The 72,089-nt window shown below is 44.8% G+C and overlaps 1 protein-coding gene across 1 annotated transcript; it reads left to right on the top strand.

The window, feature by feature from the left end:
* The first annotated feature begins 44,285 nt into the window (after positions 1-44,285).
* LOC145356193 (uncharacterized) lies at positions 44,286-63,169 on the top strand. Its single transcript, XM_080208804.1, has 10 exons — positions 44,286-44,375; positions 44,892-45,062; positions 46,472-46,591; positions 48,666-48,914; positions 50,466-50,561; positions 54,687-54,869; positions 56,274-56,405; positions 56,763-57,010; positions 61,043-61,246; positions 63,142-63,169. Exons 1-10 carry the CDS (start codon positions 44,286-44,288, stop codon positions 63,167-63,169), a joined length of 1,521 nt encoding a protein of 506 aa, XP_080064930.1.
* Positions 63,170-72,089: the final 8,920 nt, after the last annotated feature.

Genomic DNA, 72,089 nt, shown 5'->3' with positions numbered 1-72,089 from the left:
TTCTGACCTTGTCCTTCCAGGTGGTAGCGGTTAGGGGTTTGGAAGCTATTGTCTAAGGAGTTTTGGTGAGTTGCCGCAGTGCATCTTGTAGATAGTACATGCGGCTGACATTGTGCGTTGATGGTGGAGAAAGTGAATGTTTATTCTGGTGGATGGGGTACCACTCAAGCGAGGCTGCTTTGTCCTGGATAATGTTGAGCTTCTTGAGGGTTATTGGAGCTGCACTCATCCAGACAAATGGAGATTATTCCATCATGCTCCTGATTTGTGTCTTGTGGATAGTTAGTTAAATCAGAATTCCCAGTCTCTAACCTGCCCTGGTAGCCACAGTATATGTATGGCTGGTACAGTTCAGTTTCTGGTCAATGGTAACCCCCAGAATGTTGATAGTTGTGGATTCAGCAATTGTAATGCCATTAAATATCAAGGGGAAATGTTTAGATTTTCTCCTTTAGACGATTGTCATTGCTGGCAATGGTGTGGCACAAATGTTGTCAACCCAAGTCTCAATCTGGTCCAGGTTATGCTGCATGTTTAGCCTCTCCACTGGGACACTGGTTATATTCCATTTAAAGTGAGGGGGGTTCCATTGGTGCACCTCGTTCCTGTCCCAGTATCCTTGAAAAACAACCACCCTTTCCAAACCAGTCCTTTAGCTGTGTGTTAATTTTTCTTGTCTATCTTTCTCTATGCCAGTTTGCACAAGTAATAGACAGAAATCTAGACATTATTAGCCTCAAGGTCCTGCTTTTTAATTTCCCTCCTAATTCCTGATAATCCCTCAGCAGGGAGCACCTTCTTATTCTTACCTTTCTTCAACATGGGCCACAACAGTTGGATTTTCCCAAACTCTTTCCAAATTCTTTTACAACCACCTCAAACTGCCCCTTATCCTGTCACTGGGTAGGCAATGCACCCTTTAGTACTTCCAGTTGTGGCTATTAAAGACGCTATCTATCCCCCTAATTCTAGCATCCCCTATCACAACTACTCTTCTGTTCTCTTCTTCATAATCTGAGGCAGCCCTTTGGACCTTACCCTTGCCCTCTTCAGGACTTACTTGCTGGCCATCAGCAATTCAAATTGATTGTGTTTTACTGATGCACCATCTTGTTTGGATGACAAGGCAAAAGAGCAATACAATCTGGTGACAACTTGGCAAAGTAGCAGGCAAAGCCATTCACACGTTCTCTGACGTTCCTCTCTCTGGTTGAAAAGAGGCATTAGCTAGGCATCATTTTGATTCAATGATTTAATCTGATTTATTATTGTCACATGTATTAGTATGCAGTGAAAAGTATCGTTTTTTGTGCACTTTACAAGACAAAGCATACCATACATCCAGAAGGAAAGGAGAGAGTGTAGGATGTAATATTACAGTCATAGCTGGAGTGTAGAGAAAGATCAACTTAATACAAGGTAGGTCCATTCAAAACTCTGATGGCAGCAGGGGAGAAGCTGTTCTTGAGTCAATTGGTACGTGTCCTCAGACATTTGTATCTTTTTCCTGACGGAAGAAGGTGGAAGAGAGTATGTCTGGGGTGTGTGGAGTCCTTGATTATGCTGGCTGCTTTTCCGAGGCAGTGAGAAGTATAGACAAAGTCAGTGGGTGGGAGGCTGGTTTGCGTAATGGACTGGGCTTCGTTCATGGCCCTGTGTATTTTGCAGTCTTGGACAGAGCAGGAGCTGTACAACCAAAAAGAATGCTTTCTATGGTGCATTGATGAAAGTCGCCTGTGATGTGTGGTGACAATGTGTTAAGTTAAATTCTTGACTTGGGTGTTAAAGTTTTGTAAACAAGAAACAGCAGATAGACAGTATCAACCAGAGGAAAAGACAATTTAATATTTGGCAAATCAATGGCATTTACATAGCTTTACTGTGATAATTGACAATGATTTTATGTAACTTCTTTAACATAGTAAAACATCCAAGGTTTTATAACAGAATAATTAGACAAAAAATGACACTGAGCCCAACAGTGGTCATGGAGGTAGATGTTGGGTAAAGAATTGTAGAATCCCCACAGTACAAAAGACACCATTCAGCCCATCGAATCTGCATCAACTCTCTGACAGAGTATCTTACCAGGTTCTGTCCCCCTTCCCTATCACTGTAACCCTATGCATTTCCCATGGCTAATCCATCTGACCTGCACATCTTTGGACTTTGGGAGGAAATTGGAGCACCAGGAGGAAACCGAAATGGGGTGAATATGTAAACTCCACAGGGAAAGAATTTCCAAGGATTAAGGACTAGACAGCTGAACACTCATCAATGGTCAGAAGACAAGAAATAAGTGTTCTTGGATCAGAGTAGGTTAGGGAAAGGTGAAACATGAGAATGAGAATTTGAATAGGATCCTGTGGATCAGTTATCTATCTGGGCTAGACTGTTGGTGGAGGAAGGGGTCCCTGTAAATCTGCATCACTACACATTCTCTTGCTTTTACACTTAAAATATCTCTGAAGGGAATTTTTGCATACCGGCACTTTCAGTCGGATGGAGTGTGTTGTGTGCCAGAAGCCTAATGTTTGAGGCTGTTTTGACATTGTTAGCTTTTTGGCACATTGGGTCAACCATGCAGCTGGTATTCCGCTGGTATTTGAACAGTGTGAGCCCTCTTTCACCAGAGCAACGCTGGAAACTCTGAGCTTTGTTTCAGTAATGTGTGTAAGCTCATTTGAAGTTGGCGCTTCAAAAACCCAAAAAGGGACAGCAAACAAGTTGTTTGCCATTGACCCAGAGAAAGATTGATATCGGCTTGTTGTAGGGCTTTTGTGGTGCAGGTTACCTGGGCAACGACAGTTCAAGAGACAAGCTTATCCATTTGTAACCAGGTAATTACATTCTGGGTTCCTGGAGCCTGGAACTGGGGACTGAAACATCATCATAAGTTTTAGAGCTTGGTTTCTACCACAGAACATGAATCAAAAGCTGTAGATTCAGTGATTAATCATAAAGCTGTTTGTGGGATCTTGCTGTGCAGCTGCATTTCCCCCCTAGTTTGTTTTGATCTTTTAATTTTTGCTGTGTTTTGCGTGGAAGGACAGTCTCCTGGATCTTGGCCATCACCTGCCACAATGATTCACCACAAATTCTTGACCAAGCCAATTTAAAGGGGACTATCTGATTCTCAGGCCTGGTTCTTCGGAAGGGACACTTCAAACGCAGACAACAAAAATATAACAAAACTTACTCCAACTTATAAATCAAAGAAAGGGTTTACCTCCTCTTGGGAAATAAGGAAGGGCAGGTGACAAAGTTACTAGTGAGGGATCATTTTGGGACCAGTGATCATAAGACAGCTATGGAGAATGATACGTCTGGCCCAAAAGTTAAAATTCTAAATTGGGGCAAGGCCCATTTTAATGCCATCAGGCAGGAACTTTCAAAAGTTAATTGGGGGAGTCTGTGGGAAGGCAAAGGGACATCTGGTAATGGCAGGCTTTTGGAAATATGTTAACCAGGGTTCAGGGTAAACACATTCCTCTCAGAGTGAAGGGCAAGACTGGCAGAACTGGGGACCCTGGCGTACGCAGGATATTGTGCTCCTGGTCAAGAATAAGAAAGAGGCACATGACGTGCATAGGCAGCTGGGATCAAGTGAATCCCTTGAAAAATATACAGGGTGTAGGAGTAGAGTTGAGAGAGAAATCGAAAGGGGAAATCCAAATCAAGAGGGGCGAAAAGGGGACACGAGATTGTTTTGGCAGATAAGGCAAAAGAGAATCCAAAGAGTTTCTACAAATACATAAAGGGCAAAAGAGTAACAAGGGTGAGAGTAAGGCCTCTTAAGGATCAACAAGGTCATCTATGTGCAGATCCACAAAAGATGGGTGAAATCCTAAATGAATATTTCTCATCAGTATTTACTGTTGAGAAAAGCATGGATGTAAGGGAAGTTTGGGAAATAAATAGTGATGTCTTGAGGAGGGTACATGTTACAGAGGAGGTGGTGGAAGTCTTAAAGCGATCAAGTTAGATAAATCCCTGGGACCTGATGAAATATATCCCAGGATATTGTGGGAGGTTAGGGAGGAAATTGTGGGTCTCCTGGCTGAGATATTTGAATCATCGATAGTTCCTGCCTGATAGCATTAAAATTGGCCTTACCCCAATTTCGAATTTTAACTTTTGTGTCAGACCTATCGTTCTCCATAGCTGTCTTATGGTCCCTGGTCCAAAAATGATCCCTCACTAGCACCTTTGTCACCTGCCCTTCCTTATTTCCCAAGAGGAGGTCAAGTTTTGCCCCCTCTCTAGTCAGGCCATCTACATACCGAATGAGAAGTTCCTCCTGAATACACTCAACAAATTTCTCTCCATCCAACCTTCTAATACGATGACTGTCCCATCAGTGTTGGGAAAGTTAAAATCTCCGACTATTACCACCCTATTTTTCTTGGACCTATCTGTAATCTCCTTACATGTTTGCTCCTCAATTTCCTGCCAACTATTTGAGGGGCCTATAGTAGAACCCTATCAAAGTGATTTCCCCTTTCCTATTTCTCAGTTCTACCCATACAGACTCAGTGGTCGAACCCTCGGATATATCCCTTCTCAGTATGGCCGTGAGTAAGATAGGTATAGAGGGATATGGGCCAAATGCAGGCAATTGGGACTAGCTTAGGGGTTTAAAAAAAAGAGCGGCATGGACAAGTTGGGCCAAAGGGCCTGTTTCCATGCTGTAGACCTCTATGACTCTATCTCATTTCCATAACAGAAATGTAGCTGCATGGTGACCAAGACAAAAAGTTGAATGTTCATGGATATTTTGACATTTAGGAAGGACAAGCAAAATGGAAAAGGAGGTGGTGTTGTGTTGATAGTAAAGGATGGGATCAGTGCATTCATAATGGATGTTCTCAGTTCTGTTTGGGTGGAGCTAAGAAACAGCAAAGGACAGCAAAAATCAGTCAGAATTGTTCATAGACCCTCAAACAGTAGTGGTAGTGTGGGACATGGTATTACTCAGGAGATTAGAGAAGCACATAGAATGGGGAATAAATACAGTGACCTTGGGTAACTCCAGTCTGCGTTTAGACTGGGTAAACGGAATGAACGTGAACATTGTGGAGGACGAGTTTCTGGAGTGTTTTCAGGATGGGTTTTCTGTGTTAAGGAACTAACTAGATTCCAGGATATTTTAGATCTATGTCACAGGAAAGGGCCAATTAATTGCGTTGTAGAAGAACCGTTTAGTAGTGAGTGACTAAAATATGACAGGTGTTTACATTTTGTTTGAAAGTGAGTTCAATCTGAAACCAGGGTGTAAAATTTGAAGCGAGGAAATTCTGATGTTATGAGGGACAAATTGGCTGCTGTGGATTGGGAAAATACATTAAAGGTTATGATTGTACACAGGCTTTGGATAGTCTTTAAAGAATTATTACACAGTTTACAGCAACTATACATTCCTTCAAGCACAAGATTTGAAAAAGAAAAATGTGGCTAACAAAAGATGTTAAGGATTGTGTAAGATTAAAGGAAAATGTCTATAAAGTTGCTGGCAATGGTAGTAGAGTTAAAGATTGGGAGGATTTTAGACTATAGCAAAGGAGTCTTAAAAAATCAATAAAGAACTGGAGGACAGAACATAAATGTAAACCGGTAAAAAAGCATAAAAACAGACTGTAAAAGCTTCTATCAGTATGTAAAAAGGAAACGTTAGGCTGAGAAAAATATAGGTCTATTACAGGCAGAGCCAGGAGAATTCACAAAGAGAAATAGCGAAATGGTAGAGAAACTAAACCATTATTTCTTTTTGTCTGTCTTCACTGAAGAAGATACAATAAATCTCCCAGAATTAGACATCAAAGACATTAAAGAAAATGAGAAGTTGATGGAAATTAGTATTAGTAAGAAGGTCGTATTGGAGAAATTAATGGGATGAAGGTTGACGAGTCCCTGGGACCTCATACTCTACATCCCAGAGTGTTGGAAGAGATCGCTATGGAGATATGGATGCATTAGTGATCATCTAAAATTCGATAGATCCTGGAACAGTTCCTGCAGATTTAAAGGTAACAAATGTCACCCTCTATTTAAGAGCGGGAGAAAGAAAACTGGGAGCTACAAACCTGTTAGCCTGGTAGCAGTGGTAGTAAAATCTAATTGAAAGCATATAATAAATAGACATTTAGATTATGAAGATCTGGCTGGGCATAGTCAACATGGATTCATGACAAAGTCATATTTGATAGCCCCTGGTAGAGTATTTTTGAGAATATTACTAACAGAATTAATATCGGGGACAGTAAGAAGTCTCACAACACCAGGTTAATGGGCACAGTGTGGAAGTCAAAACGTTCAGATTGAAGTTTCATAGTTGGAATGTAAATTTTGCGGAAGTTGAGGTGTTCAAATTAAAGTTTCATGCCTTCTCTGTACAGTAGTGGAAGGTGTTTATCAGCTTACTGACCTTCAAAAGGAATCAGTCTCTTCTATTTTGCTTAGACCTCATAACATTTTCCTTTTCAGCCTCACCAGAGGGTGAGCAAGGCCAGATTTTTTTTCCATAACAAATACCAAAGGCAAGATATGGGGATATGCTTTGCAAATGAAGGATTAGCAGAAGCCAATTTTTCATTGAATGAGAAAGGGCGAAAAGCCAGGATTTAATTGGCAACTACATATGTTAATGAAAGATGTGAAAAATCTCTTGTTCCTGATTTGCTGTAATTGACTATAACTGCTGAGCTGCTCTGGCCATTTTAATGGATGGAGGGATGTTCCCCTTGTGCACAAAGATCTTGCATTGGATGTATGGTGTCCAGTGCTGTTTGTGTTAAGAGTCGACTGAGTGCCTTCAGGTTGCTGTTACTGAAGAAAGTCTGACGATAGCATACTTGGATTTTCAGAAAGTTTCTCGTAAAGTCCCCCACAGGAGGTTGATCAGCAAAATAAAAGCATGTGGGATAGGAGATAATATATTATCATGGATGAAGGAATCGCTAACAGACAGAAAACAGAGTAGGAATAAATGCGTCATTCTCGTGTTGCAGGCTGTGGCTAGTGGGGTACGGCAAGGATCAATATTTGGGCCCCAGCTGTTCACAGTGTATATCAATGATTTGGATGTGGGGGCCAATGTAATCTTTCCAAGTTCGTGGATGACACAAAGCTAGGTGGGAATGTGTGTTGTGAGGAAGATGCAAAGCAGCTTCAAGAGGATTTGGACAGAGTTAGTGATTGTATTCCATCTGCCAAGCTTTTCCCCAGTGTGAAAAATGTGAGGCTATCCATTTTGGTAGGAGGAACAAATGTGTAGAGTATTTTTTAAACAGTAAGAGATTAGAAAGTGTAGATGTACAACGGGACCTTGGTATCCTCATTAGTAAGTCACTGAAAGCTAACATGTAGGTGCAGGAGGTAATTTGGAAACCTAATGCTATGTTAGCCTTTATTGCAAGAGGATTTGTATACAGGAGTAGGAAAGTCTTGCTTCAGTTGTATAGATTAAACTGCACCTGGAATATTTTGTATGCAGTTTTGGTCCCCTTACCTTAGAAAGGATAACGATAATATAGAGGGAGTGTAACAAAGGTTTACTAGACTTGTTGCTGGGATGGCTCGACTGTCTAATGAAGAGAGATTGGGGAAACTGGGATTGTATTCTCTAAAGTTTTGAAAAATGAGAGGTTTTTGTTTAATGTCCACCATGTGGAATCGAAACTCCTCCTTTACTCTGTTGTGTTGGGCTCTCAGTTTAATTTATTCTCTTGGCACGAGCATCATTCCATCAAGGAGCTTCGACTTTACATACAACATATTTGGGTCATCATACTGAGCAACTTCAGACGGGTCTGTGATGTTGGATGCAGCGCCAGTGTTTATCTGACACTTCACATTAGCTTTATGCTCTCCTTCTCCAGTGATCATTCCACCCATCACAAACCACTTCCTACCATGAGACTTGATGGTACCAACGGCATTCTAAGGTGTGATGTGATTTGTCAGAATCATCATTCACTATCTCTCCAACAACCATCTTTATAGGTTTGCTTTTCTTCTTTCCAGCAAAACACTTGCTTGTAAAGGGTTCAGTGTTTCCCTGACTTATTACCTCCTTGTGGCATCCTCCATATCTAGTACTCTGGCCATGATATTTCTGCTGGCCTTTCTGAAAGTTGTATGTACCTTTCCTCATTGACTTTTGCTTGGACTGCTTCTCAATATGTGTGCAGTCATGTCGATTCCTCCAACACTCTTCAGTTGTTGATTGGCCACCTCAGAGATTCTGCACATGTCAATAACTTTCTTGAGTGTAAGCTTCTCTTCTGTCAATAGACATTGCTCTCAGCAGTATCTAGTCTTCCTCAGAAACCCTGCAACCGTGTTGAGATTAAACTTAAGTTGCTCAAGCTCTTATGATTAAGCTGGATGTTCCAGTGCAGTCACATACTGATTGAGATTCTCCCTTTTCTTGACCCGTAGTGTTGAACACAACCTTTCTAAATGACACAAATGAATCAATGAGGCTCTTCAAGATTCCAAAATCTCTCAAATCTTGCCTTTCTTCTCCTGAGTGAGGCTCAGGCAATACAGCTTGCAACATTCTTTCCCCATCAATCTTAAGAGAGTTGTTACTCTTATCTATCTATTTGGGCAATTTTTCCATTTCTGTGATAATCTCATAATTCTGCCATTAAGACTGGAAGAATTGACTATTCTCCCTCAAATCTCCCTTCATGTTCATAGGAACAGATAGGAGAAAATTCAAAGACACTGTGGTTTACCCAGCAGTTGCCATCGTGTGCAAAGTTGCAGACAGAAGTTTTATAACCAGGGTCCAGTGTGGAATGCACACGTGGGTTTCTCAACTCATCAATCCCACTCGTCCATGGGAGTGTGGCCATGCCCCCAACTGATCAGATTTCTGCTCAAAATTGCACTTTCCCTTCTGGAACGCAGAACTCCCCTCTGCTGTTTTGTACATCCGCTGGCTGCCTTTCCACTGCCAACCCTAAATCCAAATGCTGTCAAAATTCCCTCAAATTCCAGTGGTCCACTTTGGATACCATGCTTCATGTGTTTTATAAAAATGGCTAAGGCCTTTATCTGTAGACATTGGTGATAGAAGATACATGGACAAAACTGTTGATCTAAAGACAACTTATCGCACAACTCCTGACATTTGAAAGCATGGGCTTTTGTTTGAAGGTTATTTCTTTTCAGCGTAGCCAGACTGAGGAAGCAAAGCAAAACCTATTTCCAGGTTTCTGCTAATCCTGTTTGGAGGTGTTGATGTGAGCTCCTGCTGATGGTTCTTCTCTGTTCTGAGCGATGCCTTCTCTGAGGGGAGATGATGGTATTATCGCTAGACTCAATCTTGAAACTCAGCTAATGTTCTGGGGATCCGGGTTTGAATCCTGCCCCGGCAGTTGGTGGAATTTGAATTCAATAAAAAAAAATCTGGAATTAAAAATCTAATGTTAACCATGAAACCATTGTCGATTGTCAGAAAAACCCGTCTGGTTCACTAATGTCCTATAGGGAAGGAAATCTGCTGTTCTTACCCAGACTGGCCCACATGTGACTCCAGAGCCACAGCAATGTGGTTGACTCTCAACTAACTTCTGAAATGGCCTAGCAAGCCACTCAGTTCAAGAATGATTAGAGATGGGCAATAAATGCTAGCCAGCCAGTGACACCCAAGTTCCATGAACGAATTTAAAAAAAGTATTGAATTGGGCGAAACTTTCTGTATATCGCTCTGTGGAAATTTTGTACCTAGGTTGTCCACTAGCAATCCATTAGTTTGATTTCAGACAGGAGTATACTTTGCAGTGTTTGCGATGGTCAAAGGGAAGGATCTTTCTACACAGTTTACTATACTAGTCCTGGTAATATAACTACTGTAAAAGTGGTTCCTTAGTATTTTCTTTGTTTGTAAATGGTTCATATTTTCTTTGAGCTGGAGTTGACTCGATCCACTTGAACCTGACATTCTATCAGCTCCGAGGGTGAAATTCAGTAAAAAGAGGAAGTATTCTTTCCGCAGAAACTGAGACAGGGACCTTTGCTGAAACAAATTTAAAACAGTGAGCGTGCAAATTAAATTAGATTTTATAGGTGCCAATGATGCAATGTTCTGAAAACCAAACGAGCCAGTGATCTTGTACTTCGAGTACTGACTGCTTCTTTCTCCACTGCCTGTTTGCCTTGGACGCTAAGATACCTCAAACACAGTCAGACATCTTTCCAGTTTCCCAAACTGACCAGCCTGGTCTTTACACCTCTGCACATTTCACACTGTCATCATTATCACAATTCCCCCTATCCCTATCCCTCTCCCTTTTGTTGTTACTCATTTCTCTCTTCCTCTATTGCTTTCTCTCTCCCTTCCACTCATTCTTCCTTCCTCTCCCTCTTTCTCTATTTCTGTCTCTCTCTTCCGTTCTCTCCTTTGGTCTGCAGTGACAGAAAGCAAGAGAATGGGATTAGGATGGTGAGATGGCCAACACAGATTCCATAAAATAACAAATTTTGGACACAGTGGCTCCAGTTTAACTCTGTAGCGCCTCACCCTGGTCATGCATGCACTTGCAACATTAAGCAGTGTTTCTGAGCAATTGATATTCAATGGGGCACAGTTCTTGGTCCAAGTCTCATCTGCAGTCCATCATGGGCAATGGCTGAGTCTAAGCAGTGTCCTGGTGTGACAGTGTTATGCTCCTGTAACAAACTGAAATTTGCCCCTTTATTTCATTTGATAGAGTGATTGTGGATCGAAAATGAAATGATCCAACTTGTGGGTTTTCTTTTAACTTGATGGCTAATAAATGAGGCTCTTTCACCTGTATGAACAATGGGCCTAAATTATGATTTTTTTTTTTGAAAGTTCGTTCATGGTTGTGGGCCTTTGTGATAAGTTCACGGAGGCAGAAGTCCCTTCACCAGAATCCCTTTATTTATAATTCTGACAGTAGTGTACACAGTGCTGACAATCAGTAGCCTACCTTCAGGAGTGCCAGAGGAACTGACACTCCTGCTTAAATGCAAAGTAGTCTCCTGAATTGGCAAATCAATTGGCCCTTTAATCGGGGAGTTCATATTCCAATAGGCCAACTTCAGTGACCTGATTAAAGACATTACAGCCTTGCTTGCTAGGCCAGCATTTATTGCCCATCCCTAATTGTCCTTAAAGTAAAATTAAAACAAAAAGTAAAATAAAAGTAAAGTTTATTTATCAGTCACAGGTAGGCTTACATTCATATTGTAATGAAGTTACTATGAAAATCTCCTAGTTGCTACACTCCGGTGCCCGTTCGGGTTACACTGAGGGAGAATTTAGCATGGCCCGTGCACCTAACCAGCACGTCTTTCGGACTGTGGGAGGAAACCAGAGCACCCGGAGGTAACCCATGCAGACACGGGGAGAAAGTGCAAACTCTACACAGACAGTGACCCAAGCCGGGAATCGAACTTGGGTTTCTGGCACTGGGAGGCAGCTGTGCAATTGCCCTGAGGAAGTGATATGTATTTCTCTCATAGAGCACAGGACATAGCCCAATACTTTGTGTGTCTGAAATCCTAAATCACATCATTTAATGTTCATTCCTCTTGGTGACAGCTGTCTGAAGATGTCATTTCCCTGTTACTGGTTATCGAGCAGCACTCCCATTTGGAGCTCTGGGACACCGTGAGGGAACAACCACATTTCCATCAATGCATTCCTCATCATAATGTGAGGCTAGCAAACTTTCCACTATTTTCTGTTGTGAAGAAATACTTCCTAACATCATCCTGGCAGCCTGCTCTGGTATTCCTGTTAACAACGATCCTCTACTTCAATAAATAACTCAGGGAACCACCCAAGATCATTGGGTGCTAACCCTCTCAACAGCAATGCAAGTGAGGTAATAGGGCTTCCAAAATACATCTTGCATGCAACACCATCATAGAATAGAATCTCTACAGAGCAGAAGGAGACCATTCAGCCCATCAAGTCTGTATTGACCACAATCCCACCCAGGCCCTAGTCCCGTAACCCTACACATTTAGCATCCTAACCACCCCCCGCTAATACTAGGGTCAATTTAGCATGGCCAATCAACCTAACCTGCGCATCTTTCAACTGTGGGAGGAAACCCATGCAGACACGGGGAGAATGTGCAGACTCCACACAGAGAGTGACCTGAAGTGGGAATTGAAACTTGGTCCTTGGCGCTGTGAGGTAGCAGTGCCTAGCCACTGTGCCGCCGTGCTACCCTGGCACAGACACTGTGTTGTCGAGGAAGAGCATTGTCAGAAATCAGTTTTATGTGTAACGGATGGATTGATTTTTTTTTTTACTTTTCTTACTCCATTCTTAAAGTTACAGAGTGGACAGGGCAAACCCAAATCCATCTCCATGCTTACTCCAAAAACAGAATTCAAATTCCAATTGAACACAATTCATGGACCCCATTAGAGAGGCGAGCAAGATCCAAGCTGGTAAGATGAGGCATTGCACCCTATCTTGAACTTGATCTGACACTTGATCTTAGCCAAATTGTTGCTTTAATCATGGTATTTTATAAGCTGATGGTAGTTTGGTAACTCAGTAGGAATCCAGTTGTTTTTTGTTTGAGGTTTTTGTTTGTGATTTGCAATGCTATACATGATTGATTACTGCTTTAATCCCAGTAGTGCCATTCGGAAGCACGAATCACTTATAAGGTAGCTTTAAATCCACAAGTTAACCACAAAGATTGATTTCTAGAAATATTTCTATGAATTACTATTGCAGTCAATGATTAAAACAGCAGTCTACAACATGATGAATTATTACTAAGGTTGATCTAGCAAACCACTATTGTGTGTACTAGCAAACCACTTCACGCGTACAGTTCTGGTCGCCACATTATAGGAAGGATGTGGAAGCATTGGAAAGGGCGCAGAGGAGGTTTACCAGGATGTTTCCTGGTATGGTGGGAAGGTCTTGTGAGGAAAGGCTGAGGGACTTGAGGCTGTTTTCGTTAGAGAGAAGAAGGTTAAGAGGTGACCTAATTGAGGCATATAAGATGATCAGAGGATTAGATAGGGTGGACAGTGAGAGCCTTTTTCCTCAGATGGCAATGGCTAACACGAGGGGACATAGCTTTAAATTGAAGGGTGATAATTATAGGATGGATGTCAGAGGTAGGTTCTTTACTCAAAGGGTAGTAAGGGCGTGGAATGCCCTGCCTGCAGCTGTTGTGGACTCGCCAACTTTAAGGGCGTTCAAATGGTCATTGGATAGACATATGGATAATATTGGAATAGTTTAGGTTAGAGGGTCATTAGATTGGTTCCACTGATTGGCGCAACATCGAGGGCCGAAGGGCCTGTACTGCGCTGTAATGTTCTATGCTCTATGTTCTAACCACTGTCTAAAGTACCAAGATCCAGGCAGCAAGTGATTACGTGCCCTTGGTTCCAGAGGTTTCAGCAGCAAAAAGCTTCACGCTGCAGGCAAGGTAATGTGTGCGGCAGCAAGCCCCCACTTCTAGTTTTCTCTCTCCAGCTGTGACCATGCACAATCCCAAAACTGCCTTCAGGCTCCCCAGATGGTGTTTGGTCTTCTTCATGCATCCATGTACAGATGAACCGACATACCTTGTAAGTAATCACTTTGGAGGATGAGCAATGTGTGTTGTCTGAAATTAGGAGTATGGGTGCTGTGAATGCCCCAAAACCCAAGATTATGAACACTGCCTGTCGCTGAAAGTAGAGTAGGGTTTGCATTGTGAGCGAGATGGTGGCTTAAAAGTAACATGACTAGATTAGACATAGGAGACCAAATGCTGTCATTGCAGCCAGGGGAATTTAAATTTGATTAATTAATGTATCTGGAATAAAATGTTAGTCTCATTAATAATAATAATCATGAATCTCCATATTGTCATTTAAATATGGTCCACTAGTGCATGCATGAGAAACCTGCTGTGCTTTTCTGATCTACCCACAACTCCCGAATCTGCAATATTATGGTTAACTCTTAGCTGCCTGTTGGTGGCTTACCACACCTCTCTCAAGGCCAATCTGGGATGGGCAATAAATCCTGACCTTGCCAGGGGGAGTTTACATTCTTGGGTGCAGCAAATACACGTGGCATCAGCGAACACATCGGGAGCTCACAATATCGAGGTCGGGGGCATGTAGGGCTTACACCCCTGGGCTCAGGGGGCACGTGGGGCTCACCACCCCCCCCCCTTCCCCAGGGCTCAGGGGGCGCACAGGGCTCACACCCCTCCCCGGGTTCAGGGGGGCACGCAGAGCTCACAGCCCCGTGTTCAGGGGGCACGCGGGGCTCAAACCCCCCCTCCCCCTGTTCGGGGGGGGCGCGTGAGGCTCACACCCTCTCCTGGGTTCGGGGGGGCGTGCGGGGCTCACACCCCTCCCCGTGTTCAGGGGCCACGCAGGGCTCACACCACCCCCCCTGCCGGGTTCAGGGGGCACGTGGGTCTCACACCCCCCCCCACCCCAGGGTTCAGGGGGCACGCGGGGCTCACACCCTGCTGGGTTGGGGGGCGCTCGGGGCTCACACCCCCCGGGTTCTGAGTGGGGGGGGGGGGGGCGCACGGGGCTCACACTACCCTCCCCTGGGTTCAGGGGGCATGCAGGGCTCACACCACCCCCTCTCCGCCCCCCCGCCCCCGGGTTCAGGGGGCGCGTGGGGCTCACAGCCCCGGGTTCAGGGGGCTGAGAGTGAGAGGGCTGCGAGGCAACTGGACTGGTCAGGGAAGACTGCTGACTGAGAGCAAAGGCAAGGCCAGGCCAGATAAAACCAGTCATGGCCAGACAACTAAGAGTGCACATAGTCATCGAGGTTTGGGCTCCAGCCACCCAGGCAGGCGCAGGTGAGGGTTTTCAGGCAACAGGGGCCAGGGTGGAGAGTGAGGAGAACTGAGCAACTGGACCAGTGAGGATGAGAGGAGAGGGGACCAGCAACCAGAGAGGCACCAGCACACCTGTGAGCTTTGGTTGTCGAAGGGAGCAGGGGCAACTCGAAACCCAGGCCAGAGCTGGGTAGGTGAGGCCCTCACTGGTGGATCAGCGGTCTGTCATTACGGGGTGCCTGCAATGAGTGAGAGCGCGGGGCTGTCAAAAGTGTAAATCCACCTCTGGGTCAAAGAAGTTATTAAACTGACTCCTTGAACCTGCCTCAGCCCAGCATGGCTTGGACTGGGTAGATCAGATCAGCTCCTCAAATCCAGTCTGGTATCCCAAAGATAAATTCTCCTGTCACTGGGATGATTCTTTATTTTAAACATAGGTTTAACTGTGGGGCAGCATTCCATTTTTAAGGGTGCAACATTGGCACAGTGGTTAGCACTGCTGCCTCACAGCGCCAGGGACCCGGGTTCAGTTCCCGCCTTGGGTCACTGTCTGTGCAGATGCTGCACATTCTTCCCGTGCTTGCGTGGGTTTTCTTCAGGTGCTTCAGTTTCCTCCCACAGTCCAAAGATGTGCTGGTTAGGTTGATTGGCCATGCTAATCAAAGTGTCAGGGGGGTTAGCCTGGTAAATATATGGGGTTACGGGAATACAGCCTGGGCGGGATTGTGGTCAGTCCAGACTCGATGGGCCGAATGACCTCCACTGTAGGGGTTCTATGATTCTGTGACTCCGGGAATTCTGCATGCTTTTTCCAGTAGACTGTTTTCATTGGGGAATTGATACAAGTCAGAAGGAGGCCACTCGGTCTATATCGCCTGTGCTAGCAGCTTGAAAGAACTATCCAATTCCTCCCGTGCCCCTGCTCCCCCCCTCTTGGTTCTGCAAGTCAGGTGGCATGGCAGCATTACTCAATAATGTTATTTGGGTTTACTTTGTGTATCACACAATTCCTTTGGTCTTGGACCTGAACTGTTAACCCCACTCTCCTCCTGTGGCCGATATTTATCTTTTGACGAGTATCACGAAATGTTCTGTATTCATCAGGTCATTTATATCTGAAACATTAACTCTGTTCCTGTCCACAGAGAGCTGCCCGATCTGCTGAGTTTATCCAGCATTTTCTGTTTATCATATCACTAAAGCAGATGCTGTTTGTGGCCCTTTGCGCTGTCACATTTCCCTCAGGCTTTTTATTCGCAAGCAGTGTTTCCTCAGCCTCTAATCTGCGGGATACTAACCCGGCAGTGCTCGATGCTGACATCACCATTGAAAAAGAAGAAGGGGTTTCATTCTGTCGCTGACGTTATCTTGCTTCCAGTGTGAAAATAAGGTGCCCAGTTTGCCAAGCCCCTCCAGTGGTGTTAGTTGGGCACTGCAGCATTTCAGTGTGACGTTTCTTATTTCCCGTGTGTGTAAAGGCAGGCCATTTAACAGGGTGATCCAGATTTACCTGGTTGATTAAATAAGACTATAAAAACTGTTGTGAGTGTCAGTAGGTGGAACAATCTCACAATCAAATAGACCCCTGAAATCGAAGTTGTTGGCCCCCGCCTTGCTCAGGGGCAGACTGTCTTCATCAATAGTTTCTATTGCTATTTATAAGACATTAATTCTCGTGAAGGGGAGAGCAGTGATTTGATTTGAAGTTGGAAGGATCATCCCTGTGTCACATTCCACCTCCCTTTAAACCCAGAGAGAATTCCAGCTGGAGCGTCTTCCCCCGCAGTCCCACAGGTAAGAAGACCGGTCAGCCTTGCTGAGCAGTGAGTCCCACTGACATGTAGACCTTGTGAGCCCCGTCAGACCCTGTGAGCATTCGTGGTATCGCTGTAGTAGCCACTGTTGGTCTCTCCCATTTTCCAAGTTTGACGACAGGCCTGTGATTTAATACCACGTTCGGCATAATTCAGGCCTGACCAAAGGTCACCAACTTGATCCATTAACACCTTCGTTCTCTCTCCGCAGATGCTGCCTGACCTACTGAGTATTTTAAACATTCTTTTTCCAGTCTTCGCAGTTTTTGTTTTAACTCAGCATCGCTCCAACATTATCCCTTTCTACTTGACCATGGTACCAGTTCTGCTCTGCTGCAATGTTATGAAGAATAACGGGTGGCATGGTGGTTAGTGCTGCTGCCTCTCAGCCCCAGGGTCCTGGGTTCGATTCCCTATACTCCCCATGGTTGGTGTGAGTTTCCTCCAATAGTCCGAAGATGTGTGAATTAGGTTGATTGGTCATGCTAAATTGTCCCTTAGTGTCCCAGGAAGCATAGGTTAGAGAGATTAGCAGGGTAAATATGTGGAATATGGGATCTACTAGACAAAAGAAAGACCCTAGCCCACCTAATTCCACATACTATCCTAGTAGTCCAAGGTTAATGGAGTTGTTATCTAATCATAGTAATCAACTCTTATCAATTAGTCGACCACGGACTCAGACATGATGTAAGGGTAACTCCCCAATAATGGAGCACTTGCTAGATTCCCTCCTTTTTTAATTCATTCTTGTATGAGATATAAGCGCTGCATATTAGGTGGTGGAGAAGCCCATCTATTGACCTTACCACCGAAACTTAATAGGGTGGGTGGTAAGAAGGCAGCACAGTCCTCACCTCGCACGCTCCGATCTGGTTAAACCTTGGAATAGCAGAGGCATCAAATTCCTCCCAAAAACTGCATCCCAGTTACATGCATTTAGCTGCTTGCTATTATAAAAATATTTAAATGTTGAGATCAAGGAGATACAATTGCTCATCAATGGTTAACAAAATGGCTGATACTTAATCAGGAATTCGTTTGTCACCACACGTCATCTCTCAAATTGCTCACGCATTGCATCCCAAAATGTTATTTTTGGGAAGAAGGCGATTTAAATTGCATTTGATTGAGTCAGTACTAACAGCTTTCATTGCCTTCTTTTCCTTAGATTCGCCACTCACTCACTGAGACGCTGGGGTGTATTTTTCGGTCCTTCCCACCACCAGATTTTCCAGTCCTGACAATTTCAACAGGCTTTTGAACATCTCACCATACTTTTGGCTCCCTGGCACAGTGAGGGGGCTATAAAGTTCTGCCCATCACAGGCATGTGATCGTGTTGCTGTGTACAAGGTGAGGGACAGTAGTTTGTCATAGTCCACATCATCTAATTCTAATCATATCACTTCCCAACCACCTGGTTCCCAGTGAGAACGTGCCTAATTTACAAAATTGCTCCCAAAGATCGAATCTCTTCATCCCCTCGATCAGTCTAATTGTTCCCTTCTGTATCCTTTCAACCACTGCTATTTGTATTATAACAACCAGAACTGTCCACAGCATTCAAAGTGTGGGTCGCACCACTGATTTATAAAGTGGCAGAGTTATCTCACTTATTCAGCCCTCCACACGTACCTTTCAATACCTCCCAACACCTGACTTCCAACGCTCACCGGCCTTTGAGCATGAATAAATGATTCGAGTCTCTTTGGCCTCAGTGCAGTGACTGACTCACTCTACTCTCTTTCTCACTATAATAAAGCTAGGCTCTGCTGTTTATGCAGTTCCTCCACGGATTACAGTGAGAGGTTTCCTGTTGAACTGTTCTCCAAGCCAATGAAATGTGGACTGAGGTGTCACAGAATCTCCACAGTTCAGAAGAATCTGCACCAGCAATAATCCCGCCCAGACCCTATTCCCGTAACCCCACATATTTACCCTGCTAGTACTCCTGACACTAAGGGGCAACTTAGCATTGTCAGTCAACCTAACCCGTGCATCTTTGGGAGGAAACCAGAGCACCCAGAAGAAACCCACATAGATACGGTGAGAACGTGCAGACTCCACACAGACAATGATCCGAGAATTGAACCCAGCTCCCTGGCGCTGTGAGGCAGCAAAGCTAATCACTGTGCCACCCCTTAGACTTCAGTACACAAGATCTAGATCAGGACTATTGTAAACCGTTGTTCTCCTTTCTCAAAGGGATGCGACTATATGTAATTAATTCAAAAATGCTGCTTTTTAAAACAGCCGGTGAAACAGTTAAGTACAATCACCGTGTTTGATATAATTTGTCTTTTCCTCCCCAGTGCAGGGATGGAGACAGAGAGTCAGGTCCAAAGTGAAACTGTGTCGCAGCCTATGAAAGATCACTGTGACTATCTGATGGATTCAATTGATGCCCAACTCAGCCACCTTAAGGTAAATCAGAGGCTGAATTTATCTCCATCCCAATGTCATACTTCATTTAAAACTACTCTCATGGGTAACCGGTTGACAGTTTCCCAGTTGATGTCCTCTGGTTACTTCCTGCTTCAGTTGTTAGCTTTTCATTTATTCCTCCATGGGACATGGATGTCACTGGCTGGGCCAGTATTTATTGCCCATTCCTAGTTGCCCCTTGGAGGGTAGTTGAGAGTCACCCACATTGCTGTGACTCTGGGGTCACATGCAGGCCAGACAAGGTAAGGACAGCAGATTTCTTTCCTTGAAGGACATTAGTGAACCAGATGGGTATTTTCAATAAAGGTTTCATGGTCATCAGTCAATTCTTAATTACAGATCATTTTTATTGAATTCAAATTCTGCCAGCTGACATGGTGAAATTCAAACTCAAGTTCCCAGAACATGAGCTGAGTTTCTGGATTAATAGTCTCGCGATAATACCACTCGGCCACAATGTACTTTTCTCGGTCAGGCTTTGACATCAAGATTGAATTCAAACTGGAGTGACAACAATTAGACTTTTTGACTCCATCTCAATTCAAATCTGCCCTGACTGAAGTTTTCCTTTTCCCAAACTTATTTTACCTTTTATAAATTCGGTCCTGATTTGAGCTGCCAGCAGCAAACATTCCCTGTAGACTGAAGTTGCCCTCTACTGAATACCAATAAAATATTTGGCCAGCTTGTTGGGAAAGACCCTTAGTCTGAGTCCCCTTGGTCTGTGCTCAAGTCCTGAGTGGAATTTGAGTGCAACATTCTGACGCTGAGCCTACAGTGTTGTCAACTGAGCCATTACTGATAGTTGGACACTGAGGCACGGTGCAGAGGAGATTTACAAGGATGCTGCCTGGATTGGGTGGCATGCCTTATGAGGATAGGTTGTGGGAGCTCGGTCTTTTCTCCCTGGAGAGACGAACGATGAGAGGCGACCTGATAGGGGTGTATAAGATGTTGAGAGGTATAGATAAGGTGGATTCTCGGGGGCTGTTTCCCAGGGCTGAAATGGCTGCTACAAGAGGACACAGGTTTAAGGTGCTGTGGAGTAGGTACAGAGGAGATGTCGGGTAAGTTTTTCACTCAGAGGGTGGTGAGTGAGTGGAATCGGCTGCTGTCGGTGGTGGTGGAGGTGAACTCATTGGGGTCTTTTAAGAGGCTTCTGGATGAGTACATGGGATTTTGAGGGTTATAGATAGGCCTGGTAGGTAGGGATATGATCGGCACAACTTGTGGGCCGAAGGGCCTGTTTATATTGTAGTTTTCTGTGTTCTATGTATGAGTGCCTGGGCAGTGTGACGTGTGTATGGGATAAGATACTGCAGTTTAGTCTGGGAGTAGACTGAATTTAAACGACTCCAGTGACCCAGTCATGCTAACGATGGAATGGTTGCAATGTTGCAATGGTGATAATGATTCTGATCCTCTTGTGTGATCCTTTCAAATAGGTTTCCGTACTAGCCAGTCATGGACAACCAACAGCTAACAGCTTGACGGAGAGCTCCTCCTTCAGGAACACAGCAGCTATCTCCAGGAGGACAGGTAAGGGAGGGGTAAAGGGGGTGTGTGGAGGAGATGGGTGGGGGTGGGGACAGCCCTTGTCTCTAAATATGGTCTTGGGGTGAGGCTTATGTCTTTTTGGCAGAAGGCCCAGTTTTGCTTCAATACTACAGTTCTGGCTGATGTTGGGAATGGGACACGGCAACAGACGGGCCAATAGGTCTGGGCTAACGTGTGGAGAATGTGGGTGAAAAGAAAGAGACTTGCATTTATACGGCACCTTTCATGACAGTGGGGCCATCCCAAGGTGCTTTGCATGCAGTGAAGTGTAGCCACTACTGTAATGTAGGGAACATAGGAACCAATCTATATGTCATATAGTGACAAATGTGATAAAGACCAGATATAATCTGTGACGTTGACTGAGAGATAAATATTGGCCGAGGTGTGGGGAGTGGAAGCTCCCCTTGTCTTCTGTAAAATAATGCCATCAGATGTTTTATATCCTCCAAAGGGGGCTCATTGTAAAAGCAGCACCATGGGCAGTGTGGCACACTCTCAGTATCGCGCTGGACTGCCAGCTTTCTGATTTCTGTGCTCAAGTCCTGGAGTGGGATTTGAGCGCAACGTTCTGACACTGAGTCTACAGTGTTGTCAACTGAGCCATTACTGATAGTTGGACACTGAGGCACGGTATGAGTGCCTGGGGCAATGTGATGTGTGTATAGGATAAGATACTGCAGTTTGTGGAGAAATGGCTGGTAAAATCTATAAATCCTAGAAGATTTTGGTTGACTGGAAATCACAGCTGATTGGGTAACTCTTTTAAAAAATTGTTTTGTCACCATGTGTCACACGTAGAGTGCAACGATTGTGGGTGGACTGATCCTAGATCTTTCACGCACTCATTCTAAACCCAGCTTTGAGGAACTCGCCCTAACACCAACCCCCCCCCTGTCTGTTCCCCCCTCAATGCCTCTCCCAACAACACAGTAAGGGAACTAAGGAACTCTAAGCTGCACCCTGCCAAAGCTACACATTGGACCGAGGTATTAGGCTGCTTAGTCAGTTTGCTGTTACAAAGTTGAGTTAGATGTACACTGTATTATACATCTGTTTCTTACTGCTCTCACTGTGTTTCCTGGTTTGTACACTAAAGAAACTCTGAATGCAAGCCTGTCCAGCACTGGGGATACTGGATTGGATAGTGCCAGTGGTGGCCCTGCCAAGCCCAGAACTGCAGATCCCCATGAAATAAGAGGTCAGTAGTGTTTCTGTTGGGCGTAGGGACTTGAATTGAAGAAGGGGCTGCATTATTTTGTTTGTCATTATTTAGACATGGGCAGCACTGGCAAGATCAGTATTTATTGTCCAACTTTAGTGAACCTTGACAATGTGGTGGTTGGTCTTCTCGAACTACTATTTTTGAACTAGATTATTAATAGTCTAGCGATAATACCTCTAGGCCACGATGTACTTTTCTCAGTCAGGCTCCGACATCAAGAATGAATTCAAACTGGAATGACAGCAATTAGACTTTTTGATTCCATCTCAGTTCAGATCTGCCCAGACTGAAGCTTCCCTTTCCCGCACTTAATTTATCTTTTATGAATTCGGAAATGATTTGAGCTGCCAGCAGCAAACATTCCCAGGTCAGCTGTGAGTTGAATTGCTCTCTACTGAACAAATGAAATATTTGGCCAGCTAGTTAGGAAAGACCCTTCAGTCTGTCTGGTGAAGATGCTTTCATGGTACTGTTAAGAAGGTCCAGGGAAGGAGAATGGAGATGGAGGCCACAGGATGGGGGGGGGGGGTGATGTTTAAAGCTTATCTCATGGTGTCACAAGTAGGCTTACATTAACACTGCAATGAAGTTATTGTGAAAATCCCCCCAGTCGCTACAGCCCGATACCTGATCGGGTACATTGAGGGAAAATTTAGCACGGTCAGTGCACCTAACCAGCATGTCTTTGATGGGAATGACATAGGGAAAAGGAGTGTAATGGGAGTAATTGGGGTAGGTGGGACCTGTTCGGGCGGGATGGGGTTGGTCTGAACCGTGCTGGGACCAGAGTGCTGGCGAATCGAGTAAAGAGGACTGTAGACAGGGCTTTAAACTAATTGGGGGGGGGGGGGAGGGTGCGAGGGTAGGTGACCTTACGAGGTCTAAAGTTAAAGAGAGTGTACATGTAAGGGAAGAGGCCGAGGATGTCCCAATAATAGAGGGAGTAGGGGGCGTGAGTATAGTTGGTGGCGTTGCGGCAAATAGGGTCCAGGTGAAGGCTGGGATGAAAGCACTTTATCTGAATGCACGAAGCATTCGGAATAAAGTGGATGAGCTGATGGCGCAGATCGACACAAATGGATACGATCTGGTGGCCATTACAGAGACGTGGCTGCAGGGTGACAGGGACTGGGAGCTGAATGTACAGGGCTATCAAGTGTTTAGGAAGGATAGGCAGGAGGGAAAAGGGGGGGGTGTAGCTCTGCTGATTAAGGATAGCATCACGGTGGTAGCAAGGGATGATATTGGAGCAGAGGGTGGAATCGTTGTGGGTGGAGATTAGGAACAGCAAAGGGAGGAAGACGCTGGTGGGTGTCGTCTATAGGCCCCCGAATAATGATCTAGAGATGGGGTGGGCTGTTAACGCGCAAATAAGTGCGGCGTGCAGGAATGGGAAGACCGTAGTTATGGGGGATTTCAATCTGCATATTGATTGGTCGACCCATGTTGGACGTGGGGGGCTCGAGGAAGAGTTCTTGGAATGCTGCCAGGATAGTTTCCTCGAACAGTGTCTGTTGGAGCCGACGAGGGAGCGAGCTATCTTGGATCTGGTGCTATGTAATGAAGCGGGTAGAATTAGGGACCTTGTGGTGAAGGATCCTCTTGGGGAGAGTGATCATTGTATGGTGGAGTTTCTGGTGCAGATGGAGGAGGAGAAAGTGGGTTCCCGGACACGCGTCCTTTGTTTGAATAGAGGGGAATACGGTAGGATGAGAGAAGAATTGGCGAATGTGGACTGGGAGAGCGCGTTGGAGGGAGGGTCTGTTGAGGAGCAGTGGAGGATCTTTAAGGAGATCTTTCTTGGTGCTCAACGGAAATTTATTCCGATGGTCAAAAAGGATAGTAGGAGGAGAGGTAATAAGCCGTGGATAACGAAGGAGGTGAAGGAAAGTGTTAAACTAAAAGCGGAGGAATTTAGAGTAGCTAAGAGTAGTGGGCGAGAAGAGGATTGGGAGAGGTTTAAATGTCAACAAAGATTGACAAAGAAGTTGATAAGGAAGGGTAGGAGAAACTATGAAGCTGGGCTAGCGCTTAATATAAAAAAGGATAGCAAGAGTTTTTATAAATATATAAAAAGGAAGAGGCTGGCTAGGGTGAATGTTGGTCCTTTAGAGGATGAGAAAGGGGACCTAGTGGTAGGGGATGGGGATATGGCTAAGGTATTGAATAACTTTTTTGTTTCTGTCTTCACGGAGGAGGACGTGAATAATTTGCCGGGTGTTAGCGATGGAAAGGTGGTAGGACTGGAGGGTCTTAATGACATTACTGTTACTAGAAAGGCGGTGCTCGACAGACTGGAGGGGCTGATTGTGGACAAGTCCCCAGGACCGGATGGAATGCATCCGAGGGTTCTGAAAGAAATGGCGGAGGTGATAGTGGATGCCTTGGTGGTTATTTTCCAAACGTCGCTGGATTCCGGGGAAGTGCCGGATGATTGGAAAATGGCTAATGTTACGCCGTTGTTTAAGAAGGGTGCCAGGCAAAAGGCAGGGAATTATAGGCCGGTTAGTTTAACGTCTGTGGTAGGTAAAATGTTAGAATCTGTCATTAAGGAGGAAATTGCGAGGCATCTTGAAGGGAATTGCTTGATAGAGCAGACGCAGCACGGTGTCATGAAAGGGAAGTTGTGTCTGACAAATTTACTGGAGTTCTATGAGGATGTGTCCAGGGCGGTGGATAGAGGAGAGCCGGTGGATGTGGTCTTTCTAGATTTTCAGAAGGCGTTTGACAAAGTGCCTCACAAGAGGTTATTGCAGAAGGTCGAGGGACATGGAGTTGGGGGTAGGGTGTTAGCGTGGATAGAGGATTGGTTGTCAAATAGGAGGCAGAGAGTGGGGGTCAATGGGTGCTATTCGGATTGGCGGATGGTGACTAGTGGAGTGCCCCAGGGGTCGGTGCTGGGGCCTCAGCTTTTTACCATTTATATAGATGATCTGGAGGAGGGAACCGAGTGTAGAGTGTCGAAATTTGCTGATGACACCAAGATTGGGGGAACGGCAAATTGTGCGGAGGGTGTGGAGAGTCTGCAGAAGGATCTAGATAGGCTGGGCGAATGGGCCAGGAAATGGCAAATGGAATTTAATGTTGGCAAGTGTGAGGTGGTCCACTTTGGTAGGAAGAATGGTAGGAAGGACTATTACTTACGGGGCGAAAAACTGCAGCAGGCGACGGTGCAGAGGGACCTCGGGGTCCTTGTGCATGAGTCGCAAAAACCCAGCTTGCAGGTGCAGCAGGTGGTCAGGAAGGCGAATGGGATGCTGGCCTTCATAGCGAAGGGGATTGAATATAAAAGTAGGAAGGTCTTGCTGCAGCTGTATAGGGCATTGGTGAGGCCGCAACTGGAGTACTGTGTGCATTTTTGGGCGCCGCACCTGCGCAAAGATATTTTGGCCTTAGATGGAGTGCAGAGGAGGTTTACTAGGCTGATACCGGAGTTGAGGGGGTTGAGCTATGAGGAGAGGCTGAATAAACTGGGCTTGTACTCGTTAGAGTTTAGAAGAATGAGAGGAGATCTCATTGAGACGTATAAGATGATGAATGGGATGGATAGGATAGAGGTGGAAAGACTCTTCCCGCTCAAAAAAGACAATAGGACTAGGGGGCACAGCCTCAAGATAAAAGGGGGGCAGTTTAGAACGGAGTTGAGGAGGAACTTCTTCACTCAAAGGGTGGTGAATCTCTGGAATTCTCTGCCCGTTGAAGTGGTGGAGGCTGCCTCGCTAAATATTTTTAAGACGCGGGTTGATGGGTTTTTGATAGGAGAGGGGATTAAGGGTTATGGGGAGAGGGCGGGAAAGTGGAACTGAGCAGCGACAGATCAGCCATGATCTTATTGAATGGCGGGGCAGGCTCGAAGGGCTGGATGGCCTACTCCTGCTCCTATTTCTTATGTTCTTATGGGAGATTAGATGAGGATCAAAAGGGAGGGATGAAAGTAAATGGGACGGGTATGCCATGAGGGGTATGGTGTGGGAAGAATGGAATGGCATGTGATAATGGTTTAAAGAAATGCTGTTACAATAAAGATACTAATTTCCCTGCAAGTGTGTTTCAGGTTTTTGCTAGTTGCATACTAATTGGCTGTTTAATTGTATTCTGATAGTGGGCATTAACTGGGCGTTCCAGTTCTATCCTTCACCACCTGCCTATCTCAGAGTTGCAACAAGGAGAGACGCTACCAAGGGGGATGGAGGGGGGAGAAGATGGATGAAAGAAAGGGAAGAAGACTGGAACAATTGAATAGAAATGGTGAGAGTAGAGAAACAAGGGCAGAATGAGTTGGAGAAAAGAGATATGGTTGGAGGCCCTGTGGTGCAAGGAGAGGTGGAGAGAAGCAGAGGTAGTTTCTGGAGTTTACTCCAATGCAAAACAGACTACATTGGCACCGATGCCAGGAGCGATTAAAATCAGGGGTGCTCAAGAGGCCAGAATAAGAGGAATGCACGAATGTGAGTTGTTGGGATGGAGGAGATTACAGAAATACGGATGGGGAGAGCATGGGAAGGTTTGAAAGCAAAGATGAGAGTTTTATAATGTTCATCGGCAACCACAGGAGTAGCTGGTGAATGGGATGATGCGAGTTAGGAAGAAAGAATCAGTTGTAGGGGCAAAGTGGGTGTAGGGGGGCGGGTGGGTGAAGAGAAATAGGAAATGGGAGACCAGCCAGGGATGCATCAGAATAGTTGGGTCTGAAGGTAACAAAAGTATAAATGAGGGTTTCAACAGCAGATAAGCTGAGGCAGAGTCAGGGTCAGGCAATGCAATGGAGGTGGAAATGGACATTCATCATGACTGTGTGGGTCAAATATAACTCTAAAGTGGGAACAGCTTGGTTCAACCTAAGACAATTCCCAGGAGGGGAGGCGGGAGTCAGTAATTTCCAAATGAATTCTGCGGTGGGGACCATGACATTGGATCTTGCCGATATTTGGTTGAAGAATGGCCATTTGGGGTATCAGAGTGTTTCTGGAATCTGGAAAAGTGTCCATCTGCTGGAAGGGGAATGAAAGAACTGGGGATCATTTGACTCATACTGAACTCAAATTGATAGTATGCATGTTTTCTTACACCCACAGAATGTGAAGATCAGAAAGAAGTTTTCCTGAGCCCCAGTAGAGTTCCTAAGGTTACAGCAATGTCCGATCTGAGCCCAGGTTTCAGGAAAAGCCAGCTTAGCATTCCATTGGCTGAGAATGGGAGACCAGAAGCAGAGGCAGATGGAGATGCCAGAAAGGAGCAGTATGAATGGAGAGTTCAACAGCTACTTGGGCCACAACAGATGGAGATCAAGGGATATTGGAGTGACAGCAACACAATGGACAGCATTCGTACAGAAGACTTTGCTTTGTGCTTTCATGAGGGGATGGTGGATCCTGCACTGAACTTTGACATGGATGTAGACAGTGAGGGTTCACTCATTGGCAGTATTTCCTTTGGTGAACAGTCTCAGGAATCTATTGGTCTTTACCTAGATCCTAAATCCCAACAAGGAAATCAGGGAAGTGAAGCCTCTGGCCTTCCTCAGGAATGGAATGTATTCAAAAGGAAAGACTGCAATAGAGAGTGTGCTCAACTTGACCGTAAATCCGGGCAAGATTGCTGTGGGGCTTTCCCAAAAACCCCTGAGAGAATTTACCCAACTCAGAGTGCAACCAATGCAGAGAAAGATGAGTTTTCTGGATGCACCTCTCCTCGAGATGAAGAGGATGACGCCTCAAGGAGAGGTGGGCCTGTCGATTCTGCAGCCCAGAGCCTAAATGTTGTACAGCAGTTTCGAGAGGAATTAGAACATGTCCTGCAAAGGACCAGGTCACAGGCTGGGACCATGCGGACAGAGCAGGCAGCCTCCAGGGCTTTGACCTTAAGGACTGAAAGTGTTGAGTCTTTGGGCGGTAGGATTTCAAAACTCAGCCAGGTCAACATGTCAGAGAGAAACTTTCCTTCCCAAAACAGAATTCAGGCTGCAATCCCACCCAAGGGATCATCTGCAATCCCAAATCCACTGAAGGGGAATGTATTGGTGACTAGCTATTCCACAGGTGTGATAGCCCAAGAAGATCTGAAAACTAATTTTGGGAGTATTGGAATAAAAACAAAGGGGGCACTGAACAGCCAGCCGGAGAATCCAGAGAGGCTAAGGAGAGTCTGTCACCCCAAAGCAAGAAGCCTGTCAGTAGGAAATACTGTTAACCTGATCCCAATCCAACAGGAGAGCTCAACCCCCTGTCACAAGCTTCCACTATCGAATTCGGGGGACAACCAGCAAGGTGCTGTGATGGTAAATAGGGCCACCTCACCGTGCTATGTGGCACCCACTTCGGTCCTTCACTGGGTACAGCATGTCAGTTCTTCCCCCAGCACAGGCAATGCCAACTATTCAGCTAAAACAAACCCTTCAGCCCAGTGGAATAGACCGACCAGTGCTCACATTGGCTTTCGCTCTCAATCACTCGCTGCAGAAAGTTGCAGGGACAGCCCAGTGTGTGCATCTGGATCTGCCTCACCGCCAGTCTCTTCATTCTGGAAGGGCAGCAGCAGTGAGCTGGCTCCTGATCACCGCTCAGGCTTTGCAAGCTCTGCACTCCATCCCAGGAGGAGGATGCAATCACCAGATTTACCACAGGGCAACCTGCCTGGCCTCAGCAACGTATCCACAGCAAAACGGACACATGTACGAAGCAACACAGATGGTGATTACAGAGAGAAATTGGGATGCCATGGACTGGGAAGAGCCAGAACTAAACCACATTCACATTGGGCCAGTGAGTTCCATCAACTTTTTAAAGATCTTTCCTACCTCTTGTGCAACATTCAACATAATTGTATTAAACAGTAATGAGCAGGGTGGGCAACTTGCAGCCTGGGGGTGGGAGTGGAGGGGGTGTATGAGGGGCATATGCAGCCATTTGGATTCTGAGTGCAGCCCCCCAAATGTTTTGTTTACTATTGTCTATGTGTAGGGTGGCCACGATTCGCTGATTTCCTTCCACGTAGTTTTTTTCTGGAGGTATTTTCTATAACTCATTCTGAGATGTTCAGCTCATAATACTCACAGGGTCATGGTTAATGACCAAGCCTGGTTTCAATCTTGCAGCCCACTGAGATAGAGGAAGATCACTCTTGCAGCCCCCTCACTAGTCCAGGTTACTTATCAATGATACTGAGCATTCAATCTGCCATTAATTTCTCATCCCCGTTTCAGTGCAAATCATCACTTATTATTTGCTCCTGGTCATTCATAACTTTCCAAAAGTTTCATGTTTTTCAATGATTGCAGTCTCTTGTTTCGGATGTTATGAATAAGGGGGCTAGAGACTGATTGGGAGAAAGTTTGGTCTTTCTCAAATGGGGATTGGTTGATGCACAGTTTAAGTTTATCTATTAGTGCCGCAAGTAGGCTTATATTAACACTGCAATAAAGTTACTGTGAAAATCCCCTAGCTGCCACACTCGGGCATCTGTTTGGGTACACTAGAGGGAATTTAGCATGGCCAATGCACCTAATCAGCACGCCTTTTGGACTGTGGGAGGAAACCAAAGCTCTGGACGAAACCCACGCAGACACAGGGAGTAAGTGCAGACTCCACATTGAGACTTATAAGAACATAAGAAATAGGAGCAGGAGTAGGCCATCTAGCCCCTCGAGCCTGCCCCGCCATTCAGTAAGATCATGGCTGATCTGTCGTGTCTCAGTTCCACATTCCCGCCCTCTCCCCATAACCCTTAATCCCCTTGCCTATCAAAAACCTATCAACCCGTGTCTTAAATATATTTAGCGAGGCAGCCTCCACCACTTCAACGGGCAGAGAATTCCAGAGATTCACCACCCTTTGAGTGAAGAAGTTCCTCCTCAACTCCGTTCTAAACCGCACCCCCCCCCCCCTTTATTCAAGCCCTGTGAGGAGCAGTGCTAACCACTGTATAGTAATGGAAGTGTAGATTCATCTGAATTCACTTAGAAACCCGAAGTTCATTTATTTCTACTCAAAATAATAAATAACCTGAAATCTTCGCAACTCATTAACAATGAGTCGAGACCCATTTTGAGTAAATGTTATCCACTAGCACATGTTCAGAGTACAGACTCTCGTTGAGAGACCTCTTATCTTTCCCTCCAAGATCTATGTTGCTAGTCCTCCCAGCTGTGCTAGGGGTACACTCCCATCTCCTTCAACCATCCTACCTTATCTGCACAAAAAAAGGTTGATTCTCTGAAATGTAGTAACAGGAGTAGACCATTCAACTCATTGAGCCTGATCATGGCCAATCATCTATTTCAAAACCTTATTCCCCACACTATTCCCACGTCCCTTTACGTCATTGATTATTAGAAATCTGTCAATCTTTGTTTTAGGCATACACAATGACTGAACTTCCACAGCCCTCTGGGGTAGAGAATTCCAAAGATTCAAAACCCTCAAATAAAAAGAAAAATCTTCCTTTAGAGTTTTGTAGGTTTCATTAAATTCGCCTCTCATTCTTCAAACCTCTAGAGAATATGGCCCCAGTTATCCGAATCTCTCTTCATAAGACTGTCCCACCATCCTGGGGACAAGTCTGGTGAACCTTCATTGCACTTTCTCCATGGCAATATCCTTCCTAAGGTAAAGGAACCAAGACTGCGCACAGTACTCCAGGTGAAGTCAGACCAAGGTTCCATACTACTGAAGGAAGACTTTGCTACTCCTGTACTCAAGTCCTCTTGTGATAAAGGCTAACATGCCATTAACTTCCCCCTAATTGCTTGCTGTTGGTTTTCAGTGACTTAGCAATGAGGTCACCCAGGTCTCTTTGTACATCTGCACTTCCTAATCTCTTACCATTTAAGACATACCTTGCACATCTGTTCTGCCTTTCAAAGTGGATAACCTCACATTCCTTCACATTATATTTCATCTGCCATGCATTACCTACTTTACCTTCCATAGCACCTTAAGCCACTTTACATTTTCCTTACAATGCACATTCCCACCTGTGTATGACCACAAACTTGGAAATGTTACATTTGGTACCAGATCGTTGATGTATATTGTGGACAGCTGGGGCTGAAGTACTGATCCTTGCTGTACCCCTCTACTCACAGCCTGCCAATGAGAGAATGACTCATTTATTCCAACTCTGATCTGCATGTTAGACAATTCTTAATCCATGCCAGTATATGGCCTTCTATCCCATATGTTTTAGCTTTGACGAACAAATTGTGCTGGACTTTATCAAGAACCTTCTGAAAATCCAAGTATGTTAAATCCACCAAACCACCACCCCCACTCCACCCCAACCCTTTATCAGTTCTTAGTAACATCCTCAAAAAGACTCCAATGGGTCTGTCAAACTATGAGCTCCTGTACATAAAGTTATGTTCACCATGTCCAATAAGATCATTATTGCCTAAGTGTCCATTTATGACATCCTTAGGGTACAGGTATAAGGCTAAGAGCATTGCAGTTCCCAGTTTACATTTTCCCTCCCATTTTAAATATAGTGAGATTTGTCACCTTCCAATCTTCAGGAATCATTCCAGAATCTATAGAATTTTGGAAGATGATCACCTATGCATCCACTGTCTCCATAGAAACTCTTTCAGCCCTTTGGGCTGTAGATTATCAGGTCCCGGGAGCTTAACAACCTTCAGTCCCGTTCATTTATCCCAATACAACCTTTTTACTAATACTAATGTCATTTGTTGATCCACCAAAAGGGATTCTTCAGTTGTAGGCAATAACATAAAAGGACTTACTCCAACTTATAAATCAAAGAAAAGGTTTAGTGGCTTAATGACATTTCTGTTACTAGAGAGGCGGTGCTCGACAGACTGGAGGGGCTGATTGTGGACAAGTCCCCAGGACCGGATGGAATGCATCCGAGGGTTCTGAAAGAAATGGCGGAGGTTATAGTGGATGCATTGGTGGTTATTTTCCAGACATCGCTGGATTCCGGGGAAGTGCCGGAAGATTGGAAAACGGCTAATGTTACGCCGTTGTTTAAGAAGGGTGCCAGGCAAAAGGCAGGGAATTATAGGCCGGTTAGTTTAACGTCTGTGGTAGGTAAAATGTTAGAATCCGTCATTAAGGAGGAAATTGCGAGGCATCTTGAAGGGAATTGCTTGATAGAGCAGACGCAGCACGGTGTCATGAAAGGGAAGTTGTGTCTGACAAATTTACTGGAGTTCTATGAGGATGTGTCTAGGGCGGTGGATAGAGGAGAGCCGGTGGATGTGGTCTTTCTGGATTTTCAGAAGGCGTTTGACAAAGTACCTCATAAGAGGTTATTGCAGAAGGTCAGGGGACTTGGAGTTGGGGGTAGGGTGTTAGCGTGGATAGAGGATTGGTTGTCAAATAGGAGGCAGAGAGTGGGGGTCAACAGGTGCTATTCGGATTGGCGGATGGTGACTAGTGGAGTGCCCCAGGGGTCGGTGCTGGGGCCTCAGCTTTTTACCATTTATATAGATGATCTGGAGGAGGGAACCGAGTGTAGGGTGTCGAAATTTGCGGATGACACCAAGATTGGGGGAACGGCAAATTGTGCGGAGGGTGTGGAGAGTCTGCAGAAGGATCTAGATAGGCTGGGCGAATGGGCCAGGAAATGGCAAATGGAATTTAATGTTGGCAAGTGTGAGGTGGTCCACTTTGGAAGGAAGAATGGGAGGAAGGACTATTACTTACGTGGCGAAAAACTGCAGCAGGCAACGGTGCAGAGGGACCTCGGGGTCCTTGTGCATGAGTCGCAAAAACCCAGCTTGCAGGTGCAGCAGGTGGTCAGGAAGGCAAATGGGATGCTGGCCTTCATAGCGAAGGGGATTGAATATAAAAGTAGGAAGGTCTTGCTGCAGCTGTATAGGGCATTGGTGAGGCCGCAGCTGGAGTACTGTGTGCAGTTTTGGGCGCCGCACCTGCGCAAAGATATTTTGGCCTTGGAGGGAGTGCAGAGGAGGTTTACTAGGCTGATACCGGAGTTGAGGGGGTTGAGCTATGAGGAGAGGCTGAATGAACTAGGCTTGTACTCGTTGGAGTTTAGAAGAATGAGGGGAGATCTCATTGAGACGTATAAGATGATGAATGGGATGGATAGGATAGAGGTGGAGAGACTCTTCCCGCTCAAAAAAGACAGTAGGACTAGGGGGCACAGCCTCAAGATAAAGGGGGGGCGGTTTAGAACGGAGTTGAGGAGGAACTTCTTCACTCAAAGGGTGGTGAATCTCTGGAATTCTCTACCCGTTGAAGTGGTGGAGGCTGCCTCGCTAAATATTTTCAAGAAGCGGGTTGATGGGTTTTTGATAAGAGAGGGGATTAAGGGTTATGGGGAGAGGGCGGGAAAGTGGAACTGAGCCACGACAGATCAGCCATGATCTTATTGAATGGCGGGGCAGGCTCGAAGGGCCAGATGGCCTACTCCTGCTCCTATTTCTTATGTTCTTATGTTTAGTAAAGAAACTTCATTACTCCGACACTTGAGGCCTCACCCTAGGCCATTCCAAGCTGTCACAAACCCCAGCAACTTCTTATTTATACTGAGTTAGCTGGTCACCCACCACTGCATCATTTTGACATTGTTTACTCAGTCAGTTGATTCTTACAACATGTTATCATTTATGACACTATAACAGATCCAGTGTTATCATTGGTTACATTCTATCATCCTTCAATTCCTCATTCTCCCTGGTCCCTTGTATCCCTAATTCTGGAAGATTTATTGTATCTTCCTCAGTAAAAACAAATACAAAATAATCATTTTGCTTCTCTGCCATTTCTCTATTCCCATTGTAAATTCTCCTGAATCTGCCTGTAACAGGCTCTCATTTGTTTTAGCCTAATGTTTCATTTTTACATACCTACAGAAGCTTTTACAGCCCATTTTCACAATTCTTGCTAGTTTACATTAATATTCTGTTCTCCAGTTCTTTATCAGTGTCTTAAGCTTCCTTTGCTGTATTCTAAAATACTCCCAGTCTTCAGGTTTGCACTATTGCTGGCAACTTTAAAAACACTTTCTCCTATTCTTACACAATTCTTAACTTCCTTTATTGGTCACAGCTGACTGTTCTTCCTATTTGGGATTTTGTACATGAAGGAATGTATAGTAGCTGTAAAATGTGTAATAATTTTTTAAAGACTATCCATCGCCTGTGTACAGTCAAACCTTTTAATGTATTTTCCCAATCCAAAGCAGCCAATTTGTCCTTCATTACATCAGAATTCCCTTTGTTCTAATTTAACACCCTGGTTTCAGATTGAACTGCCTCAGTTTCGAACAGAATGTAAAGATTTTTAATGTCATGGTTCTTCATTCGTAAAGGTCTTTTTACAAAAAGATTGTTAATTACCGCCTTCCTAATACTAGATCTAAAATATCCTGGAATCTAATTAATTCCTCAGCATACTGCTCTAGAAAACCATCCCTACCATACTCCAGAAATTTGACCCCCACAATGTTCATGTTCATTCGGTTTACCCAGTCTAAACGCAGATTGAAGTTACTCACAATCATTGTATTACCATTCTATGTGCTTCTCTATGTCTTGATTAATACCATGTCCCACACTACCACTGCTATTTGCTGGTCTAGAAACAATCCTACCAATATTTGCTGTTCTTAGCTTCACCCAAACAGATTCCATGTTTTGTTATTACGATCTGAGATCTTCCTTTATTAATGCACTGACCCTATCAGGTATTATCAGCCCAACAATAGGATGCTTAATATCCCGTGAACTTGTATAGAAAAAGAGCCGGGGAATTATCCAGGTGTCCTGGTCACTATTCATCATTCAACATGCACCTAAAAAAGCAGATTATCTGGCAAAATCACATTACTGTTTATGGAATTTTGCAATGCACTAGATTGGCTGTGGTGTTTATATCTTTACAACAGTAACTTCTAATTGCCAAATGCTTTGGGATGTCCTGAGATGGTGAAAGGTAATAGATAAATACAATTCTTTATTAAGTCAATGGTCAGCAAAGGAGCAGTTGCTGTTGCTGCACGGATGCACCCTCCTGACGCTGCCCCTGCTCACGTAGTCCCAATATATTGAGAGTTTGTTGTTCTGTACCTGCATGCTGGCTGTGTCCATCTCTAATCCCCTTAAAGCATGTGAGGATTTGACCAACAAAGTGCATCCAAACTGAGGTGTGTGCAAAAATGTGGAATAAAAACAAGTTGGAAATATTCAGCTGGTCTGGCAGCATCTGTGGAGAAAGAATGTAAGTTAACATTTCAGGCTGATGGCCTTTCATCAGAACTGTTCTCATTGATCTGAAACATTCACTCTGTTTCACTCATGTAGATGATGCTAAGTCATAGTCATAGAGGTGCCACCCAATTTTTACTTCTAAGCTAGTCCCAATTGCCTGCGTTTGGCCTATATCCACCATATCAATCTTATCCTTGTAACTGTCTAAATCCTTTTAAAAGACAAAATTGTACCCACCTGTACTACTGCCTCCGGCAGCTTCTTCCAGACACTCACCACCCTCTGTGTGGGGAATAAACTGCCCCTCTGGACCCTTTTATATCTCTCCCCTCTCACCTTAAACCCATGCCTTCTAGTTTAGACTCACCTACCTTTGAGAAAAGATGTTGATTATCTGCCTTATCTCTGCCCCTCATTATTTTACAGACCTCTATAAGATCACCCCTAAGTCACCTACAAACAGGGGAAAAGAAGTTCCAGTCTATCCAGCCTCCTTTTTCTGTTTGTATTACACAAGGCAGTGACTACCCTGAATTATGGTGTTTGTTGTGTATGAAGCAGTTACCACTGAGGTGGTTTTTGAGAGAGTGTCACTGTTGTCTGCTTTGCAGGAGAGCTTGATGCGGGTGTGAGTGGAAGTTTTGCGGTGAAGAAATGCTGCAGCCCCAGGATGGAACCAGGCAGGTCAGAGAAATATAGAGCACACAGAATTTCTCCAGTTCAATAAAATGTTCATTTCCGTAAGTGAGGGTATTAGTGCTTTAAGCAGAATACCCTCCCCTGAAGGCAAAATATATTTTATGATGCATTTCACCTTAAGCTATAGAGCTATCATAGACCACAATCACTGTCATTCAGAGCGCAGTCACCGTTATCGGGACCCTAGTCATTGTTGCCAGGAAGTTCTATCATGGAATTTGGTGAGAATTGTGCTGTGCTGTTAGGTAAAGATAGCGAAGGAACTTTACTCTTTATCATTCTGACTCTGCATAATACAATTTACAGGCAGCGGCACCTGTCCTGCATCCAATCTACATCATCCATGGCACAAATGTTTCAAAAACTGAAAAATGCCACTGTCTCCATGCCCAACATGGACACTGCCCCTGTTAAGAAGTCACAAATCTGTGACTACAGAGTCAAATAAAGAAAAAATATAACTAATTTTCAGGATTATTGCCTTTGATTTGTAGATTATTGAAGCAAAGCTGCTTGTTTGAAGGTAGTCAGGTGCCTGTGTTTTCACGGCTGGCCGGAGTAAAAATTATTTTGAAAGATTCTGGATTGCCACAACTATTGTATCCATCTCCTTCAGGAGAGGGGACCTGCCGGCCATACCCGATCTGAGTCTACATCTGGTGTAGTCTGACCTTAGTTTCTTGACCCAATGCTCTCGGGCTCCTCAGGGACAGATGTGAATTCTTCCTTACTTGTGCCACCCAGATCCTGAAAGCAAATTTTTAAAAAAATAATGGAACCTGCTGTCTGGCCTGAAATCCCATGAGGTAAATGCACGTCATGGAAACCTGTTGCAGAATCAAGGTATCAGATGAAATAAAAATCCCAAATTTTCAAATTATATCTCAAAATGCAGCATCTACCTTATTATCCAATTGACCATGCCACCATGCAGATGTTGTAATTTGAATCAGGTTTAAAAAAATATGGAATTAAAATCATTGTTGGTCATTGTAAAAACTTAGCTGGTTCGCTACTCTCTTTTAGGAAAGGAAATCTGCCATCCTTACCTAGTGTGGCCTACACATGACCCCTGTGCCTCAGCAATATGGTTGACTCTTAACTGCCCTCTGCAATGGCCGAGCAAACCATCAAATTGGGCAATAAATGTTGGCCTTGGCAGCAACGCCCACATTCCATGAACGAATAAAAAAAGTATAGAACATCATCAGTACTGACACTACCCCTAAAGAGACGGCATGTTTCCATGATCCACTCTGCAACTTACCCGCTTTTTCAATAAAGTCTGTCTGTAACTATTAAATGAGAGTGTGGAGTTTGGCAGGATTTACTCTGCTGGTGGGGACTCAATGAATTAAATGGCCTCCTTCTGGGGCACTGTGACTATGGTTTGTGGCCCTGGTGATGAGAGGGAATGTTTCTCTTGTTCCAGGGACTCGAGCACCAAGAAAATGATTGAGAATGAAGAAGATCTTGAGCATTTCCGCACAGAGCCGGGCAGCGAGTGGATGACCATCAGTCCCTCTAAGTGGGATCCCAGCTTGAAAGAGTGGGCGGATCACATCTGGAACTGGAATGGAGCGCCCAGGATGACCAGCTCTTACAGGGTGCTGTACATTCCTTCTTTATCCTGGCTCACAGAATCACCAAAAATATGGGGAGACAATGGCCTGGCGGTATTATCACTAAACTATTAATCCAGATACTCTGCTAATGTTCTGGGGTCCCGGGTTTGAACCCCACCATGGAATTTGAATTTAATAAAAATATCTGGAATTAAGAATCTACTGATGAATGTGAAACCATTGTCAATTGTTGTAAAAACCCATCTGGTTCACTAATGTCCTTTTAGGAAAGGAAATCGGTCTGGCCTACATGTGACTCCAGAGCCACAGCAATGTGGGTGACTCTCAACTGCCCTCTGAACAAGGACAACTAGGAACAGGCAATAAATGCTGGCCAACCAGCGACACCCATGTCCCACAAATGAATTTTTAAAAACTGTTTATTATAATGATGAATGGTGGTACAACAGGCTGGAATTGCTATGCAGTAAGGTTTGGCTTTGTGCTGACAATCCTCTATATCCTAAGTTATATCCAGGTCTTTCATGAGTGAGGGGGAGGGAAGATTTGGGAAAGTCGGGCAGAGACGTTCACTAACCGGAGTCATTCACACTGGCCTTCTGGAAGACAGTTTCAGAATGGCATTGACAGAAGCCTGGAAATGGCATTCACCAAGTGTAAGAGTGGGCACTCAGACACCAGAGAGCATCAGAAACATGGCCTGGGAGTGACATAGAAATACCTCCAAAATGGGTTCAACAGTAGCCTGGGAATGGCACTGAGAGAGATCTTGGCCTGTGTTGATTGACATATGACAAACATCTACCCACATTGACAGACAAGTGGGAGTGACACTGAGTTGGGGCCTGGGGCTTTGAAAGGAACCTGTGTCAGCATCCACGAATTTTTAAAAAGTAGCAGAATCTGCTGACTGGCTGGACATCCCATGAGTTTGAAGTTTTTAAGCTTCATTTATTCATTAGTGCCACAAGTAGGCTTACATTAACACTGCAGTAAAGTTGCTGTGAAAGACCTCTAGTTGCCAAACTCTGGCACTGTTCGGGAGAATTTAGCATGGTCAATGCACTTAACCAGCCCGTCTTTTGGACTGTGGGAGGAAACCCATGCAGACACAGAGAATGTGCAGATTCTGGATAGACCCAAGCCAGGAATTGGCTGCTTGACGGGATTCACATGATTGATCCCTGGGCCAGTACTTTCTGTTCCTCTTGCTGTTTTTGCTTGATCCTGAGCTGGCACTTTCCCCAGTTAGGAAGCTGTTGATACCAAGTAGCACCCGACTGTTTGATCAGAAGGGGCTGGATGGATAAATTAGAACGTTATACAGTGTATTTTTGTACTAAGCTGTTCACGATGACTGACTTGCTGGTTTCAATGCAGTGTCCAGTGACTCTGAGGAGTTCAAGGCGATGCCAGCTGTTTGATACCATTCGCACTGATGAAGCGCTGGAGCAATCCACGGGCAAACTGCAGCAAGTAAGTCACACTCCTGGAAATATGCAACTGGCTTTAGCTGATCCATCCAGTAAGGCAACACCTTAACTGAGATAGGTCAACAGTTGTGGCAGAAGCCACTTTGCCACTTTCTTCTATTATATTTTGTTCTCCTGGGTTGAGTGCTTATTGCACCTACACCTCAGTTGGATCTAGGAGTCCAGCGCTGAGTGCCTGACCAGCACCTTATGTTTCCACGGGGATTGACGGGAGTGTCTGCTCCACACAAACACAAGGAAGGGAAAGAAGGAAGCAGCTTTAGGAACACTGAGTCATGAAGCCAGTTGAGCTGAGACTATTTTGCACAGATTATTTCATAAAACTCCAAAATGTTTAACAGCCAGTGAGCAGCTAACACAGCAAGATCCCATCAATGGTGTGGCAAATAACCTTAATGCCTTTTTTTTTACTGAGAGATGTGTTATCCAGGGTGTCCAGGGAGATATCCTCTGCTCTTTGAATAGTGCCGTGGGAATTTTTATACCTGAGAGGGCAAACATCTTCAGGCTCTGTCACAGGGACAGTACGTCCAACACTGCAGCACTCCCTCAGCTCTGCACTGGGAGTGTCAGGTTGCGTTAGATGCTCAGATCTCTCGATGGCAACGGCATCCAGGACCTTCTGACTCGGAAGTGTGGGTGCTGCCACTAAGTAAAGGCTTGCATACGGTAGAGCTGTAGCTAGTATATGGCCCAAATTTGGTGCCTCTGATATGAGCCATGAATTTCCATTGGGATGTGATCTTGGCAGTGGTGTTCAAAATGTTCCCATAGTGAAACTGCTCCAGTTGATTCCGATCAAAGTCTCTGAATCAGTAGTGAGGAAACCTATTTTTCTCACCTATCTTTTGATGGGGGAAGACTTTTTAGTGGTCTTCCCCCACCAAAGATATAGACATGGAGGAGGCAGCTGACCACTCCAGGCTGATGGAAGGCTCTCCTTTACAAACCATGAATGTCGACAAGATATTCAACTCTGGAGACTTCACACCTCATCGTGTATGCACATGTACATTTCACAACACTGATCAACTAGCAGAACTGGGAGACGAGGTTAATATTTCACCTATAGCGGAGGGGGGTGGGGGGACGGCGAATAACACTGAAGACTCTCTCATGGGATGAAAGCAAGGCCAGCATTTGTTGTTCATCCCTCGTTATTTTTTAGGCGGTGTTGGGAGCTGCCTTTTTGAACCGCTACAGTCCATCTACTGCAGGTGCACCGACATTGTTGTTAGGAAGACAGTTCCAGGATTTTGACCCAGCGACTGCACACGCAGGAAGTGGAAGGACTGGTTTATGGTGCAATGCACGGTCCTCGCATTGGCTTGGCTGAGTACTCGGCAGTGAACTGGTGAAGGTGGACTGCAGTGACGTGGATAAAACTTGTGTGAAATGTGGACTGGCATGACTTATTTTCAATGGATATGGGGGTTGGTGGAGAAAGGGGAGAGGGAGGAAGGCCTGTTGGTGACATTTCAATGATTTATGTACCTAACTCCCAAAGAAGAAAAAGAAGGGGAATGATTTCTATACTGTACAGAGCAGGAATCGGTAAGATTCTAGCCCAACAAGGAAGGAAGGAGTGCTGGATCTATTTCTAGATTTGAAACTACAATGTGTGAAGGATTAATAATGTTATTGCTGTGCATCATCCAGAGTATTTTATCAGACTGGCTGGGCCGTGATGATAACTTTTTTGGGAGTTACAGGTACGTACCTGTCATGAACAGGTCTTCTCCCCACCCTCTCTCACCCTTTCTCCACCAGCCCCCATATCCATTGTAAATAAGTCACGTCAGTCCACATTTCACACAACTTTCATCCACCCCACTGCAGTTCATCTTCACCAGTTCACTGCCGAATATTCAGCCAAACCAATGTGAAGACTGTGCATTGCACCCGAAACCAACCTTTCCAATTCCTGTGTGTGCAGAAACTCCATGCCCCCCAAGCTGGGTATTAGCCTGTGGGCACAACTCCACAGATTGACCCATACGCCCTTGCAGCTAGGCTGCTTTAACAACAGTACGTCCAGTGTGAAAATCCTGACTGTTATTGATGAGTTCTGACAGGATGGGAAAGTGAACAATTGCAAGATGATTTGTACAGAACAGGCAAGGTATGCCTGTCACCGCAGCAAATGGTGGGGTGGGCGAGTGGGCGGGGCAGAGGATGTTAACCTGGGGCCTTGTGAATTTAATGGCGGCCACTCCTTTTTCTTTTGTTCACAGCCTGCCGAGCCTGAGGCTCATTCCCTGAAGGAGGTGATGGAGGAAGGTCAACAGGACGCGATGGCCCTGGAGTCACGACAGTGTGAGGCACAGAATGAAGCCAGCAAGGCCAGGTGCTGCAATGTTGCATGCAGGCTGCTAAAGGCCTAAAGAGAGGCCCAGGAAGACCCAATTGACCATCTTCCTTGTGGAGGTGGGGTGGGTGGTTAGTTTTAGCCATGTAAAGGCAACCTTGAGATAAAAGTGAAATCAAACCCTGTTTATTCCACTGAGGCAGGTTTGTTTTGGAACTTGACCTAACTAACAGACAACCAACAGTGGTACAAAGTGCAACCCAAGCAGACATAGATATGAAACCAAAACATTGTACGATTTCAAGACGAAATTAGATATAGCTCTTGAGGCTAAAGGAATCAAGGGATATTGGGGGGGTGGGGGGGGGCAGAGCAGAATCAGGATATTGAATTCAATGATCAGCCATGATCAAATTGAATGGCAGAGCAGGCTCAAAGGGCCGAACGTCCTACTCCTATTTTCCATCTTGTTAGAGTCAGTTAGCAGCTGACTGACTGCCAATGTATAAATCCCTTCCCAAATCCCCCACGTGCACTTTTTGCTTACTATTCATTCTTTGCACTAACATTTGACCCAAGGACTTGGTTACACAGCCTGATGGTGAGAGTGATGGAAGAGCTGCTCGTGGAACCACACTGCTGAACAGGAGCAGCGTAAGCTGAACCAACTAGCGTGAGTCCACTCAAACCCTCCCTCAAAGGCAGTGCCTGTCGGGACTGGGGCTGTGAAGCCATCACGGACTTACCCAACTCTGATATCTCTTCACTCCCCACTTCTGTACTGTTAGCTGTGGTGTGCAGAATATAGTCAAAAAGGCTAATAGAATTCTAGCTTCTTTAGACTGAGAGAACTTGATTACAAGGGAATAGAGATCACAAGAAAGACTTGCATTTATGCAAGTGCCTTTCACAACCACAGGGTGATAAAAGATACTTTTGGCAGTAGTAATGTAGCAGAGCCAAGTTGTGCACAGCAAGCTCCCATGACCAGCATTGTATAACCATGGGATAATCTGTTCTTGGTAATGTTGATTGAGGGATAGGTTTTGGCCAGAACCCAGTGCCGAATTCTCTGGCTCATCTTTCTCATCTCGCTGAGAGAGCAGACCGGACTTCTGTTTAACATCTCATCTGAAAGATGAAGAGGTGGGGGGGGTGTGGGATTTTGTGCTCCCATTTTCAGGGGCAGGATTGGTGGCAGGAGCGGGAATTCCTGTAGGAGTCCTAAAAGATGGTTTACACCGACAGGATTTCCCATTCCAATTGTCCCTGCCCCATGCCAATGACTTAACAGGGGATCCCCGTTTGAAATATATTCAACTTTAATTACCAGGTCTAATGGTGCTCCCCACCCAGTTAGAGTGTCCATTCATGTTGGGAGCCTTGCTGTCATGGTCACATCCGCTTTGATGTGGATATGCCGGCGTTGGACTGGGGTAAACACCAGTAAAAAGTCTGACAACACCAGGTTTAAGTTTTACCACATCAGCTTTCCCAGGACATGGGCCTGCTGAGTAGAACCTGCCAGAGGGGTAATGCCAGGGAAAGAGGGTGGGGGGGCAGGTGGTATAGTGTGGGGAGGTTCCATTGGTGGGGTTTGCTATTAATATTTTGTATCTGGGCACCTTGGGCTCAGTCATGGTCCACCACACCAGCGTGAAGTTGTGGAACCCACCCCTTCATTTCTTTTCAACTGTGCACCAAACAATAAAGTGGGGAAAGCTGCCTTTGGGGCTGATGGCTTAATTTTCCCGTCCTCTACACTACTCTACCTATTTTTGAGAAGGTTCAGCCTGAAATCCCCGACAGTCCCTTGGTTCTACACTGGAGTGTCAACCTAGATTTTATCCTAAAGTGGACTTGAACACACGACCTTCTGACTCCGTGGAAAGAGTTCTGCCCATTGAGCCACAGCTGAGAATGTGCTGCCGACAGTGTATCCAATGGTGCGGTCGATGTGCCGATAGGCCTGCTTTAAGGTTTCTATTTGCACTGGGCTGGAGCGTAACACCTGAGTTTTTGTGAAGGAGTGGGAGCTAATGATACTGGATCTGCAGAGTGCTGCAATGGCACAGGATGGCTTCCACGTGGAAAACATCACATTGAGCTGTTCTTTCTCTCTCCATCCCTCAGTACAGAGCTGGCGGCGCTAGAGCTTAAGCGAGATGGCTACCTACAGAAGCTGCGAGACGTTGAGGGTGAACGTGACCTGCTGAAGCAACACAACACCATGAGTCAAAGCAGCGCACAGAGGAGGATGCAGAACCAGGTGCTTGACCCTCAGAAACATGGCTTTGTCTCTTAAAGACACAGCCACGTGTGGACATAGCCTGTCTACATGCAGATTCCTATTTTCATTTGAAGTCGTTTAGAAGCGATGTACAGCAGACTTGTGGATTCACATTGCGGAGTCTGAGTTCCACAGCATTTGGCTCATTTGTCAATGCCAGCTCTCCAAAAGAATTGTCCATTTTTACCATTCCCCTGTTCTTTCCACAGTCCCTTTTGAGAATTTCCCTTTCAAATAAGGGCGACAAGGTGGCACAGTGGTTAGCACTGCTGCCTCATAGCTCCAGGGACCTGGGTTCGATTCCTGGCTTGGGCCAATGTCTGTGTGGAGTTTGCATTTTCTCCCCGTGTCTCCATGGGTTTCCTCCAGGTACTCTGGTTTCCTCCCACAGTTCAAAGAGATGTGCAGGTTAGGATGATTGGCCATGCTAAATTGCCCCTTAGAGTCAGGGAGTTTAGCAGGATAAATACAGAGGATAATGGGTGGCTGGGATTGTGGTTGGTGCAGACTTGATGGGCCGAATGGCCCTGTAAGGATGCCATGATTCTACGAAATAGTTATCCCTTTAGCCCTGTTGCAGATTGTTCTGGATTTTGCACCCACCACTGTTTTTGGTGAGGCTTTCCTATCCTAACACCGTTTTGTGTGAAAGTATTTCCTGTTGTTACAAGTATAATTGTGCCTTCTGGTTTCTGACTTCTGAACCAGTGCAATTTCTCTTGCTTTGTTTTATCAAAGTTTGGAATAGCTTCACCCGATGCTCCCTTAATCTCTCCTGCTCTCCTGAAGAGAGATTCTGTTTCTCTCCTTGCAACTAAAGTCTTTTGGTATGATCTCAGTAAACACAATCTCTGTGCTCCTTCAGGTAACATGAGGGTATTGGTGACTACGGACGTGGTGTGGATTGGTCCACGGTTATGCTTGGCAAAACACTGCAGTGGTTTGCCATTGACTTCTGCAGTATGAGTGGCCAGAACTTCTCCCCCCTCTCGCTGCCTGCCATCAGGTGCACTGGGAGGATTTAAAGACAGATGATCAGCCTGGGACTTGAACCTGTAGCTTCTGGCCCAGAGGTTTAGGGTATGGAGTCGCTCCCACTGAGCCTGCAACTGTGGCCTTGACATCCTTTCTAAAGTTCAGCTTCCAAACCAGGATTCTAGCCGTGACCTAACCAATAATTTCTACAGGTTTAGCATTATCGCTTTGCTTTTATAGTCTATAGCCTTTACTATGAAACCTCTGATTATCTTGTTGTATCTATTTGACTTCACATTCTTCATTACGGTGTTTTCCCACTTTTTTTCAAACATCTCTTGGCTAATTGAAGAGAGGTAGATGATTTGCTCACAGGCCTCTTGACTGTTGCCCTTCTCTTTTCCCCCTTGCTGCCGTGACACTTCCTCAGTTGCGCTTCCTCCTACCAAAGATTGTGCAACTTTCATCTTTCTGTATCTTTGCTCTGTCTCCTCTCTCCAGATCGCAGCACTCAATCTGGAGCGCAATGACTTAAGGGCACATCTGCGGCAGCTGCGGAGCAGCCTGTCCTTCCTGGAGCATCAGGATTTGGACCGGGAGCTCAGAAGTATGAAGGATGAGTTATTCACAGAGCAGCAGAGCACCAGAATCCGGGTCGAGCAACTGCAGCAGGTGAGAGAGCTTTCTAGAAGCGTTGAAAGAACCAGGGAAGCAAAGACATTAAGAGGAGGTGTGAGGAAATTACTGGGGAGTGGAGGCAACAGAAATAGTCTGCAAAACGTGGGCAAACTACATCAATGGGATTAGTAGGAATTAAACCAGCTGGATAAAAGGCAAACTGCACCAACAGAACAAAGGAGAGAAATCTAGCAGTTGAACAAAGTAGTGGGACACACATCAGCAGAACAAAGGGATAAACCCAACAAACCCAACAGCAGGCAATCTGGTGTGCACCTTCAAAGTTTGCAAAGGAAAATCAAATCTAAGCATGAAGAACCTAATGCAGTGGTGGACATCCTGCCTGGTGGAAACTTTGCATCTGTACCCAATCCCCCAGTAAGATGTCTCACAACGCCAGGATAAAGTCCAGCAAGTTTATTTGATAGTAAACCCACAAGCTTTTGGGGTTTGCCCCTTCGTCAGGTAAGTGGAGGGTTCTGGTCTCAAACAGAGCATATAAAGGCACACACAGTTTACAGAATACTGATTAGAATGTGAGTCTTTACAGCTAATCAATTTTTAAAGGTGCAGACAATGTGAGTGGAGATAGCATTAAGCATAGGTTAAAGAGATGTGTATTGTCTCCAGACTGGACAGTAAGTGAGATGTTGCAAGCCCAGACAAGTCATGGGGGTTACAGATAGTGCGACACGAACCCAAGATCCCAGTTGAGGCCATCCTCGTGTGCGGAACATGGCTATCAGTTTCTGCTCAGCAACTATGTGCTGTTGTATGTTGTGAAGGCCGTCTTGGAGAACGTCTACCCGAAGATCAGAGGCCGAATGTCCGTGACTGCTGAAGTATTCGCCAACAGGAAGGGAACAGTCTTGCCTAGTGATTGTCGAGCGGTGTTCATTCATCCGTTGTTGTAGTGTCTGCATGGTCTCCCCCAATGTACCATGCCTCGGGACGTCCTTTCTTGCAGCAGACACTGTTGGCCGAGTTGCAAGAGTATGTGCCATGTACCTGGTGGATGGTGTTCTCACGTGAGATGATGGCATCCGTGCTCTGTTTGAGACCAGAACTCTCCACTCACCTGACGAAGGGGCAAACACCAAAAGCTTGTGGGTTTACTATCAAATAAACTTGTTGGGCTTTAACCTGGTGTTGTGGAACCTCTTACTGTGTTTACCCCAGTCCAATGCCGGCATTTCCCCATCATGACTCCCAATCCCCCAGCCACTTCTTGGATTGATTATAATGAGTTTCATTCTGCACCGGATTTGGATCTGTTTGATTTAATAGTGTAGACTGAGGAAGCTTGAAGGCAGAATGTCAGTGCTGTCTGTCACAGCCCTGACATGCATCACCTTTTGTCCGCTTAACAATTTCCTCTTCACCTTTTCTTTCTTCCTCTGCAGCATTTGGAAGAGGCGGAGGTGAGATTGGAGCAGAGAACAGCCAAGATCACTCAATTACTGGAGAAAAACAGCAGCCTGGAGTCACAGGTTAAGGAACTGGAGAGGAGTCTGAAGGTTGTGGTGAGCACGAGCATTGTCAAATAATATCTGCATAATCTTGATTAATGGCCAAATTCTCACTGGGTGTGAGAGGGATGGCAGTTGGTTACTAACCACCTCTGTTCCTTATTCTATATTTCTGCTTTTATTTTTAAAGATGTTCAATCCAAATCAATATTTGAATACAGATCAAATTCTGTCCTAATGATGTGACACCTCCACTCCATCATAATTGACCTTCACAGTAAAGTAAAAAATGAAGTTTATTTATTAGTTACGAGTAAGGCTTACATTAACACCGCAAGGAAGTTATTGTGAAATTCTCCAAGTTGCCACAGTCCGGCACCTGTTCGGGTCAATGCACCTAACCAGCATGTCTTTCAGAATGTGAGGTGAAACCAGAGCACTCAGAGGAAACCCACCCAGACACAGGGAGAACATGCAAACTCCACACAGACAGTGACCCAAGTCGGGAATCGAACCTGAGTTCCTGGCGCTGTGAAGCAGCAGTGTTAACCACTGTGCTACCATGCCGCCCCATGCATTGGGTGTTTCTAGATTTCCCTCACACCTCTCCTGATTGTGGGACACTATAGAGCCTAGATTCAGTGGTGGCCCTGCCACCTTCTATTCCTGACCCATTCAGAGAGAGAAAGTGAGGGAATGTTACTGGGAGCCAGGACTATTGTAGCACCTAGGACCAGGATTGGGCATGAGGCTTCTCGAATCTCCTCTGCCATACAATTAGATCCAGTAAGAAGTCTGACAACACCAGGCTCAAGTCCAGCCAATTTATTTGATAGTAAACTCACAAGCTTTTGGGGTTTGCCCTCCGTCAAGTGAATGGAGAGTTCTGGCCTCAGACAGGGCATATAACAGCACAGACAGTTTACAATCTGAGGCCAGAACTCTCCATTCACCTGACGAAGGGCAAACCCCGAAAGCTTGTGAGTTTACTATCAAATAAATTGGTTGGACTTAAACCTGGTGTTGTCAGGCTTCTTACTGTGTTTACCCTAGTCCAACTCCCTCATCTCCACATCATGAATACAATTAGATCATGATTGATCTGTACTCAATTCCACTTATCATCTTTAAATCCATATCCTTGCCTAATAAGAATATGTAAATCTCCATCTTGGTGGCTCTGATTATTGCCCAGCATCCACAAATAGATCACTCTTTATTTCTATTCCAATTTGTGTGGGAAAACTACAACTTGGCTTTGTTCTTAACTGATCTTGGTCAAATTTTAGGGTTATGTCCCCTCCTCTTAATTGTACTCACCAGAGGATGTAACTTCTCTGTGTCTGACCAAATTCTTTTAATATATTATACGCCTTGATCAATGTTTACTCAATTTTCTACCCTCAAGGAGTGTGCAGGAGTGTGCAACTTCATTAAACCTGCTTGACTGGTGATTTGTAACACAGCTACCAGATTTGTAATAGAGTTTGCCTATATTGTCTTTCCGTCCCTTTAGTTGCAAGCACTCAGCCTTTGGTTGCCAACTGCCCACTAACTATTTAACATCTGAAAATCTGAGCAGAACAGTCAAACCACTTTGCTGTAGACAAGAGGCTGATCCAGTGTCGAAGGATTGAGTTGGAGGAAAGGGCAGGGCAAGCAGTGCTGTGTAGGTGACTGAAAACGAACCATATTAGGGAACAGCGGATATTGAATATTGTGATGTGATTAATCTGGAGCGCCACTTTGAGCTGGGCTGGTATCCAGAATCGATTGGCTGAAGGTTAAAGCTTGCAAAAGGAGAATTTGAGACCGTATGTTATTCCACAAAATAATGGTCAACATTCAGAATGACCTTCCAAGTCAGGTAATGGGAGTGAAACTATTTTCAGAGATACTTGGATGATGTCTGATGGATTAAGTGGCCTCCATGCCTGAATGCTCCTTGTGATGGGGGGCACAGCCTCCTGTTCCATTAATCTTCAGTAAAGGGATTTGGGACGCCTTGGCTGTCAAGCAAGATATTGTTTGGGTTTACAAGTCATGACAAAGAGATCCTGACTACTTCTGCTCCTGAGTCCTGTCTTTCCAGCCATACTGAGAACACTCTTGTCTTCAACCCTGACAGGGAGCTGACTCGAACCCCAACAACTCCATTCGTGTTCGTGAGCTCTTGTCGCAGCTGACGGAACGTGACCTGAAGGTCAGCGCTCTGGAGAAAATCCTGGCGGAGAAGGAGCTGGAGCAGTTGAGGCTGAGGGAGAGCGCGGTGGTGTTGCGGGCAGAGAGGGAGGCTCAGCCCTCTGCCATGGAAACTCTTAGAAAGGAGCATGAACGACAGCTTACCTCAACCACAATGGATAAGAAGCGGGTCCAGGTAATGGGACTGCATTACTGATTCCGCTGAGTACACATACAATTTTGTAACAGTGCAGACAATGTGGCATGTAATCTCCTGCTTGTGTGTTGTTTCATGCTACCTGAGCCTGCCCCATTCTGCTGAGTGTTTTGCCCAGCCATCGATTGATTGATCTCTCAACACCAAAGATTTGGCATGAAATTGTTGACTCCCCTAATGGATGGATTTGATGGATTTCAGTTTACCCATTAATCCAGCTTGGTCAACATAGTTCTTTCAACTGTCCAATTTATCTAAGGTGGCTCATTGTGAGCAACCCCAAGAAGCTTGGAGCACAGAAGGAGGCCATTCAGTCTGGCTTGTATCCAATTAGTCACACTCCCCCCTGCTCTTCCCCATTAGCTGTGCAAATCCTTCCATTTCAAGTATCTATCCAATTCTCTTTTTCAAGTTATTATTGAATCGGCTTCCACAATCTTTTCAGACTGTTCATTGCAAATCATCATAACTTGCTAAATAAAACAACTTTCCCTGTCTGGTCCTTTTGCAATCCCTGATCTGAAATCTTTGTCATCTGGTTAATCACCCTCTCCTTTCAGTGCAATTCTGTTTCTCACTCTACTCAATCAAAATCCATCACTATTTTAAACAATTTTACACAATTACTGTAATTTCAGGTCTTTCCCTTAACTGCCTGAATGGGAGTGTAAGTGAATGGATGTATTGAGCTGCTGGATTTACCAACAAGCATTAATTGGTTCAGGATATCGTGCCCATTGGATTCATTCGCCAGAGAACGACGCTGCTGTTTGCAGTGTTAAAATGGGCCTGATTACTTGCCTAAAGTCAGTTGCGACCCTTGACTAAGGACCAGCATCCAGGCTACCTACTGCACTACGGCAGTTCATTCTCTGAACTTGAGCAATGCAATATCCATGGCCAGAATTTTATGTACAAAGTTCAGGTGTGTCCTGATATCATTGTGCACTCATGCGATATTTTCTTTGGCCAGTTTAAAATAATAAAACACACCAATTTATCAAAGGCTAAGAACCTATTTGATTCATCTATTTCCTCCCAGTAAAGAAACCTGATGTCCTTCCCAGAACTAGCCTGTGCAGTTTCAGTCCTAGATCAAGGTATTTAATTCTTCACTGCTCTTTGCGGTGGTCTAGCAAGTTACTCAGTTGCAGTCATTCAAAAAGGCCCATCACTGTCTCAGGGCATACATTGCCCTGGGCAGTTTCTGCCAACCTAGTAATAAGATTATACAAACGAAAATTTCAACACGGATAAAGTTTTTGTTATGGGGAAACAGTGACTGTGATATACATATAGGCTAGTTAAGCCTCACGCACCATGGTCCATGGTAATTAAACCAGTGAGGGGTTGGGGCATTTAAAGTATACGAGGCTGATCATGTTGATCAAATCCAAGACAAAAGGAGGCTTGTCTGTTTTGTTAGCTTGGATCTGGAGTGTTTCACTGTTGAGACTTTGAATTGGACTTTACTCGGATATAGCTAAAAAAAAATGAAGCTGATGTCTACTCTGTCTTCCTCCGGCCAAGGATGAAGAAGCCCTGACACTGCAAGAACAGTCCTGGGTTCAGGAGAAGTCGATGCAAAAACGGAGTGAGGAAGTGAAGCAGGAAGCAAAGGAGTTGGTGAGGCACATTTTTATTAGACAAATAGTTGTACGTAGCAATGATTAATATTGTATGACAAAATGGTCACAGGTTATATGAAGTGAATGATAGTTGACCTGAGTTTTCAGAAGACTAATTCTTCATCTCCACCACCTGGGTGGAATGTAGACAGGGAAGCTTTGTGGAGAGATTGCATATCCATAAGTGAACCCACCTGTAACTAGGTGTACCATCCTCCCTACATAACTCTTTAATGTCCGGGTGTAGATCTGTCCTAATGTTCATGTATATAGTAATTCAGCCAAATACCCTTTTCCCATTACCAAAATCCCTTCATTATGAATCAAGAGAAGAACTGCACCTGCGGCTTATAGCTAGATAATCTACACCTTGGGACCTACAGCACCGGTCCAAGTTGAATCATAAAAACTAGGAGCATAAGTAGGTAATTTAGACCCTTGAGCTTCGCCACCATTTAATAGGTTCATGGTGGACTTCATGGTTTAAAAGCCCCTGCTGACCCCTTCTCATTGGGCGATTTTCTGTTCTTCACAAAGCCAGCAGGGAGATCTATCCATGATCCCCTGTGATCTTTGTGGCCATTATAACATCCGTCCACCCTTAGATCTGTGTCTCTCCCAGGATCCCTGCTACATAGAGGCCCTTTCTGCCACTTAGCAGTCAGTCTGATATTGGTTGAGGGTGGGGCTGGATTAGACAGCATAAACCGAATAGGGAACCTTTGTTTCCAGTGTTAGCATCGTAGAGTTGCCAGTGTGGATTCCTCCTCCAGTTTTGCTTCAGCCCAGAGGCTCATTTCTTCAGCTTCCACCTCCCAATTCCGTAAGTTCACTGTCCAAGGGGCTAACGTGGAGTCAGTTTTGAGCTGAGAGCTGGCAGTGGAACCTGCTCAGGCACGCACTCCCTGGCTCTGAGATGGTCCAAGTGCTTCTTTAAGGTTTTACCCTGGACTTTGACCTGTACGGTACTGGCCTCGTTTTCTCCATGACAATCCCGGAGACTCAATTGGGACCGTTCTGAAATTTTTCACGTGAATCAGATCACCCGTTGCAAAAGTTCTTTCTGTCCTTGTAGAATCATCATTTCATTTTTGGTTTCCTTGTTGGGACTCCACCCTCCTGACCAAGTAGGCTTAATCTGGGGTGAAGCCGCCATCCCATTAAATATCCGCCAGGGTAACACCTGTTGTGTGCGGTGTGATCCTATAATCGAAGGAAAATCGTGCCAGATTAGTCTCCCTGGATGCTGCTGGTCGTCTCTTCATGCCATTTTTGAAGGCTTGAGCTGCCCGTTCTGCCAGTCCATTTAACAACGGGTGATAAGGTGCAGTCCAGACATGTCAGGTACCACTGGACAGCACAAAGTTAGGGAAATCACTGCCAGTAAAGGTTGTGCTGTTATGGGAAACCAGGACTTCCGGCATTCCATGTGCACTGTAGCTTTGCTGATTGTAATTCCCTGATTGTAGCCTGAAAAGTCATGAGCAGAATGGATGCGGTGTGTCTACCACCAATTGAAACATGAAGGGCCTCACAAAGACCATGTGTACACGTGCCCATGGCTCAGCAGGCCATTCCTATAGGTGTAGGGAGGCTGAAAGAGGGAGTTTTTGATTTTCCTGGCACAGGCCACGTCGCTTTATCAAGCCTGTGATGTCAGGATCAAGACTGGTCCACTAGCTGTTTTTCATTTTTGAGATTCCCAGGCCGTCCTGGGGTGGAACAATTACTTGCAACCCCCAAAGAATGATCCCATCCTCAACACTAAGTTCATCTTTCTGAATGAGATGGGGTTCCATTTATTCAGAGCGTTGTCCTTGGAATCCATCATATAGGATCATATGCCTTATTTTAGATAAGGTTGGATCTTTTTGGGGCCAGGCTTTAATCTGACTTACTGCCACAGGCAAACTCTCCAAAAATTGGCTTGTGGGCAACGGGAACAACTCGATGCATTCGCAGCTATCCGGGCTCCAGGGCAATGTTCTAGAAGATACTCATAGGCTGCCAATAGCAAGACCCAGTGCTGTATCGGAGTGAAGGGATAGGGGGATTGCCTCTTTGAATAGGTCCAATAAGGGTTTATGGGTGGTAACTATAAAAAACCAATGACTTTAGACATATTCATACCAAATATGATCGCCATCCCTTTTTTCCCAATCTGAGAATTCCTTTGTTCCACATCCAATAGGGTCCTGGAGGTATATGTGACTTTGGGAGCTGCAGCCACCATTATGGGAGAACAGACATATAAGTGTCTCCAATCTGGCATCCAAGTCTTGAGATTGGAAGACACGTAGGTCAGACTATCTACCTAGACAAGGAAACTTTTACAAATAAAAGGCACCACAATGGCCTCAGTAACTTACAAGCAGCAATCAAGTGACAGAGGCTTTTTCATCCCATCTTTCCAGCAATGTGACAGCACCTTCCCAGGTGGGGAAGTGTCATAAGACAATGTAAATTCCTCCTTAAGTTAAATGGGCCAGTAGGTTAGATGACACTACTCCCTTGGGTAGCACTTGAAGGGATGTTCATTATAACTCTTTGGAAAATGGCAGATTCCAAAATGTAAACAGATATACTCAAAAAGTCCCTTATGTGTGTTGATCATCATGTATTTCCAGGAGGACTCATCCAATTCAAGTTGAAGATCGGTGTGGTTCATGCCCAACTGCTTTCCACCTGTTAGCTTAACGTAGCAATCTTCGATTTAGGACGTGGAATACCTCCCAAGATTGGAGACCCAATTGACCGTTAGTTTACAGTCCCCACAAAGATCAAACTGATTTGTCAGGCTTAAGAATGGACTATGGGTGCAGTCCATTCTGCAAATTTGCCTCATTATATCTAAGCCTTATTAAGCTGCCCAGTTCAGTTTCCACCATCTCCAGCATGGGACTGGTCTTGCTTTGAAATACTTTGATACACCATAGGGTTGACGTAGGTCATGACCTTGGCCCTTTTATTTTTCCCAGGCCCCCTTCAAAAACTCTAGGATATCTAATAATAACTTTATGCGCTTCCCTATGCTTAGCCTGAAGATCTCCAACCAGTTCAGCTGGATCTGGTAGAGCCAATCCCTCCCCACCAACCTTGGCCCATGTCCCAGTACGACACTGAGTGGGAGACAAGCTAATTGCTGCTTGTAAGTTACTGGAGCCACTGTGGTGCCTTTTATTTGTAAAGGTTCCCTCATGTAGGTAGCTAGCCTGGCTCATATGTGTGTTCTCCAATAACGGAGACTACAGATCCAGTGTCCACCTCCATCTTCAAGGGATGGCCATGCACTAGAAAATCTACCATTATTCGGCCAACTTTTGTTGTGACGATACGATTCAGTTGTAGTGTCCCTGTCTCAGGAGGAGGGTATGGTCAAGTACTGGCCTCGGCTTTTTCACGAGACAGCATGCTTTAGCCTGTTCCTGAAACTTCACCTTGGCTGCGGCCTATGGCAGTGCTTGCAATAATCCATCATCTGGTAACTTCAACTTTCTGGAATTTGTTCTCTGCTACTCATGGGGTTGTCCTGTGTTTCCTTGACTGTCAGGTAATGGTATTAGGGTTCATCTATCAAAAGGGGCCCTTTAGCATCTTATTCACTCTCCACTGAGGACTGATTACACAAAACCCCACCCCCTGTTTGGAGGACGTTGCTGCCTGATTCTCTCCGTAGTTCCTGAGCTCCTTTTCCTGCTTTCTCAAGTGGTAGGGCTAAGTTGATGGCTTTTTTAAAGTCCAGATTTGGTTCTGCCAATAGCTTCTTTTGAATGTTAGGTCATTATACCACGTACCAATCTGTCTTGCAACATTTCATTAAGAGGCAGTCCAATGTTTTGCCAATTTCCATATATTAACCAAGAACTCTGTGACAGATTCCCCAGGGGTTCTCTCAGCTATGTTGAAGTGATACCTCCACTTGACTGGTTATTTTTCTCCTCTGTGACTTGACACACTAACTGCCACCTAAATTAACAATTTTTTTTCATGTTTCTGTGCAAATGTCAAACCTGAGATTTCACAGCAACGAGTGGGAATGTGCCTTGGGAGGTGTAAATTTGGTTGTGAAGAATGGCCGCGCTTGTATGGTTTCATATGTATACATGAGTGTGTGCATCTTCAGATTCAGAGTACCCTAGTCCAGGATGACGAGAAGTGGGAAGCTGATCGGAAAGAACAACTCCTGCAACAATGTCTGTCTCTGGAAGAAAAGAATGGGAAGGCCCTTAAACAGGCCAACGAGGACCTGGAGAAAGAACGGAGGAACTCGCTAACTCTACAACATAAACTAGTCGAGTTGCAGAAGGTAATTAGCAGAAGATATTGGCAGCCGTGAGAATGATTAGTTGGCTTATGCAAGGCTTCTGAAGACTCCACATTAATTTAAAAGCAGAGACAAGTATGTGTGAATACAACACCCATTCCCCCCGACCCAGCTACCCTGCTCGACCATCTGATTATCCACCTCACCCCAGTATGCACTCTATCTATCTACCCATTCACTCACTCACCCAGTCTCTAGCATTAAGGTTGCACATTTAAACATGCCTTACAGCAGCTGATCATCTAAAAGGTGCTGTGTTCTGTCTTCTCCTGACTCTACTGCCTCCAACAGTGTTACCTAAGGGATGCTGTGTTGTTCGTTTCTGTGAAAACCCAGGATTGGGAGGTCTTGGAGTTCGGTAAATTTGCAATCGCAGCAGCGATATGACCATCAGGCCAATGTTAACTGTCTAATGTTAACAGTTGGGGACACGGATGGAGATCTAACCTCCATCCCAAGCCTAGTGAATGGAAAACACCTTTTAGGCTTTCACTGCTAATTGCAAACCTCTTGACATGGCAACAGTCTCAGCTGGAGTATGGAGTCATGTAGAATGGTTACAGCACAGGAGGCCATCTAATCCATCCTGTGTATGCTGGATCACTGCAAAAGCAGCTTAGCTAGCCCCATCCCAAACAGCTGATCCATTTTAAACATCCATGAATGCACCTACTCCTCACCAGGAACGCAGCGTTAACATCAAACCCTCCAAATCAGTTTTATAACAACAATTTCTAATTAGGAAGCAACTTTAACATTAAAATGTCCCAAAATGCTTCACAAGAGCATTATAAAAGTATAACGCGAGCCACGTATGTTAGATCAGCTGAACAAAAGCTTGGTAGGTTTTAAGGAGCATCTTAAAGGAGAAAAGTGAGGCAGACAGGTAAAGGGAAGGGTATTCCAGAGCTTGGGACTGAGTCAAATTAAGACCAAATGGTGTAGTGATTAAAACTGGGTATAGATTTCTTGGCTGGTGCAAGGACCAAAATAATAGTGCGGAAAAAGGCAGCTATGAGGATGGAGAAAAATATTGACAAAAGGGTAAAATGACAGTGAGCAAAATATGAAGAAAAGATCAATAGAGTTCAAAAAAGAAAAATACGCCACTGAAGAGCATGAACCATCTGTCTAGCCAGGGATAAATACAGAGTTGAGCCAGAGTCTAACCATTGCACACCCGATATATGTACTGGGCAGTGCAATGGATTCAATGCTGGTCGTTAACATTGACACATGAATTTCTGTTTGAGAAGAAATAAATTGGGGGTGGGAGAGAATATTTAAACCAATGGAGTCTTGAATTGCCAATGTTCCACGATTAGCCTAAATGATAAGTTCACACTCTGTCCCGATGCTGACAGTCTGCTCTGTTTATGGTGACAGAAAATTCAGGAGCTGGAGTTCCAGAGCCAGTCCTTCCGGCAAGAAACGGACCTGACCGTGAACAACTTGAGGACTGAGATGACCAAAGAGAAACAAAAGGAGATGCAACAGCTCAGGGAAGAGATGCAACTGGTATGAAATGGAATCTCCCAACTAGAGGAAGAATGGATAAAATTAATCCTTCATTTTACCCTGAGTAAAGTTGAGTTTGATCCATGGTAATTTTGGTATGAAAGCTGGTGCAATATTTATTCAGATACTTAGTTCTGATCTTAGTAATGTTAGGTCCAATCTATTGTAATAGTTGATGAGATCCCAAATAGTACAAGGTCTAACTCCTAGTCATGTTGGCTCTAATCCTTACTAGGATTGTAGAAGGTAGTATGATTCCCATTATTCCCCCATAATTTTTCACATCATGCCAAGTTGCTTTAATTTTCACATTTTATTTGGGATTGTTATGAGCCTCTCCTCCTGTTGTGAGTCTAGGAGAAAAAACAAGAAATCGAAAGGCTGACTTCAAAGATAGTCCAGATGGAGGAGGAGCTGCAGGTCCTGGAGGCTGATAAGAATGAAGCTGCCCACAAAGAGAGAGAAGCCCGAATGCAGAGCGAGCGGGCAGAAAGATCCTTCGTGTCCGAGATCAAGATGGAGTGTGAACGTATTCAAGTGTTAGTACAGAGCACACAAGAGCGAGCCTTGGGGAGAACCATTAGCCTACCAAGCAATGATCTGGGGTAAGTCACAAACACCAACATGGCTAACCCCTGTCAACTCATTCACGCTCCCATACTTGTCTCGCTCCTGTTATAGATCCTAGTGAAAATGGCAGTGTGCGATGTGGAGAAGGAGGAGAAGCGTTTAATTCACTCTGCTCAGAAGTGATTGTTTGGAAGCCTAACTATATAAGGGGGCAAGAAAATTACTTTATTCAGCTGTGTATGAGATAACAATTAGACAGCCCTTGCATCAGTTGAGATGACTGCTCAGTTTTGCTGATTTCTTCATATCCCAAAACGTGACATCAAAATGATATTGCTGTAATAAAACAGTAAATAAATCAGGAGTAGCTTTATTACTGAAATAGGAAAACCATGAGCAGGAACAGGCCATTCAGCCCCTCAAGTCTGTTGCATCATTCAGTTAGATCATAAATAATCTACACTTTAATCTGCCATATTACTTGAAACGTTTGCCTAGTGATACTGACTCTATACACCTAAAATACACACAGCAAATACATTTTCAACAAAAATTAAAATACTGAATTCCACAGAGATCCTTTAGATCTTTAAGTTCAACAAGAGATCAGAAGAACCTCATATCAATTTCACTGCAAAAATGTATTGTCTTTCTTTTTGCTTGTCCTACGTTCCTCCTGATCTCTTATCTTTATTATCTTAGTCTTCAATCTTTTTTCATCTAATGAATTTATTTCCGTTTTCTTTTCCTACTCTACGTCTATCACGTATGAGACCAAGTGATTTTCCCATTCGTTAAAAACCAACTCTGAACCAATCAAAGACCTAAGGTGGAATAATCCCAAAATTTGTAGTGTCAGTTTCAGTCTGAAAACTAGTGTGTGTCTCTCCAGTCGTACATCCCAGTTTTCACTCTGAATTTTCTGGCATTCAGAGTGTGGTTTACACTCTCACTCTAGTGGGACAGGGCTTGCCTGATGGAGTCAGCAAGGCCGGTTCCACAGAGATTGGGCGTTATCTTTATAGAGCACCCCCATAATGTATGCAAATCAGGCTTACACCCTTCCTAGACACGAACCTGCTCTCTTCACTGGGGGTGGGGCGGAGAGAGATTGGAAATTGAAATCCTGCCAGCGCAAATCCCATCTTTGGCCTCTCTCAAGATTTTTCACCCATTGCAGGATGTGTCCGGGTTCAGTTGATTCTCCAAACACAGCGGTGAAGGTTCTGACCAGTAGAGACTGTAGCTGGTCCCCGGCCATGGGGACCTGTAACGATGACCTTGCTGGAGGGACTGGAGGCCATTGAGGCCCCCTGGGAGGTCGGGGGGGGGGGGGTCGGTAGTACCCCTTGATCAGGGTCAGCCTGGCACCCTGGCAGTGCCACTGGGCACAGGGTGGGACCAGGTAGGAGGGGAAGGAAGTGGGCAAATTCTACTTTGGGAGGTGGGGGGCTGGTGATGGGGCCGGTTATCGGAAGTTGGCCGATTGCGGGAGGAGTGATCGGGAAGTGATTGGAGGAGGTGGCCGGGGCTGACAATTGGGGGGATGGGGGGCTGGCAGGGGCAGGAGTTGGGAGATTGCTGCGTGACTAATGGCCCCGAGACCTCTGCTGCCTGCTTTTCCAGCTGTTTAGACACCAAGCACTGCCCCTGCCCCACTGTTTACTGCCATGAATCGCCTGACAGCCTCTATATTGTAGAGAGTGCTATTAACTCATGAAACTTGGCTCGCCCAATAAGCACATGGGAAGACCTCCCGTTTTCCCGTCAATTAGACACTTTGAATATTTTTGGGAAAATCACCCCCAATCTGCCCCATTGTCTTTTTATTAAATGCCGTGCATTCTGGAAAGGGGCGAAAGATCAACATTATTTATATGTTTGAAGGGAATGATTGAGGTTGGTGCAGAGAGATTCTCTTTGAACTACAAGAACCACAGGGCATCAATATCAACCTTATCTTCAGTCACACGTACCTTAAGGGATAATCTCTAACTGTTAACTGTTAAGTTAACAGTTAGAACTGTTAACTTAATGAATAGAATGTGACAGAGCAACAGGAATGCAGAATCCCAAGAGGAACACTCTGCTTTTTGGCTAAGATCAAGCCCGAGATGGGGTGCAATGCCTTATCTTGTCAGCTTGGATCATGTTTAAAGTTTATTAGTTTGTTTATTAGTCACAAGTAGACTTACATTAATAGTGCAATTAAGTTACTGTTAAAATCCCCTAGTTGCCACACTCCAGCGCCCGTTCAGGTACACTGAGGGAGAATTTAGCATGGCCAGTGCATCTAACCAGCACGACTTTGGAGTGTGGGAGGAAACAGGAGCACCTGGAGGAAACCCACACGGACATTGGGAAAACATGCAAATTCCTCACAAACAGTCACGCAAGCTGGGAATCGAATCTGGGTCCTTGGTGCTAAGGGACAGCAGTACTAACCGCTGTGCCATCCACTGTTTGTCTCTCTTATGTGGACCGTGAAATGGATTCAATTTGAATTTGGTTTTTGGAGCAAGCAAGGAATGGATTTGGGTCCACTCTGCGCATTGGCTTTGTAATTGTAAAAACAGAGTAAATGTTTTTTAAAAACTTGATTCAGCGGGAAGCAGATGGATATTTTATTGGGAGAGAACCCGCCAAGGTCCCATATGTGGATCTCTTGCTGAGGTGAGCATTCTTTGATCATTTAGAATCTCTATGGTGATTGAATCTCTATGGTGCAGAGGGAGACCATTTGGCCCATCAAGTCTGCAGCAACTCTCAGACAGAGCATCTTACCCAAGCCCATACCCTCCAGCTTATCCCCGTAGCCCTGTACATTTAGCATGGCCAATCTACCTAACCTGAATGTTGGATCATGTTTAAAGTTTATTTATTAGTCACAAATAGCCTTACATTAACACTGCAATGAAGTTGCTGTGAAAATCCCCTAATCGCCACATTCCAGCACCTGTTTGGGTACACTTACGGATAATTTAGCATAGCCAATGCACCTAATCAGTACCGTCTTTGAGACAGTGGAAGGAAACTGCAGCACCTGGAGGAAACCCAAATAGACACTGGAAGAACTCCACACAGACAGGCACCTAAGGCCGGAATTGAACCCAGGTCCCTGGCGCTGTGAGGCAGCAGTGCTAACCAGTGTCCCATCTTTCATCGACATGTCTGATCGCAACAGAAGGCTAGATATTTGATATGATAACTTGAACAATAAGATGTGCTTCCGATGGTTCAGCAGGCCAGTTAATAGCCATTTGGATACAAGATGTCAGGTGATTGATATTGTGCAAGACTGTTAAATGATGCTGGTCTTTTTAATGGTTCAGTGAAATGGTACAAACTAAGTTTCGTGGGGCTGTTAGTGCAGACTTTCCTTGTGATTATTGGAATGCTTAGCTCCCAGACGCAGTGAAGGGGAAGATGTGCTGTTCCATCAGGTCACCACTCATACCTATCTGCACCATACTGTAATTCCCTGGAGTTTTCCAATTAGCCTGTGCTTGGTGTAGTTGCAGGTCCAATGTAAACTTGAATAAGACAGGGAATATATTCCTGTCTCCCATCTCCACTTCCTGACTGTCCAACAGTTGGGTGCCCTAAGGGAGGAGTGCCCAAACTAACCAGATACTGAAGCTTGCACTCGGACTGGTGACAACCAAAGGGTCCGCTTAATGTGCAGAACATTTAGAAAATAAAGCAGAAGTCTGGAACAAAGAGAACAAGATGTTTCTCCCCCACCCCAGACCCACTTCCAGGAGGTTTTTCTATCCAAGAACATGGAAATGTAAAAATTAAAAGCAGGAGTAGGCCATTCGGCCCATCAAGTCTGTTCTGCTATTCAGTGTGATCATGATTGATTTCTCAGTCGCAACATCGTGTGCCTGTCCTCTCCCCTCAACGCCTTTAGCATCCAGGAACCTATTTCCTTCTTGAATGCATTCAGTGATTCAGAAATTCTAAGGTGCCTCTCCTCTGACAGGTTCATTGCACCTGGAGGGCACTTGCTGGAGAATCCAGAGGAAATTCTATCCTGCTAAACGTAACTTTTTTTTCCTTTACAGGGGCCTGACGCGAATGACATTGGGTCAGGCTATTCGCACACTGTGCAGAGCGGGTGAGGACCTGCGCCAGCTCGTAATAGACCTACATCAGGAGCTAGAGAGCCAGCGGTGCATGACGCACTATCTCCAGAGGGATAAGGTACTAGATACTTTGATTAAACCAACGCGTAAACTGAAACAAAAAAAGCTGGGAAATCTCGACAGGTCTGACGGCATCTGTGGAGAGAGAATAGAGCCAATGTTTCGAGCCCAGGTGACCCTTCGTCAGAGCTCAACTGTGTAAGCTGGACAGGTTGCAGTATGGTGGAACCTTGGATTCAGCACGGTCTTTATGTCATTCACATAAACCCAAGTGACCAGATGGGTGTCTCTGTAGACTTTTTTTATAGTTTATTTGTAAGTCTTTGCTACAATAAACAAATTGGGTGGTTTTGCTATTTTAAGGCAGCCAAATTTTAAAGATGAGAGGTAGATTCAGCTGGAGTATAGCATTGGAGATTGACAGATTTTGCTTGCATGTAAACTGATTCTTTTTTTATTATTGTCACAAGTATTAGTATTCAGTGAAAAGCATTGTTTCTTGCACAGTATACAGTCAAAGCATACCATACATAGAGAAGGAAAGAAGAGGGTGCAGAATGTATAGAACATAGAACATTATAATGTATAGAACATTACAGCACAGTACAGGCCCTCCGGCTCTCAATGTTGCGCCGACCAGTGGAACCAATCTAATGACCCTCTAACCTTAACTATTCCAATATTATCCATATGCCTATCCAATGACCATTTGAACGCCCTTAAAGTTGGCGAGTCCACAACTGCTGTAGGCAGGGCATTCCACGCCCTTAACTGTATGTTACAGTTATAGCTAGGGTGCGTAGAAAGATTGACTTAATGTGAGGTAGGTCATTCAAAAGTCTGATGGCAGCAGGGAAGAAACTGTTTTTGAGTCAGTTGGCACATGTTCTCAGACTTTTGTATCTTTTTCCCAATGAAAGAAGGTGAAAGAGAGAATGTTTGGGGTGTGTGGGACCCTTGATTATGCTGGCTGCTTTTCCGATGCAGCAAGTGTAGACAGAGTCAATGGATGGGAGGCTGGTTTGCATGATGGACTGGGCTACGTTCATAACCCGTGAGTCAGCAGCTCACCTTATATCTCTCCCCATTTTTATTTCCATCGTAAGAAACGATGTTAGGCAGGGCACTAACTCCCTCATTTTAACACTATTGCAGTAAGTCAAAGTCTATTCCAGTGTTAGTTGTAGCATCTGTGTAGCAGTGAAAGGGGTTTGATGGGTGATACGCACAACCCATCCCATATTTTTCTGATTGTCTGATCAGTCATGCATTAGTTGTATCTTCAGTCACCAGAGGTTGTGTGGCCCTTGGAGTAAACGTTAAAAAAAAGAGATGAAAATGAACTTGTGATTAACACATCAATGGGATGAAAACAATCGCTCCTTGACTGCTGGGAAAAAAGTTGCTATCTTTGCAGAATCTTTACAGTGCAGAAAGATGCCATTCAGCCCATCGAATTTGCACTGACTCCACATAGTCCCATCCCCCCCACCTTACCCATGTAATCTTGCACGTGATAATGATCAGATAGCCATCCAATTCCATCTTGAACCTGCCTCTACCACTCTCTCAAAATTCATTAAACTCTTAACAGAAGCTGCAACACACACAGAGACAGAGAGAGGAACAGTTTAAGGGCAAACTCACATGCTGGCTATTAATAGAAGCAAACTGTCAGCAGTGTCTAATAATGAGCATGATGTTGTGCGACTGCTTACTGTGCTCCGAAGATGATCGGGGAGCTAACCCCAGTGAATGAACAGCAATGGACATCACAAAAAGCAGATTTTCTGCTCATTATGTTGCTGCATGCGGAAGCTTGCAATGCATAAATTGGCTGCTAAGATTCCTATGTTTCAACAGTGACAACACCGGAAAGCTCTTTAATTGTCTGTTGAGTGCATTGAGGCGTCCCAAGATCCTGAAAGGCTCTATACGAACGCAAGTCTCTTATTTTTATTTTGAACCCCAATGCTTGCAATCACAACAGCATTTTTCCCAAATCCTCTGTGTTGCAGAAATGGACAGTCCAATGCCAAAGTGTGACACAGCCAGCGGGGAGACACACTTTCATCTCATTAGATGAATTGCTGGATTCAAACATGGTTCCTACAGATGAAACATCATGCTCACTATCAGACACTTCTGTCAGTTTGCTTCTATTAAAAGCCAGCATGTGAGTTTGCCCTTAAACTGTTCCTCTCTCTGCTTCTGTGCATGCTGCAGCTTCTGTTAAGAGTTTAATGAATTTTGAGAGGGTGGTGGAGGCAGGTTCAAGATGGACTTGGATGGCTATCTGATCATTGTCACGTGCAAGATTACATGGTTAAGGCGGGGGGGTGGGACTAGGTGGAAGGCTATTTCAGAATCAGTGCAGATTCGCCATTGGAATCACGAGCTTTCGGAGCAATGCTCCTTCATCAGGTGAGTGTTCTTTGGAACAGTAACATGAGATCTTCTGCACCCAGCTACGAGAACAGATGTGTTTAACATCTCCCCTGAAAGGTGGGACATAGCTTCACATCAGCTAAAAGCACCAAGCCAAAGGAGACTTTCTGATGAAGAGGCCCCAAATAAGCAAGTGTGGTCTCTTTTTAAGGGAGTACAGAAATCCGTCCTCTTTAAAAAAAAAAAAGGCCAGGGCAGGTTTTTCAGGTCTGCGTTGCCTTCTGTAAAATTGCCAATCTCTGTATTGCCAACCCAGCTGTGTATTTTTCAGTAATTGGGAACGAGAGCAAAACAGCAGCAAGATCAACTCCTGTTAGAAAAGGTAGAGGCTCTGGCTGCCCTGTAGGACAGGTCAATCTTGCTGAATCCATTCATTCCCCAAGGTTATTCTCCAATATCATGAGTAATGTGGTGGTTGTGAGTCTCAGCATTGTAGCAGTCAGCTTGTTCTGTGATTGGCCTGACTTCTTGATAGTGCTGTAAAGAAACAAAGAACTTGTATTTATGCATGGTGGCACAGTGGTTAGCACTGCTGCTTCTCAGCGCCAGGGACCCGGGTTCAATTCCCAGCTTGGGTCACTGTCTGTGTGGGGTCTGCACATTCTTCCTGTGTCTGCGTGGGTTTCCTCTGGGTGCTCTGGTTTTTACTCAAACTAGCAGGCATGTCTGCAGGCAATCACATCCTTCCATTTGGCCATGTTCCTCAGGGCTGTAATGTAACTTATTACTCTTCTCCTGAAGCTGCTGCTGGTGGGTGTTATCCACTTTGCCCCCAGAGTCCTTCAGCTTTGACTTCTGCACAGTCCAGGGATAGCAAGAAGTCTCACAACACCAGGTTAAAGTCCGGCAGGTTTATTTGGTACAACATGACAGTCCAAGAATGTGCAGATTAGGTGGATTGGCTGTGCTAAATTATCCCTTTGTGTCAGGTGGACCAGCTAGGGTGAGCACAGTGTTTTGGGGATAGGGCCTGGGTGGGATTGTGGCCGATGCAGACTTGATGGGCTGAATGGCCTCCTTCAGCACTGTGGGATTCGATGATTCTTTGATAACATCAGAAGATATCCAATGTACTTTCCAGCCAATGAAATACTTTTAAAATGTAGTCATTGTTGTAATTTAGGAATTGCAGCAGCCAGTTGTCACAGCAATCTCCCACAAACAGCATGGTAATAATGGCCAGATGATCCAGTATTGGTGATGTTGATTGAGGGATCAATACTGGGCCAGACACCAGGAAGAACCCCTCTGTTTGTCTTTAAAAAAAAAATGCTGTGCGTTCAATTATGTCCACCTGAGAGTGAGCTGGGACCTCTGATTAACATGTCATCTGAAAGATGGCACCTCTGACACCACAGCACTCTCTCAGCCCTGCATTGGGAGTGTCAGCCTAACATAGGGTTTGAAGCTGAGGCTTTCTGGCTCGCAGTATTCATGGTGCTGGAATGGTTCCAATTCTCCTTGTATTTCGATTTTCTACAATCTAATAGCAGGGTTTTTTTTTTAAAGAAATACTGTTCACCAGAAAACACTCAGCAGTTCTTTTTGTGTTGTTACACTTGCTCATTATTGGAAACCCATCACAAATATTAGAGAGTGATGGACTTGAAAAACGGAAATACAATTCATCTCTGCCTGACTTGCCATGGTCATGTGACCATATCATGAGAGACACACTGCCTCTGGAGGCAGACATCTTAAGAAAGCCTCTCACTGAAACACACTAATGCTGACCTTACACTTGCAACATTTTCCCATCACCCTAAGAACACAGGAGAAGAAACATTCTGAAGATTGGATTCCAATATAAAAACCCCAAAAAAAATCCATTCTGCATTGTATTATTTTGTGTGCCATCAGGAGGCTGTTACTTTCTTCTTCACCTGCTCCAGGTAAATTGTATATCTGAGAAGCTAAAATGAAAAGTCTTTTATAAATTCATGACAAAAACCTAACTATTTAATGTTCTATTAAGTGTAACGATGCTACAGGACTTGAGTTTGGGCGTAACTCTCCTGCGTTGTCCATTGTACAGGATCACGTTGAAGAGGTCAGCAAGTTGCAGAGGTCACAGCTGAAGAACTCTGGGGGCAAAGTAGATAACACCCACCAGCAGCAGCAGCAGCTCCAGGAGAAGGGTAATAAGTTACATACAGCCCCGAGGAACATGGCTAAATGGAGAGATGTGATTGCCTGCAGACATGCCTGCAAGTCTGAGGAAAAACTGAATGAAATGTATGTGACTTCTGTGTCTCTTTAAATGTGGCCAAGAACTTGTTTTAGTCCTTTGTGATAGAATGGGCTGATGCTTTTACCAGTACCCATAACCCACAGCCATTAAGAATCCATTGAACCGAATTCCCACGGTGCAGAAGGTGGCCATTTGGCTCATCAAGTCTGCACCAACTATCCAAAAGAGCATCCTACCTAGGCTCTCCCTGTAACTCTGCACATTTGCCGTGTCCAATCCACCTAACCTACATGTGTTTGGACACTAACGGGTATTTTAACATGGCTGACCCACTTAACCTTCTTTGGAATGTAGTACAAGCTGGAACACCCGGAGGAAACCCACGCAGAAAACGTGCAAACTCCACACAGTCACTCAAGGCTGGAATGGAACCTGGATCCCTGCTGCCGTCAGGCAGTAGTGCTAAGCATTGTGCCACCGTGCCGCCCAAAATGTCCATGTATGTACAATGTTTGTTCATGTCAGTAAAGTATGACATTTTTTTAAGAATTCATTCCTAACAGAACATTAGTGACTAATTGACAGTAGTTTCATGGCATCTCTTCCTCTACCAGCTGAGACCCCACCCCTCTCTCACAATTAGAATGTCCATTTACAGCAACATGAATCACAGCAGGTTGTCTATGATATGCACCGACTGAGCAGAATCTGCCAGAGGTGTGAAGGTAAGTATAATGCCTGAGGGGGAGGTGGGTCATGCCCGGGTAGTAGAGCAGTGCCGGGGGTGGGGGGGCTGTTTGTGACGGGGAGTGGTGTTGCGCAGGTAGATGTTCTGTTGGGTGGATGGGTGGTGCTATTTGTATTAAAAATGGTGTCTCAATCTTTTAACCAACTAAATTGCTGGTGGGGTGGACTCCATCGCTCTAGCAATGTTTGAAGTTGAACCAGCTTATTCACAACCTTGATCGTGTTTGACCCTGATGTGAACTTCCTACCATTTATCTAAGACTGCCTTTTGATTTGGTTTGATTTGATTTATTATTGTCACGTGTGTTAGTATAGAGTGAAAAGTATTATTTCTTACGCGACTGTTCATAGAGAAGGAAAGCAGAGAGTGCAGAATGCAGTGTTACAGTCATAGCTAGGGTGTAAAGAAAGATCAACTTAATGTGAGGTAGGTCCATTCAAAAGTCTGTTGGCAACAAGAAGGTGTTCTTGAGACAGTTGGTACATGACCTCAGACTTTTGTATCTTTTTTCCAATGGGAGAGAGAATGTCCAGGGCGTGTGGGTCCTTAATTAAGCTGGCTGCTTTTCCAAGGCAGCAGGAAATGTAGACAGTGTCAGTGGGTGGGGAGGCTAGTTTGAGTGACGGACTGGGCTTTGTTTACGACCTTTTGTTGTGTCTTGCAGTCTTGGGCAGAGCAAGAGTCATAACAAGCTTTGGTACAACCAGAAAGGATGCTTTCTATGGTGTATCTGTAAAGGTTGGTGAGAGTTGTAGTTGACATGCCAAATTTCCTTAGTCTTCTGAAAATTAGTGGGCTTTCTTAACTGTAGCATCGGCACAGGAGGATCAGGACAGGTTGTTGATCGTCGAAAAACTTGAAGCTTTCAACCATTTCTACTTTGTCCCCATTGATGTAGACAAGCATTTCCAACTATTTACCCTCCTTGAATAACCCTTTGTCACCTTTGCCTCAGTGTAGCTGTAGCTAGAACTATTGCACATACCTTTTATTCCCTTTAGACCTGGTTATTCCAGTGCACTGCTACCCTCAATAAACCTGAAGTCTTTCAAAAATGTGTTGTCTGTATCCAAATTTGCACCGAATCCTGCTTGCCAGTCTCTCCTGTGCTTGCTGCACTACATTGGCTCCCAATTATGCAACATCTTCATTTTAAAGTTCTCATCCTTGTTTCACGCCCCCCCCCCCCCCCCCCCCCCCCCCACCATCATTGTAATCGCTTCTTGCCCAACAACTCTGAGACCTCTGCGCTGCTCCAATTCTGGCCCCTTGAGCATTCCTGTTTTTAGTTGTTCCATTATTGCCAGTTGTGCTGTCAGCTGCCAAGGCCCTGGGTTCTGTAATTCCCCGCCTAAGCACCTTCTCTCTGTCTTTCCTCTTTTAAGATGGTCCTTAAGACCTTACTCCTTTGTCCAAACTCTTTGTCATCCAGCATGCTATGTCCTTATGAAGCTCCATTTCTGGTTTTCTTTGCTAATGCTCCTGCAAAGAACCTTGGGACATCTTACGAATGGAAGTTCTCATTGTGGAGGAATGGGGAGTATTGGTTAAAAGACAGAAGGTGCTTTGGTAGCATTAGTTTAATAAGGGGAGAGTAATTTAGAAAAAGAAAGACTGGGATGTGGGCATGTGGTTTTTCAGTGGTAGGATGTGCCTATACTGCTGTTCTCTACAGACAAATCAACACTCTCTCTTTACAGAAATGTCAATAAGCATCAAAGTGAACATCAGTGGAAGACTGAAATGCTAGAATATGAGACCCACCCACTGTCATTGGTAAACATTTAATTTTACTTCATCCACTTTTCTCACTTAAACCATCTAAATTGTATGTTAAGATGGTCTCCTCAGGGTTTATGGGGAGCATAAAGAAATATTCATCAATGGTTAATTTTGTATCCTTTAAACCATTTCTTTCCCCCCCTTCTCCTCTGCGGTTATTGCAAGGATTGGTGACCACCAGTTAGTTTAATGAACTATAACGTTCCATTTACAAACACAGACACACACAGTATTTCCTCACTTCCAGCTCTAGAATTCAGTCTGGTTATAAAGCCTGCCCTGAGGTCCCCACGCTTCTTCCCCATTGGGTGATTGAGTTAGATGACTCTTCCGATCTATGCTCCTTAAAAGAGCCAGCCACTACATCTCTGCCCCTTTAAGTCCCTTATTACACAGTACATTGATAACTGATGCACCTTCTAAAACAATAGCAATAATGAACAGTTTTAACACAGTTTATCAGAAACTCAGTTTGTCAGGGTACTTTCTCCTTTTCTGAGAATGACATAGCTCAGCTGTTTGAAGTTCAGCTGTAGAGGTAGTTTCAGTTGGACATGCTTTACTAAGAGTCTCTTCTGGTACCAGTACATCACTTTATATTATTTCCTCGATTTCATTGGGAGCAGCAGTTGGCCTGCTCCTGATTCATCAGTCACTTCATCCCTTGGTGAATGGTTGTTTTTCAGACTGGGGGAAGGTAATAGTGGAGCTTAAAGTTTATTTATCAGTAGGCTTACATCAACACGGCAATACAGTTACTGTGAGTTCTCCAGGGAGTGCCGGGACATCAGCTCTTCCTGATATATGTTAATGACCTGGACCTGTATCCATCCGTCTCAAAGCCTTGGGGTGTGTTTCTCCCTCTATTCAACCCCTCGGGTATCTTTTCTCTCCAGGCCCATCAATGCACAAATGCTTCTGTTTCCATCTTTTAGTCCTTTATATCCAAATATGCAATCAATGCTCATCCAGCCCTTCAGCCAGCCTTGCATGGCATGGTTCCTTAGAAATCATAAACAAAGCGTGTGAAAGGACCGAGAGCAGAATTTTTTGCTTCCGCAGAAGTCAATGGAATGGCTCACCACATTTTGCAGCCCCTCCCCCACCATGAAAATTCCACCTTGTGTCCACTGGCTTAGATGCACATTGACCTTGATGTAGAATGTAGAGACACATCTGGCAAAATCCAATTGGATTATACTCATACTAAGTAATCTCGGTATATTGTATCTCTTGAAGGAATGTAGTGAGGCTTTTCATTTGCGCTCTGCCTCCACGCCATCATTGACTTCCTCTGCAGTGGCCTCATTCAGACAGAAGACCCTCGGGACACTGAAACTGCTTCAACATTTGCAAAGCCGTGTGAAGCAGCTCCGAGCAGAGAACATCATCTATAAGGGAGCCAGCCTGAAGGATACGAGCAATCTGTATACCCTGACCAGCAGCTCACACTTAGAGATGGTGAGTGGTTTACTGAGCATTTGAGCACTGCACAGATATAGTACTGGCAGAGAGATGGCATTCAATAGGACATTCAATGAGGGAAAAGTGCTTTTTGCAGCAACCTCGGGAAGGAATTTCCTCCCAGGCAGTAATGCTAATGAGTGTGTGGCGGAGCAGGATTTTGACACCTGCCTAACTTGCTGGTAATTATGGCAACCTCTCTGGGTCAGGCTATTATTTAGCCATACTGAGTGTTGATCCTGCATGCCTGTTACTGGCAGAAGAATGACTGATGGACAGTCACTGCATTATCTGTCCATTCTACTCTACTAATTAAAACCTTTATTTGTATCCCCTCTCTTCCCCAGAATCATGCAACGCCAGATAGATCATCATCATGCTTCTCGGGAAAGAAAAGCGGGAAGTGACACGTATAAATCCCTGGTGCTGGCCACACCTTCCATTGATGGATACCGCAGAGAAGGTCATCACCGGACGAGACCTTATTTCAGGTTGTTGCTCACTGTCAGTACACCTGACACAATGGACCAGAGCTTCTCGACAAGCAGGAGGATACTTCAACCAACCAGACACGATCATGGCCTGATTATGGACAAGTCCAAGAAACACCAAAAGGCCAGTGTAATTTTATTGTATGTTTGTATCTGTGCTTAGTTTCATTCTACAATGGGACGTCAATATAAATCCTATTGTTGTCTAGTATAATGAGAAGTCATTTTTGATTTTCCCTTTTAAAATATTCCTCCTGCCAACCTTTGACTGGAAATAAGGCTCGAGGTCCACGCTGGAGGAGAGGCTGGTACAGGCTACATTGCATTCTTTCCTTTGGCTCTTAAGTTTGCCATGGAGTGATCAGTCAGGGGAGAAAGCACTTGGCTAGGTCCAGTTGCAGTGTAAGGTTATATGGAATTTGAGACCTTTATCAATCTGTTATTTTAGCCCATGAAGGCATGTCCTGCTGAGTCTGGGTAGAAATCCATCTTCTTAATGTTCTGTGGGTAGTGTTGGTCACAAGCACTATCTATGTAACACTAAGTAAGGAATTGTGCCATGTTCTTAGAATCTTTCTACAATTGTAACTAAATATCTTTTAAGGGTCAGTGCTGAGTCCTCTGCTATTTGTGATTTTTTATTAATGACTTGGAAGAGGGGGCTGAAGGGTGGGTTAGTAAATTTGCTGATGACACCAAGATTGGTGGAGTAGTGGATGAGGTGGAGGGCTCTTGCAGGCCGCAAAGAGACATTGATAGGATACAGAGCTGGGCCGAAAAGTAGCAGATGGAGTTTAACCCTGATAAATGTGAGGTGATTCATTCTGGTAGGACAAACTTGAATGCAGACTACAGGGTCAGTGGCAGGGTTCTGAGGAATGTGGAGGCACAGAGAGATCTTGGGGTTCATATCGACAGATCTCTGAAGGTGGCCACTCAAGTGGATAGAGCCGTGAAGAAGGCTTATAGTGTGTTAGCGTTGGGGGTTTGAAACCCTTGGAATAAAAGGGGAAACGGCAGAATGGAATTAGAAGTTGGCTGTGTGACTGAAAGCAGAGTAGTAGTAGGAGGAAGGTATACAGTGGAGTTTCCAGGGCTCAGAACTTGATGCATGTTACCACCTTAGACTTGGGGGTACAGGGCACAGTCTCAAAATTTTCAGCCAGCACAAAAACTTTGACGTATTGTGAACAATAATGACTTGAAGAGGATGTGGGCACGTGGTGAATAAAATGTAATGCAGTCAAGTGTGAAATGATACATATTGGTAAGAAGAATGAGTAGAGCAATATAAAATAAGCAAAGAGGCTATCGTGGTGTCTGATCACTTTAAAGGGCAATCTTCCGACACGGTCACATAAGCAGAGTCCAGTCAGGAACGTGGGTGTGGGATCATCATGGGCTTCTGCCTCAGTTTGACCCAGGAGGGAGCCTGGCAGCATTGAAGCTGCACCACTCTGTAAATAGTATGTCATGTAAAATAAACACTCACTGTTTGTACCTAACTGCTGGAGGCAAGTTATTACAGATATGCACCTGAAGACAATAAAACAACATTGTTACAGGATGGTGGAGGGTGAGTGGGACTAGCTGAGTTGGTCTTTCAGAGAGTGGGTACGGATCTGACAGGCAAATGATCTCCTCCCTGAAGTTAAAAAAACAGTAACAAGGGCAATACTGGTCTGAAGCGGGCTTCTGTATCCTGCTAATCATTATAGGATCCTGTGAATTCCTCAACTCTGTATAAGGAGGTCTTGCCTGTATTGGAGTCATAGCGATATACAGCACGGGAACAGGCCCTCCAGCTCATCTCGGCCACGCTGACCAAGGTTTCCTAAACTG

Source organism: Carcharhinus amblyrhynchos, chromosome 20 (genome assembly GCF_965287045.1).
Source record: "Carcharhinus amblyrhynchos chromosome 20, sCarAmb.v2.hapA, whole genome shotgun sequence".
In the NCBI taxonomy this organism is placed as follows: Eukaryota; Metazoa; Chordata; class Chondrichthyes; order Carcharhiniformes; family Carcharhinidae; genus Carcharhinus; species Carcharhinus amblyrhynchos.
This window is presented reverse-complemented; position numbering and strand designations above follow the sequence as displayed.

What these genes read in the sequence shown, in the direction of transcription:
- LOC145356193 (XM_080208804.1), top strand. Translation starts at nt 44,286, where the DNA reads ATGAGGGTATTGGTGACTACGGACGTGGTGTGGATTGGTCCACGGTTA. An exon ending in GGGTCGAGCAACTGCAGCAG is followed by an intron (nt 45,063 to 46,471) that starts GTGAGAGAGCTT and finishes CTTCCTCTGCAG; the next exon opens with CATTTGGAAGAGGCGGAGGT. An exon ending in AAGCTGGGAAATCTCGACAG is followed by an intron (nt 61,247 to 63,141) that starts GTCTGACGGCAT and finishes TCTGTGTTGCAG; the next exon opens with AAATGGACAGTCCAATGCCA.